At 41.5% G+C, this 72089-nt stretch overlaps 4 long non-coding RNA genes across 4 annotated transcripts; all 4 read left to right on the top strand.

Annotated features, from left to right (window-relative positions):
* Positions 1-11700: 11700 nt before the first annotated feature.
* LOC138224127 (uncharacterized) lies at positions 11701-12385 on the top strand. The gene is made up of 2 exons (XR_011182469.1): positions 11701-11848; positions 12084-12385. It is a non-coding gene; the product is annotated as an uncharacterized lncRNA (long non-coding RNA).
* Positions 12386-25996: 13611 nt separating this feature from the next.
* LOC138224152 (uncharacterized) lies at positions 25997-26590 on the top strand. Its single transcript, XR_011182501.1, has 2 exons — positions 25997-26053; positions 26289-26590. It is a non-coding gene; the product is annotated as an uncharacterized lncRNA (long non-coding RNA).
* Positions 26591-40225: 13635 nt separating this feature from the next.
* Positions 40226-40910, top strand: LOC138224128 (uncharacterized). Its single transcript, XR_011182470.1, has 2 exons — positions 40226-40373; positions 40609-40910. It is a non-coding gene; the product is annotated as an uncharacterized lncRNA (long non-coding RNA).
* Positions 40911-54530: 13620 nt separating this feature from the next.
* Positions 54531-55217, top strand: LOC138224145 (uncharacterized). The gene is made up of 2 exons (XR_011182496.1): positions 54531-54680; positions 54916-55217. It is a non-coding gene; the product is annotated as an uncharacterized lncRNA (long non-coding RNA).
* Positions 55218-72089: the final 16872 nt, after the last annotated feature.

Here is a 72089-nt window from a genome sequence, read left to right as displayed (position 1 = left end):
TCTGTATGTGTAGGGCTGTTTCACTGCTTCTCATGTGACCTTTGCTGGTGGTACTGTGGTCTATGTTCCTGCCTTGTAAACCAGAAATTGTGTGTTCAAATCCAGCCCATCCTGTGACTCTTCTCTTAAACAAAAAGTTGTTCTCTTTTCTCTTTGGTTTCTGTCAAAGCGCAATGAAACCTTTAACTTGATTCTTATGGATGCCCGGTCCCGCCAGGGATTTAAAAAAACATGCAATCACATATCTAAAGAAATATGTAACACTATGACTATGTTCATGCACAAATAGTAGCATGTGACACTTAGACTTGACTTTTTTTAGGGTAGACTTGACTTTATTGCCATGAGATATACAATAGATTGTCATTAAACAACCTTCTGTTTATTAATCTTCCTTGTTATGCACAGTGGGAATGGTAATGTAATGGGAATTAATTTAATCAAAGAGATCTCTCTGGGTGGGGCGCGGGACAGCCGGCAGGCAGGCGGTGGGTGACAGAGAAGAAAAGAAAGGCAGCTTTTAACTCCGCAAGTCTGAGTTTTTGTGTCCGTCATCGTTACACTATCATTCTTTCCATTGAAAACCTGTTTATATGTGACCTTTCAGAACACCTATCTGTTTTCTTCCTAGCACAATTTATGAGCACTCTGTGATTAAATTAATTCTCATTACATTATCATTCTCACTGTGCATAACAAGGAAGATTAATAAACATAAAGTTGTTTAATGACAAACTATTGTTTATCTCATGGCTAGATAGTAAAGTCTAGCCAAAAAGAGAAAACATCGACTTTATTTAAACTCCAGCGAAAGTATTAATTACCATACTTTTATGGTACATGACTTTGCTAAAATGTATTTAAAAATAAAAATGATTACGCTTTGAGTGGAGTGTCCAGATAAAGTGCTATATTAGTGTAAGCAATTAATTAATTAAATTACAAATGCCAGCGGAGAGAGAGAGACACAGCTTTTCATTGTCAAAAAGTAATTGTTTTTTAATTTGTCAGCACCCAGACAAACGCAAACGCGTTTTAAATAAAATGCTTTATTCATTCTTAATCAGACTCACATTCCCGAATGTCCCCCCCCGCCCCGCCCCGCCCCACTCAACAATCCTAGGAAGAACACGAAACAGCCTGTTAATAAAATGGTTGCAATTTTGTTCGGTCAGTTGTTTCTCCCAGAATTTGTAAATCGCATTGATCAGTTCTTGCTTTGTGCTGGCTTTAGCTCGATGACATTGGAACACAGCGACTCAGACACCCATTGAATGGAAAGGGACACTTTAATTTTTTGTACGGCTGGCACAGCACCCCACCACACCCATGCGCCAGCAGAGAGAGAGAGACACACACACACCGGTTTTCACTGTCAAAAAGAAATTGTTTTTTTTACTTTTGTACCATTTTGTTTTTTACATTCCTCTTGTTTAACAGGAATGTTTTGTTTCTGGACATACTGTTAGACTAGGGGAAAAGAGCGCCTCCTTCTTCGAAGTATTTCGTTGATTCGATCACAAATTCTTTTCCAGTCGCACAAAGTAAGTGTTGAGATTCTCCGATTCACCATGCTACTAATGGTTTCTCGGAGATTGCAAAGCATGGCACTTTTGCCTCTGGACCCATCGAAATTTACCGATGTGGTCCACCCCCAGTAAATTTCAAAAGCCACAGGATTTCGAAACACGAGAGAGACAGAGACACACACAGTTTTTCATTGTCAAAAAGTAATTGTTTTTTACTTTGTCAGCACCCAGACAAACGCAAATGTGTTTTTAATAAAATGCTTTTATTCCTTCTTTATCAGACTCACATTCCCGAATGTCTCCCGCCCCGGTCAACAATCCACATCTCTCCCCTTTTTACAAAATGACATTGTTGAAAACTGTTCCAGAGCAACTGTTGTTTCATCGGTGAAAAGTACATCATGAAATGTCTCCCCCTGTTCAATCCATTGGAGCACTTGTTTGAGTCTTTCCTCTTTGTTTTTTACCCTTATAATGGGGCATGTGTTGTTTTTTTTGTATCTCCACCCAAGCCTTCTGCGCACTCTTCTTATCGCTGTCAGACTAACGCAAATACTGTACAATGTCTCGTGTTGACTTCCCGTTTCTTTTCATCTTCATTATTTGGTGTGAGAGAGTCTTCATGATTTGGCCACAGTCCGTCTCCTTACCAAAGCGATTCAGTGGTGCAGCTTGAAGTCTGTACCTGTATACCCATATCTTGATTTAAATACTTTTATTTTTTCACAATCTGGCAATGCCAGACAGAATTCACATTTGCTGCAGCCAAATGGCCTTGCAGATCAGAAAATCAAGGAACGCAACAATTATTGCCCGGCTCCTCAATGGGATAGCTTTACCGTGCTAATGCGTTGGTTTAACAGTCCGGGTGTGGCAAGCTTCTAATGTCTCCCGACTTCGGCGAAAAGGAACTTGTCTTTCATTGGAAGACAATGAACACATTCTAACCATACATGAGAATATACAGATGCAGCCATTCAAAACGGGTGGGGTATTTCGTGGTATACCTCGGTGGCGTGTCGCATCAAAACGCGGTATCACCCGGTGTATCGCATCATTTAACGTCATGCCGGAAAGTATCTGGAATCACCTTGTAAAACCGCCAGGTGGAGCCAATACAGCTTAACCTCTCATGTACAGCATTTAAGCTTTTAAATTTAAACTGTGTATTACAGCATGTTAATCATCAGTCATTAAGAAGTTGGTATATTTTATGAGAGTACGATTGCTCAGTTAGACAAAAGTGCACAACCTACCTTTATCATAAATATTTTAATGATGCAGAAATATTTTATGCATAAAAGCCTTTACCGAAGATATTACTAATAGTATTAATAACAGCCTGGACTCCTGTGATGGTCAGAGTGAAGTCAGTCCCAGATCCACTGCCACTGAAACGCTCTGGGATCCCAGTCTGACATAGTTGCTGCATAAATCAGGAATTGATTAGTTTCTCCAACTTTCTTTTGGTACCAGGCTAGGAATCTGTTGTTGTATAGTGCTGCACTGGTCTTACAGTTCACAGTGACTGTCTGTCCAGGGAGAACAGATTTCATTGCTGGAGTCTGAGTCACAGTTACCTGTCCTCTGGATTCTGCAAATGAGAAAGTAGTAAATATCATTAAAATATCATTAAAAAATTTAATTGATTTCCTGTTTTATACAAAACATTTCATTTTTACCTATAGTTGTAAACTACGTTCATCAAATATTTCAGACCCATTCCTACCTCGAGCAGAGACTAGGAGTGTCCAGATGAAAATAGTGATGAAGGTCATTGTTGCTGTGGGTTGTGTTTCCCTGAAGGGCAGCTCTCAGTCTTGAAGTGTTAAACTCACAGGGCTATAAACACTCCCAGAGCATGTACTGCCAATGCAAAGTGTCTTTTCTATGCAAATTGTCTTCCTGGCTTTAGCAGCACTTGTAGCCAGTCAGTGCTGGAAACACAGGCTTGGTGGTGTTTGTTGTGACAGAAAAAGATTAACAGTTTAGCATGAACACTCCCAGAACCACAGGACTAGACAGAGAGCAGCTCTATAAGGAAATGAGAATGAGACACAATCAGCTGAAACCTTTTTCCATTCAGCATAGCATGAATGGATTGGGGTGTTGAGAGTTTGGTTAAATCAGCACTTGGCTCTGTGTGTTTAGACACATTACTGGTGGAGGTGATACCATGTTTAACAGAGACTGAAGTTTGCAAATACACAGTTTGTATTTCATATTCTACAGCTATTGGAATATTAATAAACAGCTATTACTTAAAATCACATTTTACTTAAGCTAAACACTTACAGTAAATACAGGCTTTTTGTTTAATTAGGGCTGCACAGTTTATGACTCAGACAGAGGTTCGATCTGTCTTCCCTTGGCTGGCTAAGGGCTGAATTCTCTAAAACGTGAGATTGCATAATTGATTTTTAGTTCTTTCAACACAGAAGCTGTCAAAAATACTCATGTCCAGACTGACTCTGTCTATCATTGTCGTGAAAAGAGCATGTTTATAAAGGTCTGTGCCTCAGACCTCTTTAGAGATTCATCAGCCTTACTCTGCTGACCACACTCAGCTGAGAACCTCATCCACCCCTGTCAACCCTTCACTTGCGACCCCAAGTGGTTTAGTCCTATAACTACAGTCTCTCCACAGTTTCCTATTGCCAACTAGGGACTCTATGTCACAAACCATCGTTCCACTTATACTATAGTTAACTAGCTATTGAAGTTAATTGGCCAGTTTTGAACGTAGTGGGCACCACCATTAGCATTGTCAGCTCTAAGCTCTAAGATCATACAAATACTGATCTCTGGGTTTACATCAGAAACATTTAGGCACACACTGCTCTCTGGGTTTACATTATGTACACTTAGACACAGTCTGAGATACAGTATATCAGCTATATCACCCTGTAACTCCTGGAAGAGAAGAAGGTTACTGCTGGAAAGGTGAAAATTGGACCAGTAGGGGGAGCTAACTCTGTGGTCTGTGTGGGTCCTAATGCCCCAGTATAGTGACAGTCAACATATACTGTACAAAGGAGCCGTTCTTCGGATGAGACCTTAACAAGGTGCTGACTCTCTATGGTCATTAAAAATCTCAGCGTGTTTATTGAAAAGAGTAGGGGTGTTACCCCTGGCATCCTACCTAAATTTCCCATGTCCTCTACTCATCATGGCCTCCTCCTGGGACACTTTGGCTGCTGTTGCATCATCCAGGTGAGGCTACACTTTGGTGGCGGTGGAGGGGAGTCCCCATTCCCTGTAAAGCTCTTTGAGTGTCAAGAGAAGAGCCGTATAAATTAAATATTAATGAAAATGGAGGTGGACTTGTCAGGCAGCTCCAATCCCCCTAGGGAAATCTGCAACACAACATTGTGTCCTGATATTGTCATGCCCTCTACATCTGGAGGGCGCTCCTACTCTGTCCTGTCCCTAGTTCCCTGTACTTTGCTTGTCCATCCGCTGTGTCTTTGTCTGAGGCTATATATTTCTGGGTCACACTTTCCTCCTCACACAGCATTGAGGTTTAGAATTTCTTGAGACTCGCCTAGCACCAGGTCGCTCCATGTCCGTGGCCTGAGGGCATTGGTTTCTATATAGCATTTCCTGGACAGCTGAACCCGGGCTAAACCCTGTTCCGCCACTACGCATAGGGTCTTTTTTCACTTTGGGCAGAAGAGACCAAAGACTATACTCCTCATGGAATTGACAGTCTTGTCTCTTTGTGTTCAGATACAGCAAGATTACTGTATGCAAACAGAAACAAACATAATCTAAAAGTAAACTAGCAGTCTGCAGTGTCTTTCAATTACATGACTTGCAGACAGAGACAGAGAAGTCTTAGCTCCTGCCCCTGACTCTAAAACTGCACCAGAAGGTATCACTACTGTGTCTCCTAGTATGTAAATGCAGGTAACTAGATAACTAGCTACTGTAAGTGCCTGTATAGTGTTAAATAACAACAGCTCCTTCTAGATACAGTCAGAAGAACATAAAAACATGTTACAAACTATAAGAGGATGTTTGACTCATCTATCTCAGTTCACAAATGAAGCATTTGTGCTGAAAACAGTATAGTTAAAGTGCTAATAATTAATTATTAAGTGTAAAACAAAAAAAAACACTGAAAGTTTAAATTATGTAAATAAGTGTTTAATGAATTGTTCCAAATATTTTACCATATGCTGTTTGATTTTTTTTATTTCGTAATCCGGTGAACAGCAGTGTAAGTTTATGACTCCAAGCACAGACTAGCCTGGTATCGACAGAAAGCTGAAGAAGCTCCTAAACTCCTGATCTATGGAGCAACTACCTGTCAGTCTGGATTCCCAGAGCATTTCAGGGTTAGTGGATCTGGGACTGACTTCACTCTGACCATCACAAGAGTACAGGCTGAAGATGCAACAGATTGTTACTGTCAGAGTTACCATGAGCTCAATAATAGCTGTCTCTCCCTCCAGTGTTACACACATAGAAATAACTCCCTCAGCAGGTCAGCTGCGACCTGAAGCTGAGGCTGAAAGTAATGACACTGTCACGATTATAGTTCCCCCTCCTTAAGGGTGCTCCAGCCCTTTCACTTAAGACTTTATTCTATGCACCTGCTCCCTATTCCCAGCCCACCTTAAAAGCCAGGCGCTGACGCTCATCCGGGTTCTGCATCTGATTTCCATATCGTGCGAGTCCGGGACCTGGAAGCGCCTGGTCCCGTTAAGGTTTTAATCTCTGTTCCTGTTCCCGTTCCTGTTCCCCGTCCGCCGGTTCCGACCCGGCCTTCATGGTTTTTAATTCCTTCTTCTAATGGATCTTCTGGTTTTGGACTTTCTCGTGTGTTTTTGGATACTCTAAGGATTACTCTTTGGGATTGTTCGCCTCGGCCACACCTCCCCCGTGCACCAGCGCAACTTGGACACGACCCCCTGTCTTCAGCCCGTATTCCTGCATGACGTTTCCCAGTGTTTCCCCACTCCGTCGGATTGTGTCGTACGCATAGGGTCCGGAAAGAACTGTTCGTTACAGACACAGGACATAGCCCATGGAGGAGCTCAGCTTTTTGTTTAGAAGTAGTCTGAAATGGTGGCAAGTAGAGCTGTTCTCAACAACTTGGAAATTAAAATATTATAATATTCATTTAGATTTAAATTGTAGGATCACACAGATATGTCTGTGCTGAGGAAAAGATGAAGGGAAATAAAATATTTTTCTCATGTTGAAGTAAAAACTGATAATAACCAAACCAATATATTGTGACAGGTTAAAGAATAGAAGTAAACAGGCCTTCGTTGTACCTTTTTCACATCATATCACAACTCTTTCAATAATTGCTTGTCCAATTTAGGGCTTCTGTGGCCCAGAGCTTATCCTGCAAAGCACCGGGCAGATGGTGGGATACACACTGGTGGAGATGGGGGTTTTCATTTGCTGTTACAATTAGAAATTGTAACAGCAAATTGCAAGAGGATTTGTGTCACGATCGTCATCCCTCCTCTAAAGGGCGCTCCGACCCTTTCCTATTTTAGTTCATTATGTGCAGCTGTCCATGTTTTCCTTGTTATTATTTAAAGCCTGGCACTCCCACTATTCCACGCTCTGCATTGGAATACGTACGCCCAGAAGCCCGCATACCAGCGGATCATGGAGGGACCCAACGGCATAGGCTTCATCAGGCATCCTGACCTGCTGAGTCCAGGGCTCGGAGCACCTGGCCTCATTACTGTTTTTATCCTCCTGAATCCCTGTCACTATTCCTGTTCCAGATCCCATTCCGGTTTTAATCTTGTCTGTCTCGGATTGGATCTCCCAGCTCCTGGACCCTGGACTGTGACCCGATTTCCACTTTGGACTGCCTTAGGACTTGTCATCAGATCACAGCCGTCACGCCCCCCCGTCTTTCATCCCGTCCTGCTCTTGCTGTGGTTCCCTTGAGGTCTTATTCCAGTCACTTCCGGATTATAGCGTCTGCATAGGGTCTAAAGTACGCACTACCTGGGAGTCAGGACCAGCTCCCGTGACAATTTGACGACTTTTAGAAACCAATCAAACATTATAATTTACAATCTCATGCAGGAATTCCGAATATACAACATACAGTTTATTAATACAGTATTATCAATACGTGCATAACAAACAAGCGTAACAAAATACATCTGAGAAATGATCTGCTGTGATATGAATGACTGATTACAAGGGGATTACAAAGAAAAGAGTTAATAATTTCAGAGTTAAAATATGCAGAGATGATAATGTTTTACAGTCTAGCTTGTAGGTTGTATCAGTCTCGTAAAACTAAATCATATTCATATTCTCAGACACAAGTGAATATGCATTAACTATCATGAACTAAACATCAAATGTGTGTTTGGAATAATAGCACACCCCTTGAGAATTATGATGTGAATAATGATATTTTACTTTGGTCTTTTAAAGCAGTTTGTGCACAGTTTTTCCTCTAGATATCTGCAAGGTAGGCAACAGAGGAACTTAGGTCATTCCGTGTTATAGTTTTTATTCAGTGTGTGCTTGGATATTCTGGATGTCGACAAAGAGTCTAGCTGTCTGATTTTGTTGATCGTCGAACATAGCGTTGGGTTTACAAACAGAATATTTCTTCTGTTTCAGGAAGAATATCTTGGAATTCTGCACTTTACTGACACACTCTCTCAGCCTGGCTTCTCTGAGAAAAGTTTAAGTCCTGACTCGGACTGCTTGCAGTCCCATGGTTGAAAATTCAGTTTGCCAGTTTAGATGAAGAGATTGAGTCAGTGAGTTAACCAATGGAAAATGACTTGAGTTACAGTTTTGTAGTATCGCATCAGAAGTTGGTGATTGTCTGAGATGCCATCAGGTATACCACTAGGGCCCACCTTAAAGGTCACTCATCGGTGGATCTTCCTTTGGGTGATTGAACGTGCCCTGTGACTTTAAAGATCAGATCCAGATGTACCTATGGCTCTCAACTAGACATCCAGGCACTAGCAGTGGACATCCATCATGGGAGTTTAGATCGCCTCTGTTGTAGGAAGGATCGTTATCCAGAAGACAAAGTCATCTCTCTTACTTTCCCACATGTGAAAACCACCAGGTCATTCTTAGGCTGAGATCATAAGGATAACAAGCTTTTTAGCTACATTCCTATGTAGAGTATTTACACAGGCAGGCACCAGGTTATATGGTCAAGGTACACAAAGATTATTAGAAATCTTTAATTGCACCTTAATTCTAATTATAAGAAAGATAGTTCCGGTCCTGAAATCTAATTGGCTGACACACTTTTGAAGCTGTGTTATATTCTCTGATATACGCACACCCTGGAAGGAATTTTGACATTTTACTGTGTGATAAAGGAATATCAATGCGCTGACTGATAAATAACTGTCAATCAAATCAATTGCATAGGCTTTTTTTTGCTGTCTTTGTTGCACTCTGCAGGATCCTTGTGATATTTTGTGCTCTCGTTGAATGATAGTGTCACATAGTTTAAATCATTTTCATTCTTAGAAATTATGATATGCTTGGTTAAAAGCAAGGGAGATTATAGTATGTCTGTTATAGTAGACATGAAAACAAGAGTTCACTTCCACATTATTGGAAACCCAATTTTAATGACAAAGCGCTGGGGTAATATCCTGGCAGCAGGCACTAAAACCAGCACAAGTGGGAGCACTCCCACGGCGAAAAAAAATGCCTGACAAACTAGGGATTGGACAGTTTTTGAAAATGTTCAAATGTGCTAAACAAAAAAACAAAAAAGAAGTCATTTTTATCATATTGGCTAACTAATGTCCTCTCTTTGCTGCTGCTGCTCCGCAAAAAGTCTCCTTGAAACTTAAATGTCTGGGTTACCAAGCCATGGAACTTATGTTCGGGGTGGATGTTGGTCATCCCTGTTTCAAACCATGCTTTGATTTTTCCCTAAACCCCCCTCCCCAATTTTCAAACCTTCACCTCTGGGTTCCAGTGGAGCTTCACTTTCTTCTTTCTTGTCTCGGGAAAAGAGCTGTGCTGATAAATCGATGTGACAAACAAGTTCCTGCTCCCTATTTACTTTTCAGAGTTTCATGAAGCAACTTTATTTTTTAAAATTTAGATTTTCAAAAATTTACTTTTTTTCAAATTTTATTCTGATTTTATTCTGTCTTTTCAATACACAGATATTCAATGCTTATTCCCATGTACCTGACCTGAATCATCTCTGAGGGTTTCTTGGGGTGCAGACTGTGGGATAGAATGAACCCAGAAACAAAAAGATGTTTTGTAAAGTGAATCTCACCTTTCATTTAATATAATGTAATTAATTTAATTCATTCACTAATTAATTGTTTTTAACAACTGTTATCTAACTTCCCCAGTGCTGGTTACAAACATACACAAGAGGATCAATAAGAAGGACTTTGAGAATAAAATGACACCAAAGGCCCAGGGTGAACAGAATGTATTCACACTAATACTTTTCAATGATAATCATGAATAATTGCTGAATCCATGGCTTTACACCCACTGCATAGTCATTACTATGATCTCTTTAATGTAAAGGACTATGCTATGATACTGATCAACTCGTTCAAAATATGCATGCATTGGAATTATAGCTGGTGATCATACTGTATACCCCTTACAGTACATGAAGTTAAAAGTCAATGATTAGCAAGGGTTAGAGTAAGATACACCATTAATCTTCAGTATTCATATTGTTAAGTTTATTCAATTATCACAGTATGAGGAACACTTCCAGTGCCTGCTTGTACAAGTAAATACATAGCACCAGTGCTACAGTGCCTATAATCCCACACTAAGCAGAGCTGTAACATTGACTGAAGATGAGGATTAAGAAGAGTTCTAACTACTGCTACCACTACTCCAGGTATTCCAGGTATAGAAGATCTAGAGAACAGATTTTAGTAAAAGATGCCAAAATGAATTAATATAATTACACACATCATTCTTAAATATATGATGGTTTATCAGGGCGCATAACACATTGTAACTGTGCATTTCTACATTTCAACCTCTGCTATAAAAAAATTACTTCAATAAAAAGTTGGGTTCAATTTTTGTTTTAATTCCTGTAGTGCGTTTAACCTTTAAAACTCACTGGGTATTAATAATCCTGCTATATCTTAGCAAGGCAGTTTCAACCAGTCTCTCCACTCTCTACTCCATTCCACCTGTGTTGAGTGGAGTAAGGGCTCGGCCGATTGTATCTTATCCTCTGCTCCTTATAAAGCTGCTCTCTGTCTAGTCCTGCTGTCCTGGGAGTGTTCATGCTAAACTGTTCATGTTGGCCCTGAATCCTGATGTTGGAGAAGTGAGCTTCACTTACCCCCCAGTTGGGAACCTGGATACAAAAATAAAGAGAGAATAGAAAGAGGAGAGGGAGGGAGTTGGAAACTTTAGACCTGAGGGTCTGAATGTTTGAGGTTTTAATACAGATACAATTGAGAAAGACGACTGACCCCTTCAACTGTCGGTTATATAGAAGAACAGAAGACTGTCATGCAAAGAGAGAGCACACTCCCCATGAACATTAAAATAAGTTTTCAGTGTCTCTCCAGCCCCATAGATAAAACATGTCTTTCCTTCAACACTGTGAGGAATGTCCCATGGGACCACAAACATATAACAAGGTATTTTGTCAGATCTGAACTGAACATTTTGCCTCTCTTGTATTGCCCCAAAAGTATTAAGAGTGTTTAAGTCAGTGCAGTTAGTAATTGTGCTGCATCTGAACAAACAGAGCCAAGTGCAGTTTTAACCAGATTTTCTGCCCTCCACCCCATTCCAGCTATGTTGGGTGAAATGCGGACATAGCTGATAAGTGGATTTGTGACAGTGTAAACTTATATAAAATGTGGGTTGCATGACTGTTTTTAATATGTGCATTTGCATGCTTCAGTCTCTGTAAAATATGTTTTTAGTTCAACTATTGATCCTGCTGTACCTGAACACACAAAACCAAGTACTGCTTTAACCAGACTCTCCACACTCCACTCCATTCAAGTTGGACTCAGCTGATTGTGTATAATCCTCTGCTCCTTATAAAGCTGCTTTCTGTCTAGTCCTGCTGTCCTGGGAGTGTTAATGTTAAACTGCTCATCTTGCTCTGTCACATCACGCAGCACCAAGCCTGTTTTTCTAGCACTGACTGGCTACTAATGGAGCCTAACCCAGAAAGATAATTTGCATAGAAGACACTTCTGGGAGTGTTTATAGCCTTGTGAGTTTAACACTTCCAGACTGAGAGCTGCGCTTCATGGTAACAGAACCCACAGGAACAATGACTTTCTTCATCATATTTATCTGGACACTCCTCATCACTGATCAGGGTAGGAATGGGTTTGGATATTTTATAGAATTTAAAACATTTTTGTATTATGTGAAGAAGAAATCAAGATTTATGTTAATTTAAAAATAAAAAATATTAAAGCATCATAATAAATATCTTATTAATTTATTCTGTTTTCATACTGTATGTCTATCATATAATGTATTACTGATTTACAGAATAAATTGGTATTTTCAATACTTTCCCACTTTTTGCAATGTTTTCTTCATTTTCAGAATCTAGTGGACAGATTTTTGTGACCCACGCTCCTACAATATTGACTGCTCCAGGACAGACAGTCACTGTTAGCTGTAAGACCAGTCCTGCAGTGTACAATAATGATCGCCTCAGCTGGTACCAACAGAAAGCTGGAAAAGCTCCTAAACTCCTGATCTATCTTGCAACTACCCGTCGGACTGGGATCCCAGAGCATTTCAGTGGCAGTGGCAGTGACCATCACAGGAGTCCAGGCTGAAGAGGCACACAAACAAACTGAACTTCAATAAAATATATACTGTATATACAGTGGTGTGAAAAAGTGTTTGACCCCTTCCTGATTTCTAATTTTTTTTCATGTTTGTCACACTGAAATGTTTCAGATCGTCAAACAAATTGAAGTTTTAGACAAAGATAACACAAAGGAAACACAAAATGCAGTTTTTAAATGAAGGTTTTTATTATTAAGGGAAAAAAAATCCAAACCCACATGGCCCTGTGTGAAAAAGTGATTGCTCCCCCTGTTAAAACATAAATCAACTGTGGTTTATCACATCTTTGGATAGCTGAGTTCAATTTCTCTAGCTACACCCAGGCCTGATTACTGCCACACCTGTTCTCAATCAAGAAATCACTTAAATAGGACCTGCCTGACAAAGTGAAGTAGGCCAAAAGATCCTCAAAAGCTAGACATCATACTGCGATCCAAAGAAATTATGGGAACAAATGAGAAACAGAGTAATTGAGATTTATCAGTTTGGAAAAGGTTATAAAGCCATTTCTAAAGCTTTGGGACTCCAGCGAACCACAGTGAGAGCCATTATCCACAAATGGCGAAAACATGGAACAGTGGTGAACCATCCCAGGAGGGGCCAGCTGACCAAAATTACCCCAAGAGCGCAGCAACGACTCATCCAAAGTAGAGAGTCAAAGTAGAGAGTCAAAATGACAGGAGAAGTGTTATGACAGTGATATTGCCATCAGCCTAGAGTAATTCTGTAATATTAATAATCTCCTTTTCTCATATTCTGTTTCAGACTTCAGTACAGATGCAGCCATTCAAAGTGCGCGGTACAGACACGTACCTGAGGTAATTGGCTACGGCGTCGCGCATCATGATGCAAGATGACGCGGGGTACCGCGGTACGTGATTGGTTGACCGACAGTTGGTCTGTCGTAGAAAGACTTACAGTAAACGTCTTTACTGTGCCCGTTGTAGATATTGAATTTAACCACTGAAGGGAAATCTTAGTAGCTGAGCATAAAAAGAATAGGAGCATACTGTAACGTGTGTGAAGGCCATAAACGATATTAATTTTGGAACATAAATATACAGCATATGGCTGGTCTTGGTACTTTAAAGAAAAACTACACACCAGTATTCCATTTCTCCCTAAACATTTTAAGCATCGAAGTCTTTAACTAAAGAGATACCGGATTCAACAAGCATACTTTTAGAATTTGATTAAAAGGGAATATAATATGGAATCGCATATCTAAAGAATTTAATAACGATATGACTAGTGTACTGCGACAGGGCTGTGTAGGGCTGTTTCGCTTCTCTTTTCATGTGACTTCCCTTGTAGTCTACTGGTCTACATGCCTGACTACTAACTGTTGGGTTGTGTGTTCAAATCCAGCTGGTGCTGGACTTCTCTTTTAACAAACATTTCTTCGAAAAAATAGAATAGCAATATTATGGACAATCAATTGACTTTTTTATTTCAAAATATCACAACATGATCGATTCTAAGTCATTTTTGATAACAACAATAACAATAATAAAAACTCCCTTGCTTTTAACAGAACGTTTCATAATGTCTAACAACGAAAATTATTTAAACTGCAACGCATCATTCAACCAGAGCGCAAAATATCACAAGGATCCTCAAGAGCACAGCAAAGACTGTATTAAAAGATACTTGTATAAGATACATGAGAATCCAAGCTTTTTTATCTACGCTTTCTTTTCCGTATACCAGAGATTATGGTACCACTTCAGAAGGGTGTCAGCCACTCAGATTCCAGGAATCGGTACTTTAAAGAAAAAATACACACCAGTATTCCATTTCTCCCTAAACATTTTAAGCATCGAAGTCTTTAACTAACATGTGAAATAGCAGGTATAAAAAGTGGTAGTTTTAAGCTTTTCTGCTAATATAATATGGAATCGCGTATCTAAAGAAATTAATAACGATATAATTATATTCATATATTGCAACGCAGTAGTACATGCTGTACAACGTCTGTTGATTCTGTATGTGTAGGGCTGTTTCACTACTTCTCATGTGACCTTTGCTGGTGGTACTGTGGTCTATGTTCCTGCCTTGTAAACCAGAAATTGTGTGTTCAAATCCAGCCCATCCTGTGACTCTTCTCTTAAACAAAAAGTTGTTCTCTTTTCTCTTTGGTTTCTGTCAAAGCGCAATGAAACCTTTAACTTGATTCTTATGGATGCCCGGTCCCGCCAGGGATTTAAAAAAAACATGCAATCACATATCTAAAGAAATATGTAACAGTATGACTATGTTCATGCACAAATAGTAGCATGTGACACTTAGACTTGACTTTTTTTAGGGTAGACTTGACTTTATTGCCATGAGATATACAATAGATTGTCATTAAACAACCTTCTGTTTATTAATCTTCCTTGTTATGCACAGTGGGAATGGTAATGTAATGGGAATTAATTTAATCAAAGAGATCTCTCTGGGTGGGGCGCGGGACAGCCGGCAGGCAGGCGGTGGGTGACAGAGAAGAAAAGAAAGGCAGCTTTTAACTCCGCAAGTCTGAGTTTTTGTGTCCGTCATCGTTACACTATCATTCTTTCCATTGAAAACCTGTTTATATGTGACCTTTCAGAACACCTATCTGTTTTCTTCCTAGCACAATTTATGAGCACTCTGTGATTAAATTAATTCTCATTACATTATCATTCTCACTGTGCATAACAAGGAAGATTAATAAACATAAAGTTGTTTAATGACAAACTATTGTTTATCTCATGGCTAGATAGTAAAGTCTAGCCAAAAAGAGAAAACATCGACTTTATTTAAACTCCAGCGAAAGTATTAATTACCATACTTTTATGGTACATGACTTTGCTAAAATGTATTTAAAAATAAAAATGATTACGCTTTGAGTGGAGTGTCCAGATAAAGTGCTATATTAGTGTAAGCAATTAATTAATTAAATTACAAATGCCAGCGGAGAGAGAGAGAGAGACACAGCTTTTCATTGTCAAAAAGTAATTGTTTTTTAATTTGTCAGCACCCAGACAAACGCAAACGCGTTTTAAATAAAATGCTTTATTCATTCTTAATCAGACTCACATTCCCGAATGTCCCCCCCCGCCCCGCCCCGGCCCGGCCCGCCCCACTCAACAATCCTAGGAAGAACACGAAACAGCCTGTTAATAAAATGGTTACAATTTTGTTCGGTCAGTTATTTCTCCCAGAATTTGTAAATCGCATTGATCAGTTCTTGCTTTGTGCTGGCTTTAGCTCGATGACATTGGAACACAGCGACTCAGACACCCATTGAATGGAAAGGGACACTTTAATTTTTTGTACGGCTGGCACAGCACCCCACCACACCCATGCGCCAGCAGAGAGAGAGAGACACACACACCGGTTTTCACTGTCAAAAAGAAATTGTTTTTTTTACTTTTGTACCATTTTGTTTTTTACATTCCACTTGTTTAACAGGAATGTTTTGTTTCTGGACATACTGTTAGACTAGGGGAAAAGAGCGCCTCCTTCTTCGAAGTATTTCGTTGATTCGATCACAAATTCTTTTCCAGTCGCACAAAGTAAGTGTTGAGATTCTCCGATTCACCATGCTACTAATGGTTTCTCGGAGATTGCAAAGCATGGCACTTTTGCCTCTGGACCCATCGAAATTTACCGATGTGGTCCACCCCCAGTAAATTTCAAAAGCCACAGGATTTCGAAACACGAGAGAGACAGAGACACACACAGTTTTTCATTGTCAAAAAGTAATTGTTTTTTACTTTGTCAGCACCCAGACAAACGCAAATGCGTTTTTAATAAAATGCTTTTATTCCTTCTTTATCAGACTCACATTCCCGAATGTCTCCCGCCCCGGTCAACAATCCACATCTCTCCCCTTTTTACAAAATGACATTGTTGAAAACTGTTCCAGAGCAACTGTTGTTTCATCGGTGAAAAGTACATCATGAAATGTCTCCCCCTGTTCAATCCATTGGAGCACTTGTTTGAGTCTTTCCTCTTTGTTTTTTACCCTTATAATGGGGCATGTGTTGTTTTTTTTGTATCTCCATCCAAGCCTTCTGCGCACTCTTCTTATCGATGTCAGACTTACGCAAATACTGTACAATGTCTCGTGTTGACTTCCCGTTTCTTTTCATCTTCATTATTTGGTGTGAGAGAGTCTTCATGATTTGGCCACAGTCCGTCTCCTTACCAAAGCGATTCAGTGGTGCAGCTTGAAGTCTGTACCTGTATACCCATATCTTGATTTAAATACTTTTATTTTTTCACAATCTGGCAATGCCAGACAGAATTCACATTCGCTACAGCCAAATGGCCTTGCAGATCAGAAAATCAAGGAACGCAACAATTATTGCCCGGCTCCTCAATGGGATAGCTTTACCGTGCTAATGCGTTGGTTTAACAGTCCGGGTGTGGCAAGCTTCTAATGTCTCCCGACTTCGGCGAAAAGGAACTTGTCTTTCATTGGAAGACAATGAACACATTCTAACCGTACATGAGAATATACAGATGCAGCCATTCAAAACGGGTGGGGTATTTCGTGGTATACCTCGGTGGCGTGTCGCATCAAAACACGGTATCACCCGGTGTATCGCATCATTTAACGTCATGCCGGAAAGTATCCGGAATCACCTTGTAAAACCGCCAGGTGGAGCCAATACAGCTTAACCTCTCATGTACAGCATTTAAGCTTTTAAATTTAAACTGTGTATTACAGCATGTTAATCATCAGTCATTAAGAAGTTGGTATATTTTATGAAAGTACGATTGCTCAGTTGGACAAAAGTGCACAACCTACCTTTATCATAAATATTTTAATGATGCAGAAATATTTTATGCATAAAAGCCTTTACCGAAGATATTACTATAGTATTAATAACAGCCTGGACTCCTGTGATGGTCAGAGTGAAGTCAGTCCCAGATCCACTGCCACTGAAACGCTCTGGGATCCCAGTCTGACATAGTTGCTGCATAAATCAGGAATTTATTAGTTTCTCCAACTTTCTTTTGGTACCAGGCTAGGAATCTGTTATTGTATAGTGCTGCACTGGTCTTACAGTTCACAGTGACTGTCTGTCCAGGGAGAACAGATTTCATTGCTGGAGTCTGAGTCACAGTTACCTGTCCTCTGGATTCTGCAAATGAGAAAGTAGTAAATATCATTAAAATATCATTAAAAATTTAATTGATTTCCTGTTTTATACAAAACATTTCATTTTTACCTATAGTTGTAAACTACGTTCATCAAATATTTCAGACCCATTCCTACCTCGAGCAGAGACTAGGAGTGTCCAGATGAAAATAGTGATGAAGGTCATTGTTGCTGTGGGTTGTGTTTCCCTGAAGGGCAGCTCTCAGTCTTGAAGTGTTAAACTCACAGGGCTATAAACACTCCCAGAGCATGTACTGCCAATGCAAAGTGTCTTTTCTATGCAAATTGTCTTCCTGGCTTTAGCAGCACTTGTAGCCAGTCAGTGCTGGAAACACAGGCTTGGTGGTGTTTGTTGTGACAGAAAAAGATTAACAGTTTAGCATGAACACTCCCAGAACCGCAGGACTAGACAGAGAGCAGCTCTATAAGGAAACGAGAATGAGACACAATCAGCTGAGACCTTTTTCCATTCAGCATAGCATGAATGGATTGGGGTGTTGAGAGTTTGGTTAAATCAGCACTTGGCTCTGTGTGTTTAGACACATTACTGGTGGAGGTGATACCATGTTTAACAGAGACTGAAGTTTGCAAATACACAGTTTGTATTTCATATTCTACAGCTATTGGAATATTAATAAACAGCTATTACTTAAAATCACATTTTACTTAAGCTAAACACTTACAGTAAATACAGGCTTTTTGTTTAATTAGGGCTGCACAGTTTATGACTCAGACAGAGGTTCGATCTGTCTTCCCTTGGCTGGCTAAGGGCTGAATTCTCTAAAACGTGAGATTGCATAATTGATTTTTAGTGCTTTCAACACAGAAGCTGTCAAAAATACTCATGTCCAGACTTACTCTGTCTATCATTGTCGTGAAAAGAGCATGTTTATAAAGGTCTGTGCCTCAGACCTCTTTAGAGATTCATCAGCCTTACTCTGCTGACCACACTCAGCTGAGAACCTCATCCACCCCTGTCAACCCTTCACTTGCGACCCCAAGTGGTTTAGTCCTATAACTACAGTCTCTCCACAGTTTCCTATTGCCAACTAGGGACTCTATGTCACAAACCATCGTTCCACTTATACTATAGTTAACTAGCTATTGAAGTTAATTGACCAGTTTTGAACGTAGTGGGCACCACCATTAGCATTGTCAGCTCTAAGCTCTAAGATCATACAAATACTGATCTCTGGGCTTACATCAGAAACATTTAGGCACACACTGCTCTCTGGGTTTACATTATGTACACTTAGACACAGTCTGAGATACAGTATATCAGTTATATCACCCTGTAACTCCCGGAAGAGAAGAAGGTTACTGCTGGAAAGGTGATAATTGGACCAGTAGGGGGAGCTAACTCTGTGGTCTGTGTGGGTCCTAATGCCCCAGTATAGTGACAGTCAACATATACTGTACAAAGGAGCCGTTCTTCGGATGAGACCTTAACAAGGTGCTGACTCTCTATGGTCATTAAAAATCTCAGCGTGTTTATTGAAAAGAGTAGGGGTGTTACCCCTGGCATCCTACCTAAATTTCCCATGTCCTCTACTCATCATGGCCTCCTCCTGGGACACTTTGGCTGCTGTTGCATCATCCAGGTGAGGCTACACTTTGGTGGCGGTGGAGGGGAGTCCCCATTCCCTGTAAAGCTCTTTGAGTGTCAAGAGAAGAGCCGTATAAATTAAATATTAATGAAAATGGAGGTGGACCTTGTCAGGCAGCTCCAATCCCCCTAGGGAAATCTGCAACACAACATTGTGTCCTGATATTGTCATGCCCTCTACATCTGGAGGGCGCTCCTACTCTGTCCTGTCCCTAGTTCCCTGTACTTTGCTTGTCCATCCGCTGTGTCTTTGTCTGGGGCTATATATTTCTGGGTCACACCTCACACAGCATTGAGGTTTAGAATTTCTTGAGACTCGCCTAGCACCAGGTCGCTCCATGTCCGTGGCCTGAGGGCATAGGTTTCTATATAGCATTTCCTGGACAGCTGAACCCGGGCTAAACCCTGTTCCGCCACTACGCATAGGGTCTTTTTTCACTTTGGGCAGAAGAGACCAAAGACTATACTCCTCATGGAATTGACAGTCTTGTCTCTTTGTGTTCAGATACAGCAAGATTACTGTATGCAAACAGAAACAAACATAATCTAAAAGTAAACTAGCAGTCAGCAGTGTCTTTCAATTACATGACTTGCAGACAGAGACAGAGAAGTCTTAGCTCCTGCCAATGACTCTAAAACTGCACCAGAAGGTATCACTACTGTGTCTCCTAGTATGTAAATGCAGGTAACTAGATAACTAGCTACTGTAAGTGCCTGTATAGTGTTAAATAACAACAGCTCCTTCTAGATACAGTCAGAAGAACATAAAAACATGTTACAAACTATAAGAGGATGTTTGACTCATCTATCTCAGTTCACAAATGAAGCATTTGTGCTGAAATCAGTATAGTTAAAGTGCTAATAATTAATTATTAAGTGTAAAACAAAAAAAAAACACTGAAAGTTTAAATTATGTAAATAAGTGTTAAATGAATTGTTCCAAATATTTTATCATATGCTGTTTGATTTTTTTATTTCGTAATCCGGTGAACAGCAGTGTAAGTTTATGACTCCAAGCACAGACTAGCCTGGTATCGAAGATGCCAGGCTGAAGATGCAACAGATTCTTACTGTCAGAGTTACCATGAGCTCAATAATAGCTGTCTCTCCCTCCAGTGTTACACACATAGAAATAACTCCCTCAGCAGGTCAGCTGCGACCTGAAGCTGAGGCTGAAAGTAATGACACTGTCACGATTATAGTTCCCCCTCCTTAAGGGTGCTCCAGCCCTTTCACTTAAGACTTTATTCTATGCACCTGCTCCCTATTCCCAGCCCACCTTAAAAGCCAGGCGATGACGCTCATCCGGGTTCTGCATCTGATTTCCATATCGTGCGAGTCCGGGACCTGGAAGCGCCTGGTCCCGTTAAGGTTTTAATCTCTGTTCCTGTTCCCGTTCCTGTTCCCCGTCCGCCGGTTCCGACCCGGCCTTCATGGTTTTTAATTCCTTCTTCTAATGGATCTTCTGGTTTTGGACTTTCTCGTGTGTTTTTGGATACTCTAAGGATTACTCTTTGGGATTGTTCGCCTCGGCCACACCTCCCCCGTGCACCAGCGCAACTTGGACACGACCCCCTGTCTTCAGCCCGCATTCCTGCATGACGTTTCCCAGTGTTTCCCCACTCCGTCGGATTGTGTCGTACGCATAGGGTCCGGAAAGAACTGTTCGTTACAGACACAGGACATAGCCCATGGAGGAGCTCAGCTTTTTGTTTAGAAGTAGTCTGAAATGGTGGCAAGTAGAGCTGTTCTCAACAACTTGGAAATTAAAATATTATAATATTCATTTAGATTTAAATTGTAGGATCACACAGATATGTCTGTGCTGAGGAAAAGATGAAGGGAAATAAAATATTTTTCTCATGTTGAAGTAAAAACTGATAATAACCAAACCAATATATTGTGACAGGTTAAAGAATAGAAGTAAACAGGCCTTCGTTGTACCTTTTTCACATCATATCACAACTCTTTCAATAATTGCTTGTCCAATTTAGGGCTTCTGTGGCCCAGAGCTTATCCTGCAAAGCACCGGGCACATGGTGGGATACACACTGGTGGAGAAGGGGGTTTTCATTTGCTGTTACAATTAGAAATTGTAACAGCAAATTGCAAGAGGATTTGTGTCACGATCGTCATCCCTCCTCTAAAGGGCGCTCCGACCCTTTCCTATTTTAGTTCATTATGTGCAGCTGTCCATGTTTTCCTTGTTATTATTTAAAGCCTGGCACTCCCACTATTCCACGCTCTGCATTGGAATACGTACGCCCAGAAGCCCGCATACCAGCGGATCATGGAAGGGACCCAACGGCATAGGCTTCATCAGGCATCCTGACCTGCTGAGTCCAGGGCTCGGAGCACCTGGCCTCATTACTGTTTTTATCCTCCTGAATCCCTGTCACTATTCCTGTTCCAGATCCCATTCCGGTTTTAATCTTGTCTGTCTCGGATTGGATCTCCCAGCTCCTGGACCCTGGACTGTGACCCGATTTCCACTTTGGACTGCTTTAGGACTTGTCATCAGATCACAGCCGTCACGCCCCCCCGTCTTTCATCCCGTCCTGCTCTTGCTGTGGTTCCCTTGAGGTCTTATTCCAGTCACTTCCGGATTATAGCGTCTGCATAGGGTCTAAAGTACGCACTACCTGGGAGTCAGGACCAGCTCCCGTGACAATTTGACGACTTTTAGAAACCAATCAAACATCATAATTTACAATCTCATGCAGGAATTCCGAATATACAACATACAGTTTATTAATACAGTATTATCAATACGTGCATAACAAACAAGCGTAACAAAATACATCTGAGAAATGATCTGCTGTGATATGAATGACTGATTACAAGGGGATTACAAAGAAAAGAGTTAATAATTTCAGAGTTAAAATATGCAGAGATGATAATGTTTTACAGTCTAGCTCGTAGGTTGTATCAGTCTCGTAAAACTAAATCATATTCATATTCTCAGACACAAGTGAATATGCATTAACTATCATGAACTAAACATCAAATGTGTGTTTGGAATAATAGCACACCCCTTGAGAATTATGATGTGAATAATGATATTTTACTTTGGTCTTTTAAAGCAGTTTGTGCACAGTTTTTCCTCTAGATATCTGCAAGGTAGGCAACAGAGGAACTTAGGTCATTCCGTGTTATAGTTTTTATTCAGTGTGTGCTTGGATATTCTGGATGTCGACAAAGAGTCTAGCTGTCTGATTTTGTTGATCGTCAAAGATAGCGTTGGGTTTACAAACAGAATATTTCTTCTGTTTCAGGAAGAATATCTTGGAATTCTGCACTTTACTGACACACTCTCTCAGCCTGGCTTCTCTGAGAAAAGTTTAAGTCCTGACTCGGACTGCTTGCAGTCCCATGGTTGAAAATTCAGTTTGCCAGTTTAGATGAAGAGATTGAGTCAGTGAGTTAACCAATGGAAAATGACTTGAGTTACAGTTTTGTAGTATCGCATCAGAAGTTGGTGATTGTCTGAGATGCCATCAGGTATACCACTAGGGCCCACCTTAAAGGTCACTCATCGGTGGATCTTCCTTTGGGTGATTGAACGTGCCCTGTGACTTTAAAGATCAGATCCAGATGTACCTATGGCTCTCAACTAGACATCCAGGCACTAGCAGTGGACATCCATCATGGGAGTTTAGATCGCCTCTGTTGTAGGAAGGATCGTTATCCAGAAGACAAAGTCATCTCTCTTACTTTCCCACATGTGAAAACCACCAGGTCATTCTTAGGCTGAGATCATAAGGATAACAAGCTTTTTAGCTACATTCCTATGTAGAGTATTTACACAGGCAGGCACCAGGTTATATGGTCAAGGTACACAAAGATTATTAGAAATCTTTAATTGCACCTTAATTCTAATTATAAGAAAGATAGTTCCGGTCCTGAAATCTAATTGGCTGACACACTTTTGAAGCTGTGTTATATTCTCTGATATACGCACACCCTGGAAGGAATTTTGACATTTTACTGTGTGATAAAGGAATATCAATGCGCTGACTGATAAATAACTGTCAATCAAATCAATTGCATAGGCTTTTTTTTGCTGTCTTTGTTGCACTCTGCAGGATCCTTGTGATATTTTGTGCTCTCGTTGAATGATAGTGTCACATAGTTTAAATCATTTTCATTCTTAGAAATTATGATATGCTTGGTTAAAAGCAAGGGAGATTACAGTATGTCTGTTATAGTAGACATGAAAACAAGAGTTCACTTCCACATTATTGGAAACCCAATTTTAATGACAAAGCGCTGGGGTAATATCCTGGCAGCAGGCACTAAAACCAGCACAAGTGGGAGCACTCCCACGGCGAAAAAAAATGCCTGACAAACTAGGGATTGGACAGTTTTTGAAAATGTTCAAATGTGCTAAACAAAAAAACAAAAAAGAAGTCATTTTTATCATATTGGCTAACTAATGTCCTCTCTTTGCTGCTGCTGCTCCGCAAAAAGTCTCCTTGAAACTTAAATGTCTGGGTTACCAAGCCATGGAGCTTGTGTTCGGGGTGGATGTTGGTCATCCCTGTTTCAAACCATGCTTTGATTTTTCCCTAAACCCCCCTCCCCAATTTTCAAATCTTCACCTCTGGGTTCCAGTGGAGCTTCACTTTCTTCTTTCTTGTCTCGGGAAAAGAGCTGTGCTGATAAATCGATGTGACAAACAAGTTCCTGCTACCTATTTAATTTTCAGAGTTTCATGAAGCAATTTATTTTTTAAAATTTAGATTTTCAAAAATTTACTTTTTTTTAAATTTTATTCTGATTTTAATCTGTCTTTTCAATACACAGATATTCAATGCTTATTCCCATGTACCTGACCTGAATCATCTCTGAGGGTTTCTTGGGGTGCAGACTGTGGGATAGAATGAACCCAGAAACAAAAAGATGTTTTGTAAAGTGAATCTCAACTTTCATTTAATATAATGTAATTAATTTAATTCATTCACTAATTAATTGTTTTTAACAACTGTTGTCTAACTTCCCCAGTGCTGGTTACAAACATACACAAGAGGATCAATAAGAAGGACTTTGAGAATAAAATGACACCAAAGGCCCAGGGTGAACAGAATGTATTCACACTAATACTTTTCAATGATAATCATGAATAATTGCTGAATCCATGGCTTTACACCCACTGCATAGTCATTACTATGATCTCTTTAATGTAAAGGACTATGCTATGATACTGATCAACTCGTCCAAAATATGCATGCATTGGAATTATAGCTGGTGATCATACTGTATACCCCTTACAGTACATGAAGTTAAAAGTCAATGATTAGCAAGGGTTAGAGTAAGATACACCATTAATCTTCAGTATTCATATTGTTAAGTTTATTCAATTATCACAGTATGAGGAACACTTCCAGCGCCTGCTTGTACAAGTAAATACATAGCACCAGTGCTACAGTGCCTATAATCCCACACTAAGCAGAGCTGTAACATTGACTGAAGATGAGGATTAAGAAGAGTTCTAACTACTGCTACCACTACTCCAGGTATTCCAGGTATAGAAGATCTAGAGAACAGATTTTAGTAAAAGATGCCAAAATGAATTAATATAATTACACACATCATTCTTAAATATATGATGGTTTATCAGGGCGCATAACACATTGTAACTGTGCATTTCTACATTTCAACCTCTGCTATAAAAAAATTACTTCAATAAAAAGTTGGGTTCAATTTTTGTTTTAATTCCTGTAGTGCGTTTAACCTTTAAAACTCACTGGGTATTAATAATCCTGCTATATCTTAGCAAGGCAGTTTCAACCAGTCTCTCCACTCTCTACTCCATTCCACCTGTGTTGAGTGGAGTAAGAGCTCGGCCGATTGTATCTCATCCTCTGCTCCTTATAAAGCTGCTCTCTGTCTAGTCCTGCTGTCCTGGGAGTGTTCATGCTAAACTGTTCATGTTGGCCCTGAATCCTGATGTTGGAGAAGTGAGCTTCACTTACCCCCCAGTTGGGAACCTGGATACAAAAATAAAGAGAGAATAGAAAGAGGAGAGGGAGGGAGTTGGAAACTTTAGACCTGAGGGTCTGAATGTTTGAGGTTTTAATACAGACACAATTGAGAAAGAGGACTGACCCCTTCAACTGTCGGTTATATAGAAGAACAGAAAACTGTCATGCAAAGAGAGAGCACACTCCCCATGAACATTAAAATAAGTTTTCAGTGTCTCTCCAGCCCCATAGATAAAACATGTCTTTCCTTCAACACTGTGAGGAATGTCCCATGGGACCACAAACATATAACAAGGTATTTTGTCAGATCTGAACTGAACATTTTGCCTCTCTTGTATTGCCCCAAAAGTATTAAGAGTGTTTAAGTCAGTGCAGTTAGTAATTGTGCTGCATCTGAACAAACAGAGCCAAGTGCAGTTTTAACCAGATTTTCTGCACTCCACCCCATTCCAGCTATGTTGGGTGAAATGCGGACATAGCTGATAAGTGGATTTGTGACAGTGTAAACTTATATAAAATGTGGGTTGCATGACTGTTTTTAATATGTGCATTTGCATGCTTCAGTCTCTGTAAAATATGCTTTTAGTTCAACTATTGATCCTGCTGTACCTGAACACACAAAACCAAGTACTGCTTTAACCAGACTCTCCACACTCCACTCCATTCAAGTTGGACTCAGCTGATTGTGTATAATCCTCTGCTCCTTATAAAGCTGCTTTCTGTCTAGTCCTGCTGTCCTGGGAGTGTTAATGTTAAACTGCTCATCTTGCTCTGTCACATCACGCAGCACCAAGCCTGTTTTTCTAGCACTGACTGGCTACTAATGCAGCCTAACCCAGAAAGATAATTTGCATAGAAGACACTTCTGGGAGTGTTTATAGCCTTGTGAGTTTAACACTTCCAGACTGAGAGCTGCGCTTCATGGTAACAGAACGCACAGGAACAATGACTTTCTTCATCATATTTATCTGGACACTCCTCATCACTGATCAGGGTAGGAATGGGTTTGGATATTTTATAGAATTTAAAACATTTTTGTATTATGTGAAGAAGAAATCAAGGTTTATGTTAATTTAAAAATAAAAAATATTAAAGCATCATAATAAATATCTTATTAATTTATTCTGTTTTCATACTGTATGTCTATCATATAATGTATTACTGATTTACAGAATAAATTGGTATTTTCAATACTTTCCCACTTTTTGCAATGTTTTCTTCATTTTCAGAATCTAGTGGACAGATTTTTGTGACCCACGCTCCTACAATATTGACTGCTCCAGGACAGACAGTCACTGTTAGCTGTAAGACCAGTCCTGCAGTGTACAATAATGATCGCCTCAGCTGGTACCAACAGAAAGCTGGAAAAGCTCCTAAACTCTTGATCTATCTTGCAACTACCCGTCGGACTGGGATCCCAGAGCATTTCAGTGGCAGTGGCAGTGACCATCACAGGAGTCCAGGCTGAAGAGGCACACAAACAAACTGAACTTCAATAAAATATATACTGTATATACAGTGGTGTGAAAAAGTGTTTGACCCCTTCCTGATTTCTAATTTTTTTTCATGTTTGTCACACTGAAATGTTTCAGATCGTCAAACAAATTGAAGTTTTAGACAAAGATAACACAAGGAAACACAAAATGCAGTTTTTAAATGAAGGTTTTTATTATTAAGGGAAAAAAAATCCAAACCCACATGGCCCTGTGTGAAAAAGTGATTGCTCCCCCTGTTAAAACATAAATCAACTGTGGTTTATCACATCTTTGGATAGCTGAGTTCAATTTCTCTAGCTACACCCAGGCCTGATTACTGCCACACCTGTTCTCAATCAAGAAATCACTTAAATAGGACCTGCCTGACAAAGTGAAGTAGGCCAAAAGATCCTCAAAAGCTAGACATCATACTGCGATCCAAAGAAATTATGGGAACAAATGAGAAACAGAGTAATTGAGATTTATCAGTTTGGAAAAGGTTCTAAAGCCATTTCTAAAGCTTTGGGACTCCAGCGAACCACAGTGAGAGCCATTATCCACAAATGGCGAAAACATGGAACAGTGGTGAACCATCCCAGGAGGGGCCAGCTGACCAAAATTACCCCAAGAGCGCAGCAACGACTCATCCAAAGTAGAGAGTCAAAGTAGAGAGTCAAAATGACAGGAGAAGTGTTATGACAGTGATATTGCCATCAGCCTAGAGTAATTCTGTAATATTAATAATCTACTTTTTTCATATTCTGTTTCAGACTTCAGTACTGATGCAGCCATTCAAAGTGCGCGGTACAGACACGTACCTGAGGTAATTGGCTACGGCGTTGCGCATCATGATGCAAGATGACGCGGGGTACCGCGGTACATATTTGGTTGACCGACACTTGGTCTGTCGTAGAAAGACTTACTGTAAACGTCTTTACTGTGCCCGTTGTAGATATTGAATTTAACCACTGAAGGGAAATCTTAGTAGCTGAGCATAAAAAGAATAGGAGCATACTGTAACGTGTGTGAAGGCCATAAACGATATTAATTTTGGAACATAAATATACAGTATATGGCTGGTCTTGGTACTTTAAAGAAAAACTACACACCAGTATTCCATTTCTCCCTAAACATTTTAAGCATCGAAGTCTTTAACTAAAGAGATACCGGATTCAACAAGCATACTTTTAGAATTTGATTAAAAGGGAATATAATATGGAATCGCATATCTAAAGAATTTAATAACGATATGATTAGTGTACTGCGACAGGGCTGTGTAGGGCTGTTTCGCTTCTCTTTTCATGTGACTTCCCTTGTAGTCTACTGGTCTACATGCCTGCCTACTAACTGTTGGGTTGTGTGTTCAAATCCAGCTGGTGCTGGTCTTCTCTTTTAACAAACATTTCTTCGAAAAGATAGAATAGCAATATTATGGACAATCAATTGACTTTTTTATTTCAAAATATCACAACATGATCGATTCTAAGTCATTTTTGATAACAACAATAACAATAATAAAAACTCCCTTGCTTTTAACAGAACGTTTCATAATGTCTAACAACGAAAATTATTTAAACTGCAACGCATCATTCAACCAGAGCGCAAAATATCACAAGGATCCTCAAGAGCACAGCAAAGACTGTATTAAAAGATACTTGTATAAGATACATGAGAATCCAAGCTTTTTTATCTACGCTTTCTTTTCCGTATACCAGAGATTATGGTACCACTTCAGAAGGGTGTCAGCCACTCAGATTCCAGGAATCGGTACTTTAAAGAAAAAATACACACCAGTATTCCATTTCTCCCTAAACATTTTAAGCATCGAAGTCTTTAACTAACATGTGAAATAGCAGGTATAAAAAGTGGTAGTTCTAAGCTTTTCTGCTAATATAATATGGAATCGCGTATCTAAAGAAATTAATAACGATATAATTATATTCATATACTGCAACGCAGTAGTACATGCTGTACAACGTCTGTTGATTCTGTATGTGTAGGGCTGTTTCACTGCTTCTCATGTGACCTTTGCTGGTGGTACTGTGGTCTATGTTCCTGCCTTGTAAACCAGAAATTGTGTGTTCAAATCCAGCCCATCCTGTGACTCTTCTCTTAAACAAAAAGTTGTTCTCTTTTCTCTTTGGTTTCTGTCAAAGCGCAATGAAACCTTTAACTTGATTCTTATGGATGCCCGGTCCCGCCAGGGATTTAAAAAAACATGCAATCACATATCTAAAGAAATATGTAACACTATGACTATGTTCATGCACAAATAGTAGCATGTGACACTTAGACTTGACTTTTTTTAGGGTAGACTTGACTTTATTGCCATGAGATATACAATAGATTGTCATTAAACAACCTTCTGTTTATTAATCTTCCTTGTTATGCACAGTGGGAATGGTAATGTAATGGGAATTAATTTAATCAAAGAGATCTCTCTGGGTGGGGCGCGGGACAGCCGGCAGGCAGGCGGTGGGTGACAGAGAAGAAAAGAAAGGCAGCTTTTAACTCCGCAAGTCTGAGTTTTTGTGTCCGTCATCGTTACACTATCATTCTTTCCATTGAAAACCTGTTTATATGTGACCTTTCAGAACACCTATCTGTTTTCTTCCTAGCACAATTTATGAGCACTCTGTGATTAAATTAATTCTCATTACATTATCATTCTCACTGTGCATAACAAGGAAGATTAATAAACATAAAGTTGTTTAATGACAAACTATTGTTTATCTCATGGCTAGATAGTAAAGTCTAGCCAAAAAGAGAAAACATCGACTTTATTTAAACTCCAGCGAAAGTATTAATTACCATACTTTTATGGTACATGACTTTGCTAAAATGTATTTAAAAATAAAAATGATTACGCTTTGAGTGGAGTGTCCAGATAAAGTGCTATATTAGTGTAAGCAATTAATTAATTAAATTACAAATGCCAGCGGAGAGAGAGAGAGAGACACAGCTTTTCATTGTCAAAAAGTAATTGTTTTTTAATTTGTCAGCACCCAGACAAACGCAAACGCGTTTTAAATAAAATGCTTTATTCATTCTTAATCAGACTCACATTCCCGAATGTCCCCCCCCGCCCCGCCCCGCCCCACTCAACAATCCTAGGAAGAACACGAAACAGCCTGTTAATAAAATGGTTGCAATTTTGTTCGGTCAGTTGTTTCTCCCAGAATTTGTAAATCGCATTGATCAGTTCTTGCTTTGTGCTGGCTTTAGCTCGATGACATTGGAACACAGCGACTCAGACACCCATTGAATGGAAAGGGACACTTTAATTTTTTGTACGGCTGGCACAGCACCCCACCACACCCATGCGCCAGCAGAGAGAGAGAGACACACACACACCGGTTTTCACTGTCAAAAAGAAATTGTTTTTTTTACTTTTGTACCATTTTGTTTTTTACATTCCTCTTGTTTAACAGGAATGTTTTGTTTCTGGACATACTGTTAGACTAGGGGAAAAGAGCGCCTCCTTCTTCGAAGTATTTCGTTGATTCGATCACAAATTATTTTCCAGTCGCACAAAGTAAGTGTTGAGATTCTCCGATTCACCATGCTACTAATGGTTTCTCGGAGATTGCAAAGCATGGCACTTTTGCCTCTGGACCCATCGAAATTTACCGATGTGGTCCACCCCCAGTAAATTTCAAAAGCCACAGGATTTCGAAACACGAGAGAGACAGAGACACACACAGTTTTTCATTGTCAAAAAGTAATTGTTTTTTACTTTGTCAGCACCCAGACAAACGCAAATGTGTTTTTAATAAAATGCTTTTATTCCTTCTTTATCAGACTCACATTCCCGAATGTCTCCCGCCCCGGTCAACAATCCACATCTCTCCCCTTTTTACAAAATGACATTGTTGAAAACTGTTCCAGAGCAACTGTTGTTTCATCGGTGAAAAGTACATCATGAAATGTCTCCCCCTGTTCAATCCATTGGAGCACTTGTTTGAGTCTTTCCTCTTTGTTTTTTACCCTTATAATGGGGCATGTGTTGTTTTTTTTGTATCTCCACCCAAGCCTTCTGCGCACTCTTCTTATCGATGTCAGACTAACGCAAATACTGTACAATGTCTCGTGTTGACTTCCCGTTTCTTTTCATCTTCATTATTTGGTGTGAGAGAGTCTTCATGATTTGGCCACAGTCCGTCTCCTTACCAAAGCGATTCAGTGGTGCAGCTTGAAGTCTGTACCTGTATACCCATATCTTGATTTAAATACTTTTATTTTTTCACAATCTGGCAATGCCAGACAGAATTCACATTTGCTGCAGCCAAATGGCCTTGCAGATCAGAAAATCAAGGAACGCAACAATTATTGCCCGGCTCCTCAATGGGATAGCTTTACCGTGCTAATGCGTTGGTTTAACAGTCCGGGTGTGGCAAGCTTCTAATGTCTCCCGACTTCGGCGAAAAGGAACTTGTCTTTCATTGGAAGACAATGAACACATTCTAACCATACATGAGAATATACAGATGCAGCCATTCAAAACGGGTGGGGTATTTCGTGGTATACCTCGGTGGCGTGTCGCATCAAAACGCGGTATCACCCGGTGTATCGCATCATTTAACGTCATGCCGGAAAGTATCTGGAATCACCTTGTAAAACCGCCAGGTGGAGCCAATACAGCTTAACCTCTCATGTACAGCATTTAAGCTTTTAAATTTAAACTGTGTATTACAGCATGTTAATCATCAGTCATTAAGAAGTTGGTATATTTTATGAGAGTACGATTGCTCAGTTAGACAAAAGTGCACAACCTACCTTTATCATAAATATTTTAATGATGCAGAAATATTTTATGCATAAAAGCCTTTACCGAAGATATTACTAATAGTATTAATAACAGCCTGGACTCCTGTGATGGTCAGAGTGAAGTCAGTCCCAGATCCACTGCCACTGAAACGCTCTGGGATCCCAGTCTGACATAGTTGCTGCATAAATCAGGAATTGATTAGTTTCTCCAACTTTCTTTTGGTACCAGGCTAGGAATCTGTTGTTGTATAGTGCTGCACTGGTCTTACAGTTCACAGTGACTGTCTGTCCAGGGAGAACAGATTTCATTGCTGGAGTCTGAGTCACAGTTACCTGTCCTCTGGATTCTGCAAATGAGAAAGTAGTAAATATCATTAAAATATCATTAAAAAATATAATTGATTTCCTGTTTTATACAAAACATTTCATTTTTACCTATAGTTGTAAACTACGTTCATCAAATATTTCAGACCCATTCCTACCTCGAGCAGAGACTAGGAGTGTCCAGATGAAAATAGTGATGAAGGTCATTGTTGCTGTGGGTTGTGTTTCCCTGAAGGGCAGCTCTCAGTCTTGAAGTGTTAAACTCACAGGGCTATAAACACTCCCAGAGCATGTACTGCCAATGCAAAGTGTCTTTTCTATGCAAATTGTCTTCCTGGCTTTAGCAGCACTTGTAGCCAGTCAGTGCTGGAAACACAGGCTTGGTGGTGTTTGTTGTGACAGAAAAAGATTAACAGTTTAGCATGAACACTCCCAGAACCACAGGACTAGACAGAGAGCAGCTCTATAAGGAAATGAGAATGAGACACAATCAGCTGAAACCTTTTTCCATTCAGCATAGCATGAATGGATTGGGGTGTTGAGAGTTTGGTTAAATCAGCACTTGGCTCTGTGTGTTTAGACACATTACTGGTGGAGGTGATACCATGTTTAACAGAGACTGAAGTTTGCAAATACACAGTTTGTATTTCATATTCTACAGCTATTGGAATATTAATAAACAGCTATTACTTAAAATCACATTTTACTTAAGCTAAACACTTACAGTAAATACAGGCTTTTTGTTTAATTAGGGCTGCACAGTTTATGACTCAGACAGAGGTTCGATCTGTCTTCCCTTGGCTGGCTAAGGGCTGAATTCTCTAAAACGTGAGATTGCATAATTGATTTTTAGTTCTTTCAACACAGAAGCTGTCAAAAATACTCATGTCCAGACTGACTCTGTTTATCATTGTCGTGAAAAGAGCATGTTTATAAAGGTCTGTGCCTCAGACCTCTTTAGAGATTCATCAGCCTTACTCTGCTGACCACACTCAGCTGAGAACCTCATCCACCCCTGTCAACCCTTCACTTGCGACCCCAAGTGGTTTAGTCCTATAACTACAGTCTCTCCACAGTTTCCTATTGCCAACTAGGGACTCTATGTCACAAACCATCGTTCCACTTATACTATAGTTAACTAGCTATTGAAGTTAATTGGCCAGTTTTGAACGTAGTGGGCACCACCATTAGCATTGTCAGCTCTAAGCTCTAAGATCATACAAATACTGATCTCTCGGTTTACATCAGAAACATTTAGGCACACACTGCTCTCTGGGTTTACATTATGTACACTTAGACACAGTCTGAGATACAGTATATCAGCTATATCACCCTGTAACTCCTGGAAGAGAAGAAGGTTACTGCTGGAAAGGTGAAAATTGGACCAGTAGGGGGAGCTAACTCTGTGGTCTGTGTGGGTCCTAATGCCCCAGTATAGTGACAGTCAACATATACTGTACAAAGGAGCCGTTCTTCGGATGAGACCTTAACAAGGTGCTGACTCTCTATGGTCATTAAAAATCTCAGCGTGTTTATTGAAAAGAGTAGGGGTGTTACCCCTGGCATCCTACCTAAATTTCCCATGTCCTCTACTCATCATGGCCTCCTCCTGGGACACTTTGGCTGCTGTTGCATCATCCAGGTGAGGCTACACTTTGGTGGCGGTGGAGGGGAGTCCCCATTCCCTGTAAAGCTCTTTGAGTGTCAAGAGAAGAGCCGTATAAATTAAATATTAATGAAAATGGAGGTGGACTTGTCAGGCAGCTCCAATCCCCCTAGGGAAATCTGCAACACAACATTGTGTCCTGATATTGTCATGCCCTCTACATCTGGAGGGCGCTCCTACTCTGTCCTGTCCCTAGTTCCCTGTACTTTGCTTGTCCATCCGCTGTGTCTTTGTCTGAGGCTATATATTTCTGGGTCACACTTTCCTCCTCACACAGCATTGAGGTTTAGAATTTCTTGAGACTCGCCTAGCACCAGGTCGCTCCATGTCCGTGGCCTGAGGGCATAGGTTTCTATATAGCATTTCCTGGACAGCTGAACCCGGGCTAAACCCTGTTCCGCCACTACGCATAGGGTCTTTTTTCACTTTGGGCAGAAGAGACCAAAGACTATACTCCTCATGGAATTGACAGTCTTGTCTCTTTGTGTTCAGATACAGCAAGATTACTGTATGCAAACAGAAACAAACATAATCTAAAAGTAAACTAGCAGTCTGCAGTGTCTTTCAATTACATGACTTGCAGACAGAGACAGAGAAGTCTTAGCTCCTGCCCCTGACTCTAAAACTGCACCAGAAGGTATCACTACTGTGTCTCCTAGTATGTAAATGCAGGTAACTAGATAACTAGCTACTGTAAGTGCCTGTATAGTGTTAAATAACAACAGCTCCTTCTAGATACAGTCAGAAGAACATAAAAACATGTTACAAACTATAAGAGGATGTTTGACTCATCTATCTCAGTTCACAAATGAAGCATTTGTGCTGAAAACAGTATAGTTAAAGTGCTAATAATTAATTATTAAGTGTAAAACAAAAAAAAACACTGAAAGTTTAAATTATGTAAATAAGTGTTTAATGAATTGTTCCAAATATTTTACCATATGCTGTTTGATTTTTTTTATTTCGTAATCCGGTGAACAGCAGTGTAAGTTTATGACTCCAAGCACAGACTAGCCTGGTATCGACAGAAAGCTGAAGAAGCTCCTAAACTCCTGATCTATGGAGCAACTACCTGTCAGTCTGGATTCCCAGAGCATTTCAGGGTTAGTGGATCTGGGACTGACTTCACTCTGACCATCACAAGAGTACAGGCTGAAGATGCAACAGATTGTTACTGTCAGAGTTACCATGAGCTCAATAATAGCTGTCTCTCCCTCCAGTGTTACACACATAGAAATAACTCCCTCAGCAGGTCAGCTGCGACCTGAAGCTGAGGCTGAAAGTAATGACACTGTCACGATTATAGTTCCCCCTCCTTAAGGGTGCTCCAGCCCTTTCACTTAAGACTTTATTCTATGCACCTGCTCCCTATTCCCAGCCCACCTTAAAAGCCAGGCGCTGACGCTCATCCGGGTTCTGCATCTGATTTCCATATCGTGCGAGTCCGGGACCTGGAAGCGCCTGGTCCCGTTAAGGTTTTAATCTCTGTTCCTGTTCCCGTTCCTGTTCCCCGTCCGCCGGTTCCGACCCGGCCTTCATGGTTTTTAATTCCTTCTTCTAATGGATCTTCTGGTTTTGGACTTTCTCGTGTGTTTTTGGATACTCTAAGGATTACTCTTTGGGATTGTTCGCCTCGGCCACACCTCCCCCGTGCACCAGCGCAACTTGGACACGACCCCCTGTCTTCAGCCCGTATTCCTGCATGACGTTTCCCAGTGTTTCCCCACTCCGTCGGATTGTGTCGTACGCATAGGGTCCGGAAAGAACTGTTCGTTACAGACACAGGACATAGCCCATGGAGGAGCTCAGCTTTTTGTTTAGAAGTAGTCTGAAATGGTGGCAAGTAGAGCTGTTCTCAACAACTTGGAAATTAAAATATTATAATATTCATTTAGATTTAAATTGTAGGATCACACAGATATGTCTGTGCTGAGGAAAAGATGAAGGGAAATAAAATATTTTTCTCATGTTGAAGTAAAAACTGATAATAACCAAACCAATATATTGTGACAGGTTAAAGAATAGAAGTAAACAGGCCTTCGTTGTACCTTTTTCACATCATATCACAACTCTTTCAATAATTGCTTGTCCAATTTAGGGCTTCTGTGGCCCAGAGCTTATCCTGCAAAGCACCGGGCACATGGTGGGATACACAGTGGTGGAGATGGGGGTTTTCATTTGCTGTTACAATTAGAAATTGTAACAGCAAATTGCAAGAGGATTTGTGTCACGATCGTCATCCCTCCTCTAAAGGGCGCTCCGACCCTTTCCTATTTTAGTTCATTATGTGCAGCTGTCCATGTTTTCCTTGTTATTATTTAAAGCCTGGCACTCCCACTATTCCACGCTCTGCATTGGAATACGTACGCCCAGAAGCCCGCATACCAGCGGATCATGGAGGGACCCAACGGCATAGGCTTCATCAGGCATCCTGACCTGCTGAGTCCAGGGCTCGGAGCACCTGGCCTCATTACTGTTTTTATCCTCCTGAATCCCTGTCACTATTCCTGTTCCAGATCCCATTCCGGTTTTAATCTTGTCTGTCTCGGATTGGATCTCCCAGCTCCTGGACCCTGGACTGTGACCCGATTTCCCCTTTGGACTGCCTTAGGACTTGTCATCAGATCACAGCCGTCACGCCCCCCCGTCTTTCATCCCGTCCTGCTCTTGCTGTGGTTCCCTTGAGGTCTTATTCCAGTCACTTCCGGATTATAGCGTCTGCATAGGGTCTAAAGTACGCACTACCTGGGAGTCAGGACCAGCTCCCGTGACAATTTGACGACTTTTAGAAACCAATCAAACATTATAATTTACAATCTCATGCAGGAATTCCGAATATACAACATACAGTTTATTAATACAGTATTATCAATACGTGCATAACAAACAAGCGTAACAAAATACATCTGAGAAATGATCTGCTGTGATATGAATGACTGATTACAAGGGGATTACAAAGAAAAGAGTTAATAATTTCAGAGTTAAAATATGCAGAGATGATAATGTTTTACAGTCTAGCTTGTAGGTTGTATCAGTCTCGTAAAACTAAATCATATTCATATTCTCAGACACAAGTGAATATGCATTAACTATCATGAACTAAACATCAAATGTGTGTTTGGAATAATAGCACACCCCTTGAGAATTATGATGTGAATAATGATATTTTACTTTGGTCTTTTAAAGCAGTTTGTGCACAGTTTTTCCTCTAGATATCTGCAAGGTAGGCAACAGAGGAACTTAGGTCATTCCGTGTTATAGTTTTTATTCAGTGTGTGCTTGGATATTCTGGATGTCGACAAAGAGTCTAGCTGTCTGATTTTGTTGATCGTCGAACATAGCGTTGGGTTTACAAACAGAATATTTCTTCTGTTTCAGGAAGAATATCTTGGAATTCTGCACTTTACTGACACACTCTCTCAGCCTGGCTTCTCTGAGAAAAGTTTAAGTCCTGACTCGGACTGCTTGCAGTCCCATGGTTGAAAATTCAGTTTGCCAGTTTAGATGAAGAGATTGAGTCAGTGAGTTAACCAATGGAAAATGACTTGAGTTACAGTTTTGTAGTATCGCATCAGAAGTTGGTGATTGTCTGAGATGCCATCAGGTATACCACTAGGGCCCACCTTAAAGGTCACTCATCGGTGGATCTTCCTTTGGGTGATTGAACGTGCCCTGTGACTTTAAAGATCAGATCCAGATGTACCTATGGCTCTCAACTAGACATCCAGGCACTAGCAGTGGACATCCATCATGGGAGTTTAGATCGCCTCTGTTGTAGGAAGGATCGTTATCCAGAAGACAAAGTCATCTCTCTTACTTTCCCACATGTGAAAACCACCAGGTCATTCTTAGGCTGAGATCATAAGGATAACAAGCTTTTTAGCTACATTCCTATGTAGAGTATTTACACAGGCAGGCACCAGGTTATATGGTAAAGGTACACAAAGATTATTAGAAATCTTTAATTGCACCTTAATTCTAATTATAAGAAAGATAGTTCCGGTCCTGAAATCTAATTGGCTGACACACTTTTGAAGCTGTGTTATATTCTCTGATATACGCACACCCTGGAAGGAATTTTGACATTTTACTGTGTGATAAAGGAATATCAATGCGCTGACTGATAAATAACTGTCAATCAAATCAATTGCATAGGCTTTTTTTTGCTGTCTTTGTTGCACTCTGCAGGATCCTTGTGATATTTTGTGCTCTCGTTGAATGATAGTGTCACATAGTTTAAATCATTTTCATTCTTAGAAATTATGATATGCTTGGTTAAAAGCAAGGGAGATTATAGTATGTCTGTTATAGTAGACATGAAAACAAGAGTTCACTTCCACATTATTGGAAACCCAATTTTAATGACAAAGCGCTGGGGTAATATCCTGGCAGCAGGCACTAAAACCAGCACAAGTGGGAGCACTCCCACGGCGAAAAAAAATGCCTGACAAACTAGGGATTGGACAGTTTTTGAAAATGTTCAAATGTGCTAAACAAAAAAACAAAAAAGAAGTCATTTTTATCATATTGGCTAACTAATGTCCTCTCTTTGCTGCTGCTGCTCCGCAAAAAGTCTCCTTGAAACTTAAATGTCTGGGTTACCAAGCCATGGAACTTATGTTCGGGGTGGATGTTGGTCATCCCTGTTTCAAACCATGCTTTGATTTTTCCCTAAACCCCCCTCCCCAATTTTCAAACCTTCACCTCTGGGTTCCAGTGGAGCTTCACTTTCTTCTTTCTTGTCTCGGGAAAAGAGCTGTGCTGATAAATCGATGTGACAAACAAGTTCCTGCTCCCTATTTACTTTTCAGAGTTTCATGAAGCAACTTTATTTTTTAAAATTTAGATTTTCAAAAATTTACTTTTTTTCAAATTTTATTCTGATTTTATTCTGTCTTTTCAATACACAGATATTCAATGCTTATTCCCATGTACCTGACCTGAATCATCTCTGAGGGTTTCTTGGGGTGCAGACTGTGGGATAGAATGAACCCAGAAACAAAAAGATGTTTTGTAAAGTGAATCTCACCTTTCATTTAATATAATGTAATTAATTTAATTCATTCACTAATTAATTGTTTTTAACAACTGTTATCTAACTTCCCCAGTGCTGGTTACAAACATACACAAGAGGATCAATAAGAAGGACTTTGAGAATAAAATGACACCAAAGGCCCAGGGTGAACAGAATGTATTCACACTAATACTTTTCAATGATAATCATGAATAATTGCTGAATCCATGGCTTTACACCCACTGCATAGTCATTACTATGATCTCTTTAATGTAAAGGACTATGCTATGATACTGATCAACTCGTTCAAAATATGCATGCATTGGAATTATAGCTGGTGATCATACTGTATACCCCTTACAGTACATGAAGTTAAAAGTCAATGATTAGCAAGGGTTAGAGTAAGATACACCATTAATCTTCAGTATTCATATTGTTAAGTTTATTCAATTATCACAGTATGAGGAACACTTCCAGTGCCTGCTTGTACAAGTAAATACATAGCACCAGTGCTACAGTGCCTATAATCCCACACTAAGCAGAGCTGTAACATTGACTGAAGATGAGGATTAAGAAGAGTTCTAACTACTGCTACCACTACTCCAGGTATTCCAGGTATAGAAGATCTAGAGAACAGATTTTAGTAAAAGATGCCAAAATGAATTAATATAATTACACACATCATTCTTAAATATATGATGGTTTATCAGGGCGCATAACACATTGTAACTGTGCATTTCTACATTTCAACCTCTGCTATAAAAAAATTACTTCAATAAAAAGTTGGGTTCAATTTTTGTTTTAATTCCTGTAGTGCGTTTAACCTTTAAAACTCACTGGGTATTAATAATCCTGCTATATCTTAGCAAGGCAGTTTCAACCAGTCTCTCCACTCTCTACTCCATTCCACCTGTGTTGAGTGGAGTAAGGGCTCGGCCGATTGTATCTCATCCTCTGCTCCTTATAAAGCTGCTCTCTGTCTAGTCCTGCTGTCCTGGGAGTGTTCATGCTAAACTGTTCATGTTGGCCCTGAATCCTGATGTTGGAGAAGTGAGCTTCACTTACCCCCCAGTTGGGAACCTGGATACAAAAATAAAGAGAGAATAGAAAGAGGAGAGGGAGGGAGTTGGAAACTTTAGACCTGAGGGTCTGAATGTTTGAGGTTTTAATACAGATACAATTGAGAAAGACGACTGACCCCTTCAACTGTCGGTTATATAGAAGAACAGAAGACTGTCATGCAAAGAGAGAGCACACTCCCCATGAACATTAAAATAAGTTTTCAGTGTCTCTCCAGCCCCATAGATAAAACATGTCTTTCCTTCAACACTGTGAGGAATGTCCCATGGGACCACAAACATATAACAAGGTATTTTGTCAGATCTGAACTGAACATTTTGCCTCTCTTGTATTGCCCCAAAAGTATTAAGAGTGTTTAAGTCAGTGCAGTTAGTAATTGTGCTGCATCTGAACAAACAGAGCCAAGTGCAGTTTTAACCAGATTTTCTGCACTCCACCCCATTCCAGCTATGTTGGGTGAAATGCGGACATAGCTGATAAGTGGATTTGTGACAGTGTAAACTTATATAAAATGTGGGTTGCATGACTGTTTTTAATATGTGCATTTGCATGCTTCAGTCTCTGTAAAATATGTTTTTAGTTCAACTATTGATCCTGCTGTACCTGAACACACAAAACCAAGTACTGCTTTAACCAGACTCTCCACACTCCACTCCATTCAAGTTGGACTCAGCTGATTGTGTATAATCCTCTGCTCCTTATAAAGCTGCTTTCTGTCTAGTCCTGCTGTCCTGGGAGTGTTAATGTTAAACTGCTCATCTTGCTCTGTCACATCACGCAGCACCAAGCCTGTTTTTCTAGCACTGACTGGCTACTAATGGAGCCTAACCCAGAAAGATAATTTGCATAGAAGACACTTCTGGGAGTGTTTATAGCCTTGTGAGTTTAACACTTCCAGACTGAGAGCTGCGCTTCATGGTAACAGAACCCACAGGAACAATGACTTTCTTCATCATATTTATCTGGACACTCCTCATCACTGATCAGGGTAGGAATGGGTTTGGATATTTTATAGAATTTAAAACATTTTTGTATTATGTGAAGAAGAAATCAAGATTTATGTTAATTTAAAAATAAAAAATATTAAAGCATCATAATAAATATCTTATTAATTTATTCTGTTTTCATACTGTATGTCTATCATATAATGTATTACTGATTTACAGAATAAATTGGTATTTTCAATACTTTCCCACTTTTTGCAATGTTTTCTTCATTTTCAGAATCTAGTGGACAGATTTTTGTGACCCACGCTCCTACAATATTGACTGCTCCAGGACAGACAGTCACTGTTAGCTGTAAGACCAGTCCTGCAGTGTACAATAATGATCGCCTCAGCTGGTACCAACAGAAAGCTGGAAAAGCTCCTAAACTCCTGATCTATCTTGCAACTACCCGTCGGACTGGGATCCCAGAGCATTTCAGTGGCAGTGGCAGTGACCATCACAGGAGTCCAGGCTGAAGAGGCACACAAACAAACTGAACTTCAATAAAATATATACTGTATATACAGTGGTGTGAAAAAGTGTTTGACCCCTTCCTGATTTCTAATTTTTTTTCATGTTTGTCACACTGAAATGTTTCAGATCGTCAAACAAATTGAAGTTTTAGACAAAGATAACACAAAGGAAACACAAAATGCAGTTTTTAAATGAAGGTTTTTATTATTAAGGGAAAAAAAATCCAAACCCACATGGCCCTGTGTGAAAAAGTGATTGCTCCCCCTGTTAAAACATAAATCAACTGTGGTTTATCACATCTTTGGATAGCTGAGTTCAATTTCTCTAGCTACACCCAGGCCTGATTACTGCCACACCTGTTCTCAATCAAGAAATCACTTAAATAGGACCTGCCTGACAAAGTGAAGTAGGCCAAAAGATCCTCAAAAGCTAGACATCATACTGCGATCCAAAGAAATTATGGGAACAAATGAGAAACAGAGTAATTGAGATTTATCAGTTTGGAAAAGGTTATAAAGCCATTTCTAAAGCTTTGGGACTCCAGCGAACCACAGTGAGAGCCATTATCCACAAATGGCGAAAACATGGAACAGTGGTGAACCATCCCAGGAGGGGCCAGCTGACCAAAATTACCCCAAGAGCGCAGCAACGACTCATCCAAAGTAGAGAGTCAAAGTAGAGAGTCAAAATGACAGGAGAAGTGTTATGACAGTGATATTGCCATCAGCCTAGAGTAATTCTGTAATATTAATAATCTCCTTTTCTCATATTCTGTTTCAGACTTCAGTACAGATGCAGCCATTCAAAGTGCGCGGTACAGACACGTACCTGAGGTAATTGGCTACGGCGTCGCGCATCATGATGCAAGATGACGCGGGGTACCGCGGTACGTGATTGGTTGACCGACAGTTGGTCTGTCGTAGAAAGACTTACAGTAAACGTCTTTACTGTGCCCGTTGTAGATATTGAATTTAACCACTGAAGGGAAATCTTAGTAGCTGAGCATAAAAAGAATAGGAGCATACTGTAACGTGTGTGAAGGCCATAAACGATATTAATTTTGGAACATAAATATACAGCATATGGCTGGTCTTGGTACTTTAAAGAAAAACTACACACCAGTATTCCATTTCTCCCTAAACATTTTAAGCATCGAAGTCTTTAACTAAAGAGATACCGGATTCAACAAGCATACTTTTAGAATTTGATTAAAAGGGAATATAATATGGAATCGCATATCTAAAGAATTTAATAACGATATGACTAGTGTACTGCGACAGGGCTGTGTAGGGCTGTTTCGCTTCTCTTTTCATGTGACTTCCCTTGTAGTCTACTGGTCTACATGCCTGACTACTAACTGTTGGGTTGTGTGTTCAAATCCAGCTGGTGCTGGACTTCTCTTTTAACAAACATTTCTTCGAAAAAATAGAATAGCAATATTATGGACAATCAATTGACTTTTTTATTTCAAAATATCACAACATGATCGATTCTAAGTCATTTTTGATAACAACAATAACAATAATAAAAACTCCCTTGCTTTTAACAGAACGTTTCATAATGTCTAACAACGAAAATTATTTAAACTGCAACGCATCATTCAACCAGAGCGCAAAATATCACAAGGATCCTCAAGAGCACAGCAAAGACTGTATTAAAAGATACTTGTATAAGATACATGAGAATCCAAGCTTTTTTATCTACGCTTTCTTTTCCGTATACCAGAGATTATGGTACCACTTCAGAAGGGTGTCAGCCACTCAGATTCCAGGAATCGGTACTTTAAAGAAAAAATACACACCAGTATTCCATTTCTCCCTAAACATTTTAAGCATCGAAGTCTTTAACTAACATGTGAAATAGCAGGTATAAAAAGTGGTAGTTTTAAGCTTTTCTGCTAATATAATATGGAATCGCGTATCTAAAGAAATTAATAACGATATAATTATATTCATATATTGCAACGCAGTAGTACATGCTGTACAACGTCTGTTGATTCTGTATGTGTAGGGCTGTTTCACTACTTCTCATGTGACCTTTGCTGGTGGTACTGTGGTCTATGTTCCTGCCTTGTAAACCAGAAATTGTGTGTTCAAATCCAGCCCATCCTGTGACTCTTCTCTTAAACAAAAAGTTGTTCTCTTTTCTCTTTGGTTTCTGTCAAAGCGCAATGAAACCTTTAACTTGATTCTTATGGATGCCCGGTCCCGCCAGGGATTTAAAAAAAACATGCAATCACATATCTAAAGAAATATGTAACAGTATGACTATGTTCATGCACAAATAGTAGCATGTGACACTTAGACTTGACTTTTTTTAGGGTAGACTTGACTTTATTGCCATGAGATATACAATAGATTGTCATTAAACAACCTTCTGTTTATTAATCTTCCTTGTTATGCACAGTGGGAATGGTAATGTAATGGGAATTAATTTAATCAAAGAGATCTCTCTGGGTGGGGCGCGGGACAGCCGGCAGGCAGGCGGTGGGTGACAGAGAAGAAAAGAAAGGCAGCTTTTAACTCCGCAAGTCTGAGTTTTTGTGTCCGTCATCGTTACACTATCATTCTTTCCATTGAAAACCTGTTTATATGTGACCTTTCAGAACACCTATCTGTTTTCTTCCTAGCACAATTTATGAGCACTCTGTGATTAAATTAATTCTCATTACATTATCATTCTCACTGTGCATAACAAGGAAGATTAATAAACATAAAGTTGTTTAATGACAAACTATTGTTTATCTCATGGCTAGATAGTAAAGTCTAGCCAAAAAGAGAAAACATCGACTTTATTTAAACTCCAGCGAAAGTATTAATTACCATACTTTTATGGTACATGACTTTGCTAAAATGTATTTAAAAATAAAAATGATTACGCTTTGAGTGGAGTGTCCAGATAAAGTGCTATATTAGTGTAAGCAATTAATTAATTAAATTACAAATGCCAGCGGAGAGAGAGAGAGAGACACAGCTTTTCATTGTCAAAAAGTAATTGTTTTTTAATTTGTCAGCACCCAGACAAACGCAAACGCGTTTTAAATAAAATGCTTTATTCATTCTTAATCAGACTCACATTCCCGAATGTCCCCCCCCGCCCCGCCCCGGCCCGGCCCGCCCCACTCAACAATCCTAGGAAGAACACGAAACAGCCTGTTAATAAAATGGTTACAATTTTGTTCGGTCAGTTATTTCTCCCAGAATTTGTAAATCGCATTGATCAGTTCTTGCTTTGTGCTGGCTTTAGCTCGATGACATTGGAACACAGCGACTCAGACACCCATTGAATGGAAAGGGACACTTTAATTTTTTGTACGGCTGGCACAGCACCCCACCACACCCATGCGCCAGCAGAGAGAGAGAGACACACACACCGGTTTTCACTGTCAAAAAGAAATTGTTTTTTTTACTTTTGTACCATTTTGTTTTTTACATTCCTCTTGTTTAACAGGAATGTTTTGTTTCTGGACATACTGTTAGACTAGGGGAAAAGAGCGCCTCCTTCTTCGAAGTATTTCGTTGATTCGATCACAAATTCTTTTCCAGTCGCACAAAGTAAGTGTTGAGATTCTCCGATTCACCATGCTACTAATGGTTTCTCGGAGATTGCAAAGCATGGCACTTTTGCCTCTGGACCCATCGAAATTTACCGATGTGGTCCACCCCCAGTAAATTTCAAAAGCCACAGGATTTCGAAACACGAGAGAGACAGAGACACACACAGTTTTTCATTGTCAAAAAGTAATTGTTTTTTACTTTGTCAGCACCCAGACAAACGCAAATGCGTTTTTAATAAAATGCTTTTATTCCTTCTTTATCAGACTCACATTCCCGAATGTCTCCCGCCCCGGTCAACAATCCACATCTCTCCCCTTTTTACAAAATGACATTGTTGAAAACTGTTCCAGAGCAACTGTTGTTTCATCGGTGAAAAGTACATCATGAAATGTCTCCCCCTGTTCAATCCATTGGAGCACTTGTTTGAGTCTTTCCTCTTTGTTTTTTACCCTTATAATGGGGCATGTGTTGTTTTTTTTGTATCTCCATCCAAGCCTTCTGCGCACTCTTCTTATCGATGTCAGACTTACGCAAATACTGTACAATGTCTCGTGTTGACTTCCCGTTTCTTTTCATCTTCATTATTTGGTGTGAGAGAGTCTTCATGATTTGGCCACAGTCCGTCTCCTTACCAAAGCGATTCAGTGGTGCAGCTTGAAGTCTGTACCTGTATACCCATATCTTGATTTAAATACTTTTATTTTTTCACAATCTGGCAATGCCAGACAGAATTCACATTCGCTACAGCCAAATGGCCTTGCAGATCAGAAAATCAAGGAACGCAACAATTATTGCCCGGCTCCTCAATGGGATAGCTTTACCGTGCTAATGCGTTGGTTTAACAGTCCGGGTGTGGCAAGCTTCTAATGTCTCCCGACTTCGGCGAAAAGGAACTTGTCTTTCATTGGAAGACAATGAACACATTCTAACCGTACATGAGAATATACAGATGCAGCCATTCAAAACGGGTGGGGTATTTCGTGGTATACCTCGGTGGCGTGTCGCATCAAAACACGGTATCACCCGGTGTATCGCATCATTTAACGTCATGCCGGAAAGTATCCGGAATCACCTTGTAAAACCGCCAGGTGGAGCCAATACAGCTTAACCTCTCATGTACAGCATTTAAGCTTTTAAATTTAAACTGTGTATTACAGCATGTTAATCATCAGTCATTAAGAAGTTGGTATATTTTATGAAAGTACGATTGCTCAGTTGGACAAAAGTGCACAACCTACCTTTATCATAAATATTTTAATGATGCAGAAATATTTTATGCATAAAAGCCTTTACCGAAGATATTACTATAGTATTAATAACAGCCTGGACTCCTGTGATGGTCAGAGTGAAGTCAGTCCCAGATCCACTGCCACTGAAACGCTCTGGGATCCCAGTCTGACATAGTTGCTGCATAAATCAGGAATTTATTAGTTTCTCCAACTTTCTTTTGGTACCAGGCTAGGAATCTGTTATTGTATAGTGCTGCACTGGTCTTACAGTTCACAGTGACTGTCTGTCCAGGGAGAACAGATTTCATTGCTGGAGTCTGAGTCACAGTTACCTGTCCTCTGGATTCTGCAAATGAGAAAGTAGTAAATATCATTAAAATATCATTAAAAATTTAATTGATTTCCTGTTTTATACAAAACATTTCATTTTTACCTATAGTTGTAAACTACGTTCATCAAATATTTCAGACCCATTCCTACCTCGAGCAGAGACTAGGAGTGTCCAGATGAAAATAGTGATGAAGGTCATTGTTGCTGTGGGTTGTGTTTCCCTGAAGGGCAGCTCTCAGTCTTGAAGTGTTAAACTCACAGGGCTATAAACACTCCCAGAGCATGTACTGCCAATGCAAAGTGTCTTTTCTATGCAAATTGTCTTCCTGGCTTTAGCAGCACTTGTAGCCAGTCAGTGCTGGAAACACAGGCTTGGTGGTGTTTGTTGTGACAGAAAAAGATTAACAGTTTAGCATGAACACTCCCAGAACCGCAGGACTAGACAGAGAGCAGCTCTATAAGGAAACGAGAATGAGACACAATCAGCTGAGACCTTTTTCCATTCAGCATAGCATGAATGGATTGGGGTGTTGAGAGTTTGGTTAAATCAGCACTTGGCTCTGTGTGTTTAGACACATTACTGGTGGAGGTGATACCATGTTTAACAGAGACTGAAGTTTGCAAATACACAGTTTGTATTTCATATTCTACAGCTATTGGAATATTAATAAACAGCTATTACTTAAAATCACATTTTACTTAAGCTAAACACTTACAGTAAATACAGGCTTTTTGTTTAATTAGGGCTGCACAGTTTATGACTCAGACAGAGGTTCGATCTGTCTTCCCTTGGCTGGCTAAGGGCTGAATTCTCTAAAACGTGAGATTGCATAATTGATTTTTAGTGCTTTCAACACAGAAGCTGTCAAAAATACTCATGTCCAGACTTACTCTGTCTATCATTGTCGTGAAAAGAGCATGTTTATAAAGGTCTGTGCCTCAGACCTCTTTAGAGATTCATCAGCCTTACTCTGCTGACCACACTCAGCTGAGAACCTCATCCACCCCTGTCAACCCTTCACTTGCGACCCCAAGTGGTTTAGTCCTATAACTACAGTCTCTCCACAGTTTCCTATTGCCAACTAGGGACTCTATGTCACAAACCATCGTTCCACTTATACTATAGTTAACTAGCTATTGAAGTTAATTGACCAGTTTTGAACGTAGTGGGCACCACCATTAGCATTGTCAGCTCTAAGCTCTAAGATCATACAAATACTGATCTCTGGGCTTACATCAGAAACATTTAGGCACACACTGCTCTCTGGGTTTACATTATGTACACTTAGACACAGTCTGAGATACAGTATATCAGTTATATCACCCTGTAACTCCCGGAAGAGAAGAAGGTTACTGCTGGAAAGGTGATAATTGGACCAGTAGGGGGAGCTAACTCTGTGGTCTGTGTGGGTCCTAATGCCCCAGTATAGTGACAGTCAACATATACTGTACAAAGGAGCCGTTCTTCGGATGAGACCTTAACAAGGTGCTGACTCTCTATGGTCATTAAAAATCTCAGCGTGTTTATTGAAAAGAGTAGGGGTGTTACCCCTGGCATCCTACCTAAATTTCCCATGTCCTCTACTCATCATGGCCTCCTCCTGGGACACTTTGGCTGCTGTTGCATCATCCAGGTGAGGCTACACTTTGGTGGCGGTGGAGGGGAGTCCCCATTCCCTGTAAAGCTCTTTGAGTGTCAAGAGAAGAGCCGTATAAATTAAATATTAATGAAAATGGAGGTGGACCTTGTCAGGCAGCTCCAATCCCCCTAGGGAAATCTGCAACACAACATTGTGTCCTGATATTGTCATGCCCTCTACATCTGGAGGGCGCTCCTACTCTGTCCTGTCCCTAGTTCCCTGTACTTTGCTTGTCCATCCGCTGTGTCTTTGTCTGGGGCTATATATTTCTGGGTCACACCTCACACAGCATTGAGGTTTAGAATTTCTTGAGACTCGCCTAGCACCAGGTCGCTCCATGTCCGTGGCCTGAGGGCATAGGTTTCTATATAGCATTTCCTGGACAGCTGAACCCGGGCTAAACCCTGTTCCGCCACTACGCATAGGGTCTTTTTTCACTTTGGGCAGAAGAGACCAAAGACTATACTCCTCATGGAATTGACAGTCTTGTCTCTTTGTGTTCAGATACAGCAAGATTACTGTATGCAAACAGAAACAAACATAATCTAAAAGTAAACTAGCAGTCTGCAGTGTCTTTCAATTACATGACTTGCAGACAGAGACAGAGAAGTCTTAGCTCCTGCCCCTGACTCTAAAACTGCACCAGAAGGTATCACTACTGTGTCTCCTAGTATGTAAATGCAGGTAACTAGATAACTAGCTACTGTAAGTGCCTGTATAGTGTTAAATAACAACAGCTCCTTCTAGATACAGTCAGAAGAACATAAAAACATGTTACAAACTATAAGAGGATGTTTGACTCATCTATCTCAGTTCACAAATGAAGCATTTGTGCTGAAAACAGTATAGTTAAAGTGCTAATAATTAATTATTAAGTGTAAAACAAAAAAAAACACTGAAAGTTTAAATTATGTAAATAAGTGTTTAATGAATTGTTCCAAATATTTTACCATATGCTGTTTGATTTTTTTTATTTCGTAATCCGGTGAACAGCAGTGTAAGTTTATGACTCCAAGCACAGACTAGCCTGGTATCGACAGAAAGCTGAAGAAGCTCCTAAACTCCTGATCTATGGAGCAACTACCTGTCAGTCTGGATTCCCAGAGCATTTCAGGGTTAGTGGATCTGGGACTGACTTCACTCTGACCATCACAAGAGTACAGGCTGAAGATGCAACAGATTGTTACTGTCAGAGTTACCATGAGCTCAATAATAGCTGTCTCTCCCTCCAGTGTTACACACATAGAAATAACTCCCTCAGCAGGTCAGCTGCGACCTGAAGCTGAGGCTGAAAGTAATGACACTGTCACGATTATAGTTCCCCCTCCTTAAGGGTGCTCCAGTCCTTTCACTTAAGACTTTATTCTATGCACCTGCTCCCTATTCCCAGCCCACCTTAAAAGCCAGGCGCTGACGCTCATCCGGGTTCTGCATCTGATTTCCATATCGTGCGAGTCCGGGACCTGGAAGCGCCTGGTCCCGTTAAGGTTTTAATCTCTGTTCCTGTTCCCCGTCCGCCGGTTCCGACCCGGCCTTCATGGTTTTTAATTCCTTCTTCTAATGGATCTTCTGGTTTTGGACTTTCTCGTGTGTTTTTGGATACTCTAAGGATTACTCTTTGGGATTGTTCGCCTCGGCCACACCTCCCCCGTGCACCAGCGCAACTTGGACACGACCCCCTGTCTTCAGCCCGCATTCCTGCATGACGTTTCCCAGTGTTTCCCCACTCCGTCGGATTGTGTCGTACGCATAGGGTCCGGAAAGAACTGTTCGTTACAGACACAGGACATAGCCCATGGAGGAGCTCAGCTTTTTGTTTAGAAGTAGTCTGAAATGGTGGCAAGTAGAGCTGTTCTCAACAACTTGGAAATTAAAATATTATAATATTCATTTAGATTTAAATTGTAGGATCACACAGATATGTCTGTGCTGAGGAAAAGATGAAGGGAAATAAAATATTTTTCTCATGTTGAAGTAAAAACTGATAATAACCAAACCAATATATTGTGACAGGTTAAAGAATAGAAGTAAACAGGCCTTCGTTGTACCTTTTTCACATCATATCACAACTCTTTCAATAATTGCTTGTCCACTTTAGGGCTTCTGTGGCCCAGAGCTTATCCTGCAAAGCACCGGGCACATGGTGGGATACACACTGGTGGAGAAGGGGGTTTTCATTTGCTGTTACAATTAGAAATTGTAACAGCAAATTGCAAGAGGATTTGTGTCACGATCGTCATCCCTCCTCTAAAGGGCGCTCCGACCCTTTCCTATTTTAGTTCATTATGTGCAGCTGTCCATGTTTTCCTTGTTATTATTTAAAGCCTGGCACTCCCACTATTCCACGCTCTGCATTGGAATACGTACGCCCAGAAGCCCGCATACCAGCGGATCATGGAAGGGACCCAACGGCATAGGCTTCATCAGGCATCCTGACCTGCTGAGTCCAGGGCTCGGAGCACCTGGCCTCATTACTGTTTTTATCCTCCTGAATCCCTGTCACTATTCCTGTTCCAGATCCCATTCCGGTTTTAATCTTGTCTGTCTCGGATTGGATCTCCCAGCTCCTGGACCCTGGACTGTGACCCGATTTCCACTTTGGACTGCTTTAGGACTTGTCATCAGATCACAGCCGTCACGCCCCCCCGTCTTTCATCCCGTCCTGCTCTTGCTGTGGTTCCCTTGAGGTCTTATTCCAGTCACTTCCGGATTATAGCGTCTGCATAGGGTCTAAAGTACGCACTACCTGGGAGTCAGGACCAGCTCCCGTGACAATTTGACGACTTTTAGAAACCAATCAAACATCATAATTTACAATCTCATGCAGGAATTCCGAATATACAACATACAGTTTATTAATACAGTATTATCAATACGTGCATAACAAACAAGCGTAACAAAATACATCTGAGAAATGATCTGCTGTGATATGAATGACTGATTACAAGGGGATTACAAAGAAAAGAGTTAATTTCAGAGTTAAAATATGCAGAGATGATAATGTTTTACAGTCTAGCTCGTAGGTTGTATCAGTCTCGTAAAACTAAATCATATTCATATTCTCAGACACAAGTGAATATGCATTAACTATCATGAACTAAACATCAAATGTGTGTTTGGAATAATAGCACACCCCTTGAGAATTATGATGTGAATAATGATATTTTACTTTGGTCTTTTAAAGCAGTTTGTGCACAGTTTTTCCTCTAGATATCTGCAAGGTAGGCAACAGAGGAACTTAGGTCATTCCGTGTTATAGTTTTTATTCAGTGTGTGCTTGGATATTCTGGATGTCGACAAAGAGTCTAGCTGTCTGATTTTGTTGATCGTCAAAGATAGCGTTGGGTTTACAAACAGAATATTTCTTCTGTTTCAGGAAGAATATCTTGGAATTCTGCACTTTACTGACACACTCTCTCAGCCTGGCTTCTCTGAGAAAAGTTTAAGTCCTGACTCGGACTGCTTGCAGTCCCATGGTTGAAAATTCAGTTTGCCAGTTTAGATGAAGAGATTGAGTCAGTGAGTTAACCAATGGAAAATGACTTGAGTTACAGTTTTGTAGTATCGCATCAGAAGTTGGTGATTGTCTGAGATGCCATCAGGTATACCACTAGGGCCCACCTTAAAGGTCACTCATCGGTGGATCTTCCTTTGGGTGATTGAACGTGCCCTGTGACTTTAAAGATCAGATCCAGATGTACCTATGGCTCTCAACTAGACATCCAGGCACTAGCAGTGGACATCCATCATGGGAGTTTAGATCGCCTCTGTTGTAGGAAGGATCGTTATCCAGAAGACAAAGTCATCTCTCTTACTTTCCCACATGTGAAAACCACCAGGTCATTCTTAGGCTGAGATCATAAGGATAACAAGCTTTTTAGCTACATTCCTATGTAGAGTATTTACACAGGCAGGCACCAGGTTATATGGTCAAGGTACACAAAGATTATTAGAAATCTTTAATTGCACCTTAATTCTAATTATAAGAAAGATAGTTCCGGTCCTGAAATCTAATTGGCTGACACACTTTTGAAGCTGTGTTATATTCTCTGATATACGCACACCCTGGAAGGAATTTTGACATTTTACTGTGTGATAAAGGAATATCAATGCGCTGACTGATAAATAACTGTCAATCAAATCAATTGCATAGGCTTTTTTTTGCTGTCTTTGTTGCACTCTGCAGGATCCTTGTGATATTTTGTGCTCTCGTTGAATGATAGTGTCACATAGTTTAAATCATTTTCATTCTTAGAAATTATGATATGCTTGGTTAAAAGCAAGGGAGATTACAGTATGTCTGTTATAGTAGACATGAAAACAAGAGTTCACTTCCACATTATTGGAAACCCAATTTTAATGACAAAGCGCTGGGGTAATATCCTGGCAGCAGGCACTAAAACCAGCACAAGTGGGAGCACTCCCACGGCGAAAAAAAATGCCTGACAAACTAGGGATTGGACAGTTTTTGAAAATGTTCAAATGTGCTAAACAAAAAACCAAAAAAGAAGTCATTTTTATCATATTGGCTAACTAATGTCCTCTCTTTGCTGCTGCTGCTCCGCAAAAAGTCTCCTTGAAACTTAAATGTCTGGGTTACCAAGCCATGGAGCTTGTGTTCGGGGTGGATGTTGGTCATCCCTGTTTCAAACCATGCTTTGATTTTTCCCTAAACCCCCCTCCCCAATTTTCAAATCTTCACCTCTGGGTTCCAGTGGAGCTTCACTTTCTTCTTTCTTGTCTCGGGAAAAGAGCTGTGCTGATAAATCAATGTGACAAACAAGTTCCTGCTCCCTATTTACTTTTCAGAGTTTCATGAAGCAACTTTATTTTTTAAAATTTAGATTTTCAAAAATTTACTTTTTTTCAAATTTTATTCTGATTTTATTCTGTCTTTTCAATACACAGATATTCAATGCTTATTCCCATGTACCTGACCTGAATCATCTCTGAGGGTTTCTTGGGGTGCAGACTGTGGGATAGAATGAACCCAGAAACAAAAGATGTTTTGTAAAGTGAATCTCACCTTTCATTTAATATAATGTAATTAATTTAATTCATTCACTAATTAATTGTTTTTAACAACTGTTGTCTAACTTCCCCAGTGCTGGTTACAAACATACACAAGAGGATCAATAAGAAGGACTTTGAGAATAAAATGACACCAAAGGCCCAGGGTGAACAGAATGTATTCACACTAATACTTTTCAATGATAATCATGAATAATTGCTGAATCCATGGCTTTACACCCACTGCATAGTCATTACTATGATCTCTTTAATGTAAAGGACTATGCTATGATACTGATCAACTCGTCCAAAATATGCATGCATTGGAATTATAGCTGGTGATCATACTGTATACCCCTTACAGTACATGAAGTTAAAAGTCAATGATTAGCAAGGGTTAGAGTAAGATACACCATTAATCTTCAGTATTCATATTGTTAAGTTTATTCAATTATCACAGTATGAGGAACACTTCCAGTGCCTGCTTGTACAAGTAAATACATAGCACCAGTGCTACAGTGCCTATAATCCCACACTAAGCAGAGCTGTAACATTGACTGAAGATGAGGATTAAGAAGAGTTCTAACTACTGCTACCACTACTCCAGGTATTCCAGGTATAGAAGATCTAGAGAACAGATTTTAGTAAAAGATGCCAAAATGAATTAATATAATTACACACATCATTCTTAAATATATGATGGATTATCAGGGCGCATAACACATTGTAACTGTGCATTTCTACATTTCAACCTCTGCTATAAAAAAATTACTTCAATAAAAAGTTGGGTTCAATTTTTGTTTTAATTCCTGTAGTGCGTTTAACCTTTAAAACTCACTGGGTATTAATAATCCTGCTATATCTTAGCAAGGCAGTTTCAACCAGTCTCTCCACTCTCTACTCCATTCCACCTGTGTTGAGTGGAGTAAGGGCTCGGCCGATTGTATCTCATCCTCTGCTCCTTATAAAGCTGCTCTCTGTCTAGTCCTGCTGTCCTGGGAGTGTTCATGCTAAACTGTTCATGTTGGCCCTGAATCCTGATGTTGGAGAAGTGAGCTTCACTTACCCCCCAGTTAGGAACCTGGATACAAAAATAAAGAGAGAATAGAAAGAGGAGAGGGAGGGAGTTGGAAACTTTAGACCTGAGGGTCTGAATGTTTGAGGTTTTAATACAGACACAATTGAGAAAGAGGACTGACCCCTTCAACTGTCGGTTATATAGAAGAACAGAAGACTGTCATGCAAAGAGAGAGCACACTCCCCATGAACATTAAAATAAGTTTTCAGTGTCTCTCCAGCCCCATAGATAAAACATGTCTTTCCTTCAACACTGTGAGGAATGTCCCATGGGACCACAAACATATAACAAGGTATTTTGTCAGATCTGAACTGAACATTTTGCCTCTCTTGTATTGCCCCAAAAGTATTAAGAGTGTTTAAGTCAGTGCAGTTAGTAATTGTGCTGCATCTGAACAAACAGAGCCAAGTGCAGTTTTAACCAGATTTTCTGCACTCCACCCCATTCCAGCTATGTTGGGTGAAATGCGGACATAGCTGATAAGTGGATTCGTGACAGTGTAAACTTATATAAAATGTGGGTTGCATGACTGTTTTTAATATGTGCATTTGCATGCTTCAGTCTCTGTAAAATACGTTTTTAGTTCAACTATTGATCCTGCTGTACCTGAACACACAAAACCAAGTACTGCTTTAACCAGACTCTCCACACTCCACTCCATTCAAGTTGGACTCAGCTGATTGTGTATAATCCTCTGTTCCTTATAAAGCTGCTTTCTGTCTAGTCCTGCTGTCCTGGGAGTGTTAATGTTAAACTGCTCATCTTGCTCTGTCACATCACGCAGCACCAAGCCTGTTTTTCTAGCACTGACTGGCTACTAGTGCAGCCTAACCCAGAAAGATAATTTGCATAGAAGACACTTCTGGGAGTGTTTATAGCCTTGTGAGTTTAACACTTCCAGACTGAGAGCTGCGCTTCATGGTAACAGAACCCACAGGAACAATGACTTTCTTCATCATATTTATCTGGACACTCCTCATCACTGATCAGGGTAGGAATGGGTTTGGATATTTTATAGAATTTAAAACATTTTTGTATTATGTGAAGAAGAAATCAAGATTTATGTTAATTTAAACATAAAAAATATTAAAGCATCATAATAAATATCTTATTAATTTATTCTGTTTTCATACTGTATGTCTATCATATAATGTATTACTGATTTACAGAATAAATTGGTATTTTCAATACTTTCCCATTTTTTGCAATGTTTTCTTCATTTTCAGAATCTAGTGGACAGATTTTTGTGACCCACGCTCCTACAATATTGACTGCTCCAGGACAGACAGTCACTGTTAGCTGTAAGACCAGTCCTGCAGTGTACAATAATGATCGCCTCAGCTGGTACCAACAGAAAGCTGGAAAAGCTTCTAAACTCCTGATCTATCTTGCAACTACCCGTCGGACTGGGATCCCAGAGCATTTCAGTGGCAGTGGCAGTGACCATCACAGGAGTCCAGGCTGAAGAGGCACACAAACAAACTGAACTTCAATAAAATATATACTGTATATACAGTGGTGTGAAAAAGTGTTTGACCCCTTCCTGATTTCTTTTTTTTTTCATGTTTGTCACACTGAAATGTTTCAGATCGTCAAACAAATTGAAGTTTTAGACAAAGATAACACAAGGAAACACAAAATGCAGTTTTTAAATGAAGGTTTTTATTATTAAGGGAAAAAAAATCCAAACCCACATGGCCCTGTGTGAAAAAGTGATTGCTCCCCCTGTTAAAACATACATCAACTGTGGTTTATCACATCTTTGGAAAGCTGAGTTCAATTTCTCTAGCCACACCCAGGCCTGATTACTGCCACACCTGTTCTCAATCAAGAAATCACTTAAATAGGACCTGCCTGACAAAGTGAAGTAGACCAAAAGATCCTCAAAAGCTAGACATCATACTGCGATCCAAAGAAATTATGGGAACAAATGAGAAACAGAGTAATTGAGATTTATCAGTTTGGAAAAGGTTATAAAGCCATTTCTAAAGCTTTGGGACTCCAGCGAACCACAGTGAGAGCCATTATCCACAAATGGCGAAAACATGGAACAGTGGTGAACCATCCCAGGAGGGGATGGGAGCGCAGCAACGACTCATCCAAAGTAGAGAGTCAAAGTAGAGAGTCAAAATGACAGGAGAAGTGTTATGACAGTGATATTGCCATCAGCCTAGAGTAATTCTGTAATATTAATAATCTCCTTTTCTCATATTCTGTTTCAGACTTCAGTACAGATGCAGCCATTCAAAGTGCGCGGTACAGACACGTACCTGAGGTAATTGGCTACGGCGTCGCGCATCATGATGCAAGATGACGCGGGGTACTGCGGTACGTGATTGGTTGACCGACAGTTGGTCTGTCGTAGAAAGACTTACAGTAAACGTCTTTACTGTGCCCGTTGTAGATATTGAATTTAACCACTGAAGTGAAATCTTAATAGCTGAGCATAAAAAGAATAGGAGCATACTGTAACGTGTGTGAAGGCCATAAACGATATTAATTTTGGAACATAAATATACAGCATATGGCTGGTCTTGGTACTTTAAAGAAAAACTACACACCAGTATTCCATTTCTCCCTAAACATTTTAAGCATCGAAGTCTTTAACTAAAGAGATATCGGATTCAACAAGCATACTTTTAGAATTTGATTAAAAGGGAATATAATATGGAATCGCATATCTAAAGAATTTAATAATGATATAATTAGTGTACTGCGACAGGGCTGTGTAGTGCTGTTTCGCTTCTCTTTTCATGTGACTTCCCTTGAAGTCTACTGGTCTACATGCCTGTCTACTAACTGTTGGGTTGTGTGTTCAAATCCAGCTGGTGCTGGACTTCTCTTTTAACAAACATTTCTTCGAAAAAATAGAATAGCAATATTATGGACAATCAATTGACTTTTTTATTTCAAAATATCACAACATCGATTCTAAGTCATTTTTGATAACATAGAATAGTCACCTTCTTCCCTTCTGACAACGGTCCCTGCTTCTGCTTCCTGCTTCTATTGTGTGTGTGTGTGTGTGTGTGTGTGTGTGTGTGTGTGTGTGTGTGTGTGTGTGTGATAGAGTACATTTTTATAGAGAAATGGAGGCTGGACAGTATGCGTTACAATATAAACATTTATATTGATTTAAATCGTGTTTTGATTCAAATCGCAAACACGTGTTTAATTATATGTTTTTTTTTATCATAATCAGGCTAATGCAACATAAATTGATACAGTATCTTTGTCTTCTAAGTATCTTAATAAACTTTCAGCATATTCAGACTTTCTACCCGTTTAGATTTATATTGGGATCAAATGTGGAAGGATTAGATTGTAATCATTTTTATTTTTCAAATACGTTTTAGAAAAGTGTAATCTATACCTGCCCAGACTGTACACCTAAACCTCGCCTTTCACTCCTGTCCTACTCTTCCCCACACCTCAGCCGGGTGCTCTTCGGCCTCTGCCCGGGACAAATGTATATTTTGATATTTACACCCGGCGCGGCACCGAGGGAGCGTCTGCATTTATAACTTAGTTTTTAAAATTAGTCAAGCAATATAAAGCATCTCCTTTTACTTTTAAGTCCCTTAAATACATTGAGCACTTAAGATTACTTAACTATATGTACAAACGTTTCATATGTTGCTGTTGTGAATGCCTGTGGAGTGTATCTTATTTGCCTTGTGTTCTGGTTATGTCGCCCTCCCCCCCTCTCTCCCTCAATTCAATTCAATTCAAGGTGTTTTATTAGCATGACAGATGGGTACAATCAGTGTTGGGTATTTACTTTGCTTTGAGATACCACTTTTAAAGGTGATATATACAATTTTGACTAAAATAAATTGATATCTTTGTCTTCTAACTATCTTAATAAACTTTCAACATAGCTTTCTCCCCGTTAAGATTTATTTTCCTTAACTAGTATACTTTAGATCTTTTTTTCTGAACCGGGGAAAATCTGATCATGTTTCTCTATAACAACAATAAAAAAAAAAACATTATTTTACATATCACCTTTTTACATACATATCACCTTTTACATACATATCACCTTTATGTGATACATACATACATACATATCACCTTTATGTGATATCACCTTAAGGATGCGCAAAGAAATTTAAAATAGTCTTCTTTAGGTGTGAGGGTAGGAGTGGATCGCAGCAGGCATAATCGGCAAATTAGGAAAACAAAGAACTGGACAGGCGAGACGTTTATCCAGAGAGCGAGTGATCAGAAAAAGGAACAGCTGTTACACCCAGGTTTTACGTTCTCTCTCTGTTGAATGAACGAAAGCATTTTATTAAAAATGCGTTTGCGTTTGTCTGGGTATTTACTTTGTAACCTGTGGTTTACATCTACTGTATTGTTTTGAGGTGCCACTTTTAAAGGTGATATGTAAAATAAAGTTTTTTATTATTGTTATAGAGAAACATGATCAGATTTTCCCTGGTTCAGAAAAAAAGATCTAAAGTTTTTTATTATTGTTATAGAGAAACATGATCAGATTTTCCCTGGTTCAGAAAAAAGACGATTAAAATCTGTAATCTTTGCTTTTGTATGTCATCGGAAAATACAATCAGTTTCTGCTTTGTGTAAGGATGGTGTGGTGAGAAGGTGAGAAAGTGGTGAGAAAGCTGTGCTCCTCAAAGCGCTTTACAGGACATAAACAATAACAACAATAGTGGCTGGGCAAACGATTTTTTTTAATCGAAATACAAAATGAGATACTGTATAATGATGTGCATGAACAAAGTTATACCGCAATTTTCCTTAGATACGCGATTAAAAAATAATATTTTTTTGGAATCCCCGGCGGAAGACATTCCATAAGAATCAGCGCTTTACTTTGCGCTTTACAACCCTTACTTCGTGCGACTGGAAAAGAATTCGTGATCAGATCAACGAAATGCTTCGTAGAAGGAGGCGCTCTTTTCCTCTAGTCTAACAGTCTGTCCACAAACAAAACATTCCTGTTAGACAAGAGGAGTTGAAAAAAAACAATTTTGTCAATGGAAACCGGTCTGTGTGTCTCTCTTTGCTGGATGTCCCTCTCACTCTCTGCTGAATGAATAAAAGCATTTTATTAAAAGTGCGTTTTCTCTGCTGAATGAATAAAAGCATTTTATTAAAAGTGCGTTTGCGTTTGTCTGGTATTTACTTTGGTCCCTTTTAACTGTTTTTCGATCTACTTTATTGCTTTGAGATGCCACTTTTAAAGGTGATATGTAAAATAAAGTTTTTTATTATTGTTATAGAGAAACATGATCAGATTTTCCCTGGTTCAAAAAAAAAAGATCTAAATTGCTACACCTAACTTTCTTAATTCAATGTATTTAAAGCAGTGAACTACTGTAGGTGTAACATAACATTCAGAAATACAATCGAGAATAGTTTTTTTGTGTTTGTTTAGATGAAACGTTCCTAAAACGTATAACGTAACAAAATTAAAGACGATTAAAATCTGTAATCTTTCCACTTGTACTGTATGTCATCAGAAAGTTTCTGCTTTGTGTAAGGATGGTAACAAAAACTAATCTTAAGTGGTGAGAAAGCTGTGCTCAATGTATTTAAGTGACTTAAAAGTAAAAGGAGATGCTTCATATTGCTTGACTAATTTTAAAAACTAAGTTATAAATGCAGATGCTCCCTCGGTGCCGCTCCGGGTGTAAATATCAAAATACACATTCATCCCAGGCAGAGGCCGAAGAGCGCCCGGCTGGGGTGCGCGGGTAAGAGCAGGACAGGAATGAAAGGCGGGGTATAGGAAGGAGTACAGTCTGGGCAGGTATAGATTACAGTTTTCTAAAACGTATTTGAAAAATAAAAACGATTACAATCTAATCCTTCCACGTTCGATCCCAAAATCCCAAGAAATATAAATCTAATCGGGTAGAAAGCTATGCTGAAAGTTTATTAAGATACTTAGAAGACAAAGATACTGTATCAATTTATGTTGCATTAGCCTGATTATGATTAAAAAAAACATATAATTAAACATGTGTTTGCGATTTAAATCAAAACACGATTTAAATCAATATAAATGTTTATATTGTAACGCATACTGTCCAGCCTCCATTTCTCTATAAAAATTTACTCTATTACACACACACACAATAGAAGCAGGAAGCAGAAGCAGGGACCGTTGTCAGAAGGGAAGAAGGTGACTATTCATTGTTATCAAAAATGACTTAGAATCGATCATGTTGTGATATTTTGAAATATAAAAGTCAATTGATTGTCCATAATATCTCTATTCTATTTTTTCGAAGAAATGTTTGTTAAAGGAAAAGTCCAGCACCAGCTGGATTTGAACACACAACCCATGAGTTAGTAGTCAGTCACGTAGACCAGTAGGCTACAAGGGAAGTTACATGAAAAGAGAAGCGAAACAGCCCTACACAGAACTGTCGCAGTACATTAATCATATCGTTATTAAATTCTTTAGATACGCGATTCCATATTATATTCCCTTTTAATCAAATTCTAAAAGTATGCTTGTTGACTCCGGTATCTCTTTAGTTAAAGACTTCGATGCTTAAAATGTTTAGGGAGAAATGGAATACTGGTGTGTATTTTTTCTTTTAAGTACTAAGACCAGCTATATACTGTATGTTTATGTTCCAAAATTAATATCGTTTATGGCCTTCACACGCGTTACAGTATGCTCCTATTCTTTTTATGCTCAGCTACTAAGATTTCCCTTCAGTGGTAAAATTCAATATCTACAACGGGCACAGTAAAGACGTTTACTGTAAGTCTTTCTACGACAGACCAAGGGACCACGAGTGCCCCTGTTGGTCAACCATTCATGTACCGCGGTACCCCGCGTCATCTTGCGTGATGCCGCACCTCACGATGCGCAATGCCGTAGCCAATTACCTCCGGTACGTGTCTGTACCGCGCACTTTGAATGGCTGCATCTGTATATTCTTAAACTGGCTAGTTGGAGATTATTCAATAAGATTCAGAATACTGCTGCTCACCTTTAAAAAGTTGAGCTCCTGATTATATAAATTAACTGTATGGCACAGCAGAGCAGAATTTTTCTTCTCTAAAAGCCTCGCTGTAAGCTCACCTTTATTTTTTTCTTCTTTACCCTTCCACAACAGAGAGAGAACATGGCACCTGCATTAGAAGCTGCAGATGAGACCGATTTGTACTCAACTTTAAGAATTCCTCATGCGGCTGCAAGGGTGTTGAGTTAGAAGCTCACTAACAGCCTAGAATCAAGGTATCTGCTACACCACTCCTAAGAGCATCCAACTACTCTCTTTGCAGGAAAAAAATATTTTATATCTTTACTATCCTGTTAGTGCTCAGAGCGTTTCTAAATATAAACGATCTTACGCGCTTCTTCTCTTGGCTCTCTTGTGACAGAATGTGGACAAAACATGTTTCAGCTATTATTAGATTTAAGTGAAATCACAGTTTAGTGTTTTCCTTGCTTATATGTTTTGGAGGATATATAAAAAGGAAGCTTTTGACCAGCACTCCTTCTAAGCAGAAACTCTGTTCTCTGTTGCAGATCATCCATGACGCTGACCCACATGTGACTAACAGCACCCTGTCATTCCAGAAGAAACAAGCTTCACAGAGAAAACCTTCAGCTCTTTGTCAGCCTTTGTTTTTGGGCTTTGACAATTCTCTGTACTCTTTATAATGAATAGACACTCATTACAATAAATAGATAGAGGACCATGGCCAGAAAACTGACCTCACTGGATGAAAATATTAGTCTTTCTTACTGCAGAAAAAAGCTTAATAATAATAATCAAACACATACATTTCCAGGCTATAGCATGTGCTGGTAGACTGTTAAACTACAGCAAAACACATGGATCATGATAGAATTATTGTAATAAAAATGACAGCTATGCATGCAAAAATGATTATTTTTATATCGGCATAAGTTAAATTGTAGTGTTAGCCAAAACAACATTCACAAGGAATAAAACCCCCCAAGAATGAAGTGTATTTAAAAATTTTCATTGAGTGTTTTTGTTGTAGTAAATGTTGTTTAATCTACTTGACCGAGGGACAAGCTGTGGGACACAGGACGAGGAGGCTGGGGCCCCCATGCAGAGAGAGGCATTAGCCAAGGGGTAGCGGCAAAGGTGGAGATCGGGTGGAGGAGGTATACAAAAAACAAATATGAAGGAGAGAGGTGGAATGCTATAATATTGTAACGCCCTCGCCTGGTGGTGAGGAGGAAGCGCCCCTAGGCGCTCGTAGTACCGCTGGGCATGCTGGGAGTGGTAGCCGGGAAGAGTCTGAGGGTCAGCACGATGACCAGCGGCTGACCCTACCTGTGTAAATAATGTCCTAGTAATTCTAGTGCCCTGTGTAGTCCTGTAAAAGTAGAGTGTGTTGTTAGGTAATTACCACCCTAAATGTGTGTACGTGTTCGTCAGTCTCCTCATGTGTGTGTAGATCCTGTGTTTGGTTTTGGTGTGGTTGTAAAATAAAGCCAGTGCTTGGTTAATCGCGTCTCCACTGTTCTTTAGTTCTGAAAAAGAACCTGCAAAACGCTACATTGGTGTCAGAAGCGGGCAGAATGAACAACTCGTGGCAGACACACCACGATTCCATAAAGCGCCGGCTGACGCTGGAAGACGCAGAACCCATCGGCGGCGCACATAGGGAGCCTGAGCAACTCCTGGGTGCGACAGGTGGCCACAGCCCTTACCAGGGCTACCCAGTAGTGGTCCCGCCAGTAGAATTGGGGCGGCCGCCCCGGAGAGAGGATGCCCTCCCTGCCGGAGCCGATCAGCGATTCCCACACCCATCGGCGCGGGTGCGACCAGGTCGCTACGATGGTGAGGCGCCTTGGGAGACCTATGAGGCGCAGTTCCAGCTCGCGGCCCGGACGAATGGCTGGAGCCGGGCGGAGATGGCCGGCCACCTGGCGGCGGCGCTGGAAGGAGCGGCCTGCCAGGTGCTCCTGGACGTCCCGGAGGAGGACAGAGGCGACTACACGGCGCTGGCAGCAGCCCTCCAGCTGCGCTTCGGTGTAGAGGAGGCGCCGGACTTGATGCGGGAGAGGCTGGCCCTGCGGCGGCGCCGACCAGGAGAGCGTCTGGGCCCGGTCGCCGCGGATGTCATGTTCCTCGCCCGCCGAGGATACCCAACTTTCCCCCGGGAGGCGCAGCGGGAGATGGCTCTCCAGGCCTTTCTCAAGGCCCTCTCGCCCGAGGAGCTGCGGCGCCACGTGCAGCTGGCCGCGCCAACATCGCTGGAGCAGGCCTTGGCCCTTGCTACACGGGTTGAGGTAGTGTTCGGGGTGACTGGCAGCGCCAGCAGACGCAGTGCGCCCTGCCGGCTGACCGAGGCGGCGACGGAGGAATCCAGCGAGGGGGAAGAGGAGCCAGCCCGTGCAGCGACCGCCGCGGAACAGCCCCGCACGCTGATTTGCGACCGCTGCGGGAAAAGAGGACACCGAGCCCGGTTCTCCCGGGCACCCGAACCTCGCTCGATCGGCGTCGGGAAACGGGAACGGGGCGGCTCAGCGCGGGGAAGGCCGCCCTTGAACACCTCAACCCCCGCTCCGAAGAGCGCTGTAAAAACCGGCGCCCCTCACGCCACCGTGGGGCGAGTCGGCTGTAGCCAGGGCCTGTACCTCCACTGCCGGATTGAGGACCAACCCTGCCTGGCCCTACTCGACACCGGTTCATCAGTGACCCTACTTCGGCCGGGCGTTCTCCCCGACACCGAGGGCACCAACCCCCCAGGATGGGAGGCCTCCAGCCTGCGGCTGAGGACCGTGACGGGACAGCTCGCTGCAGTCCGGGGGAAACGGGTGCTTGCCTTCCGTCTGGGTGCAGCGACAGTGCGCCACCCCTGCTACCTTGCACCCATCCAGGAGGACTGCATTCTGGGGCTGGACCTACTGCAGTGAGTGGGGGCCAGGTTGGACTTGGACCGGCAGGAGTTGGTGTGGCAGGGGGAGCGACTGCACCTGGTGGAGGGCAGGTCCGGCGAAGGCCGAGGGACGCGGGCTTGCCAGAGCCGGGGGAACAAGAGGCAGCGGCGGCGGCGGCGGCGTCAGTCGCCGGGGCAGACCAGGCCTGCGAGCCGGGGAGCGAGCGTGCCGGATCCTGCCCCTGAGTCGGCCGGGGGGCCAGACAAGGCGGCGGCGGGGGCCGAGCGTTGCGTGGAAGCGAAGCGTGCCGTTGAGGACCTCTTCCAGCGGAGCTGCGAGGGCCTCGATCAGGACTAGCGGCAGCGGCTCCAAGAGCTACTCGCCCAGAACGAAGACCTCTTTGCGGCGAGGGATGAGGACTGCACCCGCACTGCCCTGGTCCAACACGAGATCAACACCGGCGACGCTCGGCCCATCCGCATCCCACCAGGACGCATGGTCCACGCCAAGCGGACCGTCGCCGAGGAAAAGATCCGGGAGATGGCCGCAGCGGGGGTGATTGAGCCCTCCGCGAGCCCGTGGTCGGCGCCAGCCGTACTGGTTAAAAAAAAAGACGGCTCGTGGAGGTTCTGCGTCAACTACCGCAAGCTGAACGAGGTCACCCGGAAAGATTCCTACCCCCTGCCGAGGATAGATGACGCCCTGGACTACATCACCGGGTCGACCTGGTTCAGCTCCCTGGACCTCCGCTGCGGCTACTGGCAGGTACCACTTGCTCCCGATGCTCGCCCAAAGACGGCCTTTTCCATCGGCCAGGGCCTCTGGCAGTTTACTGTCGTGCCTTTTGGCCTGTGCAATGCCCCGGCGACGTTCGAGAGGCTGATGGAGAGGGTGCTGGCATCGGTCCCGCGGAACCAGTGTGTGTTATATCTGGACGATCTGCTGGTTCATGCACGGAGTTTCGACCAGGCCTTGACGAACCTCCAGGCGGTGCTGGCCTGCATCCGCCGTGCTGGCCTGAGGCTCAACCCCCGCAAGTGCGAGCTCCTGCGGCGGGAGGTGACCTTCCTGGGACATGTTGTTGGACCGCGAGGGGTGGCTACGGACCCAGGTAAGGTCGCCGCAGTGAGGGGCTGGCCGACTCCACGCACCGTCGCGGAGCTCCGCAGCTTTCTGGGGTTGGCCTCGTACTATCGGAGGTTCGTCCGGGACTTTGCCAGCATCGCCGCCCCGCTGCACCGCCTCACCGACAAGGGCCGCCGTTTTGACTGGGACTCGGGCTGTGAGACTGCCTTTGGCCGGTTGCGCGAAGCTCTGGTGGGGGCCGCCGTGCTGAACTACCCCGACCCGCGGTTGCCGTATATTCTCGACACCGACGCGAGTGACTCGGGGGTGGGGGCGGTGTTGGCGCAGGAGGGGCCGGATGGGGAGCGCGTAGTGGCTTACTATAGTCGGGCTCTGACTAGGCCTGAGCGGAACTACTGCGTGACCCGTCGCGAGCTGCTGGCGGTGATGGCGGCGGTCCACCATTTCAGGCCGTACCTGTTCGGGACCCGGTTCCGGTTGAGGACCGACCATGCGTCCCTCACCTGGCTGCTCCACTTTAAGGAGCCAGAGGGACAGATGGCGCGATGGATAGAGATCCTGCAGGAGTACGACTTCACTGTTGTGCACCGTGCGGGGTCTCGCCATCTCAATGCCGACGCTCTCTCGCGGCGCCCCTGCGAGGCCGCGGACTGCCATCACTGCGCCCGGCGGGAGCAGCGTGAGGGGGCTGTCCGCACCGTGGCGGGGGTGAGCGCCGCGGCCACGGCCCGGGAGGGGCCGCTGGGGGTGGGCCTGCCAGACCTGGCGCAGCGTCAGGCAGCTGATCCTGACGTGGGCCCGGTGCTCCGCTGGAGGGCAGCAGGAGTGCGGCCTACACGAGAGGAGCTCGCCCCGCACCCGAAGTCCGTCAAGGCCCTCTGCGCCCTGTGGGAGGCCTTGGAGGTAAAGGACGGGGTGCTGCGCCGGGGGTGGCGGGTACCCTCCAGTGGCGAGGTACGGTGGCAGCTGGTGGTGCCTCGGTCGCTCCGCGGGGCGGTGCTCCGAGCGGTGCACGGCCAACCGGGTGTGGGGCACTTCGGCGGTAAAAAAACCCTGCAGCGTCTCCGAGGCCATTTTTATTGGGGTCTTTGCCACCGGGACGTGGAGCGGTACTGCCGAACGTGTGCGGTGTGCGTGGCGCAGAGGGGTCCCCCCGAGCGCTCTCGGGCCCCCCTCCAACAACACCAGGTGGGGGCTCCTATGGAGCGGGTGGGAGTGGACGTTTTGGGCCCATTTCCGCGCACCGAGGCCGGGAACCGCTACGTCTTGGTGGCCATGGATTACTTTACGAAGTGGCCGGAGGCCTACGCCCTCCCGGACCAGAGTGCCCCCACGGTGGCCGATGCACTGCTGGAGGGGATGTTTGCCAGGCTGGGGGTGCCGGAGGAGTTACACAGTGACCAGGGGCATAACTTCGAGTCCCAGGTCTTCGCCAGAGTGTGCCAGCGCCTGGGGATTACTAAGACGCGGACCACCCCGCTACATCCCCAGAGCGACGGGTTGGTAGAGCGGTTTAATCGGACGCTCGCCACCCAGCTGGCCACCCTGGTGTCCCGGCACCAACGGGACTGGGACCGCCACCTCCCCCTTGCGCTCTGGGCGTATCGGACCGCGGTCCAGGAATCCACCGGGTGCACCCCGGCCTCGCTCATGCTGGGCCGGGAAATGCGAACACCGGTGGACCTGGTCTTCGGCCCGCCGCCCGGAGACGGGTCGGCACCGCCGGCTGGACCGGACTACGAGTGGGACCTGCGGCAGCGGATGCAGCGGGTGCACAGCTTTGCACGGACCCACCTGACACAGGCGGGGATCCGGCAGAAGCGGTACTACGACCTGCGCTGCAGGGGGCCTGCCTTCCAGCCCGGGGACTCGGTTTGGGTGTACAACCCGCGGCGCCGCAAAGGCCTCAGTCCTAAGCTGGTGCCGTCGTGGGAGGGGCCCGCTGAGGTACTCGGGGTGGTGGGCGAGGTCTGCTACCGTGTCCGGTTGCGAACACGGGGGAGAGTGGTGGTCCTGCCCCGAGACCGCCTGGCCCCCTACCGGGCCCGGGAGGAGGAGCCGTGTGGGGAGGCTCCAGAGGAGCAGCCGGGGCCGGAGCCGGCCGATAGTGGGGCGTCCGTGGATCGCCAGCTGTCACCGCGGCGCAGCGGCCGCTCACGCAGGGTTCCGCAGCAGTTGGCCGAATACGAGTACAGCCTGAGGGGGGTGTTCGACGTCGGCGAGACGCCAGACGCTTCAGGTGGGGGCAGTGTAACGCCCTCGCCTGGTGGTGAGGAGGAAGCGCCCCTAGGCGCTCGTAGTACCGCTGGGCATGCTGGGAGTGGTAGCCGGGAAGAGTCTGAGGGTCAGCACGATGACCAGCGGCTGACCCTACCTGTGTAAATAATGTCCTAGTAATTCTAGTGCCCTGTGTAGTCCTGTAAAAGTAGAGTGTGTTGTTAGGTAATTACCACCCTAAATGTGTGTACGTGTTCGTCAGTCTCCTCATGTGTGTGTAGATCCTGTGTTTGGTTTTGGTGTGGTTGTAAAATAAAGCCAGTGCTTGGTTAATCGCGTCTCCACTGTTCTTTAGTTCTGAAAAAGAACCTGCAAAACGCTACAATATTTACAGTTTTTTTTTATTTATAGTGTAAGGACAAAGTCTATTATCTCACTTAGAATTGAGTATTATTAAGTATTTCTAAAATTCTTTGTGTGTCTGGACCAAACAGCTTCCTGCTGTCACAGGAAAACAGCAAAAGAGTCCCCTCTCTGTTGTCAACCACAAGATTATCTTGTGGTCTTTGTGTAAGCAAGTGAGGGAGATTAGCTTATTTTTTGGATAAGGATCTTTCCCAGGACAGTCCAGATCCGTGTCAATACTCCTTTTTGATCGATGTCCACTGCTGGTGTTGGAATGTATGGCAGAGGCACATAGTCACAGACTATCTGGAGATAATCCTAAAAGTCACAGGGCACGGTCAATCATCCAACAATCGGATCAAACAATCAGAATGCTGGAGGGTGTGGGTACACACTTCACCCGGTATCTTTTTGACCAATCACCAATCATATTTTCTCCTCTCTCTGCTGGACCAACCTGACTAACTGACAACATAACCATGTGCCTGCCACACTTGCTGTCTAAACTTTGGTGCTTAAACTTTTTCCCAAACTGCTGAGTTAGAATTAAAGGGTGAGCCCATATGTGAAGACAGAATTCTGTCTGAGGTCTAGCCTGCAGCAGGACTTTGAGACCAGCTAGCTACTACCGTGTATCCAATTGATCACCGGAGCAATACGGTTGGACATTTTGTTGACAGGCCTGAATAGACATTATCCAGCAGTAGCTGCTACGCCAGGAGCAAACCGAGCTTCTACACTTTAATGTGTGACTTGCCCCAGTTCATCTCGATGTTAGCCAGACAATCCATTTGATGGAATCAACTGTCAGCGTGTGTGAGGCAACAGCAGGATCCTTGTCTCTCTCCCTGATACCTTGAGCTGCCTCAGGACTGGAGTGGCACCAAGCCAGAAGAGCATGGATTGGACAGCGCTGTGACAGACCCAGTTGACTTTTCCTCATTCGTCTGTGTGGGAGTTTTGAATCCACAGTTGTAGATGAGTATAATTCAATATTCACTCTTGGGAACGTTAATATCAATTTAATTTATGTGCCTGAATGTTGATTATTTTAAGGAGACTGATGAGGTAGTGAGTGTAACCAATGCTATATGAATGTAATATTCCTGTTTTTATACAATATATATTTTCTGTATCAGCTTGATATTTTGAATATTTTATGTACACATCAATAAATGTCTTTCATGTGTTTTAAATCCTTGTGAAGACTCCTTGATTTTCTACTGATTGTTTCCTTACAGACAAAGTAAACTCACGCAATTGCACTATTTTTACAACATGAACTTACTTGAGTTTTACTCTAATCTCTTTTTTCTTTCAAAGTAGGGGACAATTGTTTTTTAAGGATTTTGGCAAATGTTTGCTTTTGCAATTGTAATTTGCTGGAGAATTGATGGATTCTGGAGCAATATCGATGGAGTTTGGAGCTTCCTTAAACTAAAATGCTAACATAAATATGCCTATTAAAAAGATCAATTTGCTTTATTCTTTTGTATCAGGTTAGGAAACACACTGTTGAAAACACTTGTGTCTTGTGATATATAGTCAGTGGTACTGTATTTTGATTTTGCTGGTAACAAAATGTATAATACACCCGTTGTGCAGTTTGTCTTTGTTGTCAGCATCATGCTATTCTCAGTTCAGATTATTTGTCATATGCACAACTGTAATGTATTGCTTATTTGCATGTATGCTCCAATACAAAGACATTAAGGAAATGCCAAACCATAAACACAAAACAGCAGCAGCAGCAACAAAGTTAAATAACATACAACTAAATACGAGTCAGCACAAGCAGTGTGCAAAAGAATGTTTATTCAAAATAGTTTTGCTGCTGTGATAACAAACTTAATGGTTGGGTTTATAGGATATTGGAGATCACTTGCATTTTAAATATTTTGAGAAATAATTAAAACTATTATTTAGTAATGAAAAGTGTAGGGTTAAAAGTGAATATACACATTTAGGCGGCTCGGTCTATAATGTTTGAATAATTTTAAGATATTGAAAATGAAAAGTATACTCTATCTGCTGAAATAGTATCTTTCAAACAAAAATTATTAGCAAACTGTTTTGGTGATTGCTACACTTTATTTGCCGTGCAAAGCTCAAATGTGAACTGGATCCCTGAAGAAAAATGACATTTTTTTTTGCAGGACACTGTTTTTTGCCACAAAGTCAGGCTAGTCGCCTTAACCTGCCCCAGAGGATGTTGACTTTGGAAGATTTATTGCTATAGTTATTTAATTGGATGCAATTTAACCCTACTTAATGAAACTGAAAATCCAGATTTTGTCAGCAAAAAAACATACTATATTTACTAACATACAGTATACACTAAAGTTTACAGGTTGACTGAATAATCTTGCTTTCTGAAACAGCTTCCAGGTTGAGGTTTCATTCCACTGCTAATTTCTTAATTTATTTAATTACAAAGAAGACAGGCGTGAAAATGGAATAACAATACTCATCTTGCTCTGTCACAACACACAACACCAAAACCAATTGTTGTTGAACCCAGGAAGACATTTTGCACAGAAAATACACTTTACATTCACAGCACATGCTTCAGTGCTCTGGGAGTGTTTATAGCCCTGTGAGTTTAACACTTCATGACTGAGTGCTGCCCTTCATGGCAATAGAACCCACAGGAACAATGACTTTCTTCACCATCATCATATGGACACTCCTCATATCTCCACAGGGTAGAAATGGGTTTATAAGCATTTTATTTTAAGTCAAAATAATAATAATAATAATAATAATAATAATAATAATAATAATAATAGCTTACACTTATATAGCTCTTTTCTGGACACTCCACTCAAAGCACTTTATAGGTAATGGGGTCTCCCCTCCACCACCACCGATGTGCAGCTCCACCTGGATGATGCAACGGCAGCCATAGCACGCCAGAACACTCACCACGCATCAGCTATTAGTGGGGAGGAGAGCAGAGAGTAATGAAGCCAATTCACAGAATTCAGGATTATTAGAGGCCATGTTTGGTAAAGGCCAATGGGGAAATTTGGCCAGGACGCCAGGGTTACACCCCTACTCTTTTCGAGAAACACCCTGGGATTTTTAATGACCAGAGAGAGTCAGGACCTCTGTTTTACATCTCATCCGAAGGACAGCGCCTGTTTACAGTATAGTGTCCCAGTCACTATACTGGGGCATTAGGACCCACATGGACCGCAGGGTGAGTGCCCCCTGCTGGCCCCGCTAACACCTCTTCCATCAGCAGCCTTAGTTTTTCCCAGGAGGTCTCTCATCCAGGTACTGACCAGGGTCACACTCCAGTAGGTGACCTGTAATAGTATCTAGATTGTCTAGGACCAGGGTTAGAGATAAAGAGTGAAAGTAAAAAAATGTTAAGCAACCTGAGTAACATGACCATTCTTGAAAGCCTCCTCTTCCTGTTTTTTAAATTGCCATCTGACCAATTGTTTAAAATCAACTATTTGGCTGACTGAGGAAGGTAGGTTTTTTCCCACAGGCTGCTGGGGAATATAGTTTCCACAGGAGTCTCCATCATCTTAATAAATGGTAAAGATCAGTTTGTTCAACCTCAAGTAAATTAGCTGCATTCAGACGAATCCTGGAACAAGACAATACCAATTTTTCCAGATGGAATGACTTGGCTACACTTCACATGGATCAGATTTAATTGTATCTCTCACAGTCATAATGTCAGCTGCACAGCAGTTGAAGGTAATGTGATGAATCAGTCTGACCTTTCAGTACATTGCAGTACAGACCGACACTGATCTGCAAATCTGCACTAGAGGGCACTGTTTGAGAAGCTTTCACACATACCTGAGTCTTTATGTCTGCATTATGAAGATTTCTAATTTTAAGGCAAAGGATGACTCATGTGTTAATGCCTTTTTTAATGCAAAGAATACATTATTAATCTTAGGTTTTTATTAGTACTACATATATAGGACATTTTTCAAATATTAACATCACATTATATAGACAATCTTGAGATAAGTAATGAATACCTTACAGACAAAAACAAGAAGCAAACATTTTACCAATATATCATAATTTAGCTTGGAAAGGAAAATTATAACAATAATAAACAGGATCTCTGTTACTTCAAATTTATAGCAAATAATAAATTACTGCACTGAAACTTCGAAGAAATTAATTTTAGAAATACAGTAAATATGAAATTAAGCAGAAAAAAATAAAAACAAGTGCATTGTGAGGGGAGGGAGGTGAGATCAGTAAGGCTGAGCAGGTGAGAAAGTTTTATGAAAAAGTGTTCTATAAATCAAAGCACCTAGGTTTTCTGAAGGCAAAATCATAAATTACATCTTCATACAATAGTAGTCGACCCACTGTGTGATTGATGCTCATTTTTTTATTTCAAACCTTACAACATATACATAGTTTGTAAGACAAGTAAAAGGTAAATTGTAATGTTTCATTACATGTTAGTTGCAATTAAAGATCACAGTGTTTGATCATCAGAATCATGGTGATAAACCTATGTTAACTCTCCTATTTCTTCCTTCAACTAAGACATTACCATGACAAGATTGTTCAAATACCAGAAAGAATTCCAATGAAAGCTGGTTGCTGTGTGTCACAGAATAAGCTTAGTCTATTAACCAGTCAGCTTGTGTAAATATGTTGATAAAGGTTTTTTCATTCTTCATTTTGGTTTAATGAAGCAGGATTGAATTGTATCCAGGTAAGCAACTAAGTACCTTCTATTCTTAACCTTCTCTGGGTCAGTTTGAATTAAAACCTAAACTGACTCTGAGGTTAAAAGCTTGACTGACAGACCAATCAGTGATCCAGCTGATCTGAGAGCTGAGAGAG

Source organism: Lepisosteus oculatus, chromosome 18 (assembly GCF_040954835.1).
Source record: "Lepisosteus oculatus isolate fLepOcu1 chromosome 18, fLepOcu1.hap2, whole genome shotgun sequence".
Classification (NCBI taxonomy): Eukaryota; Metazoa; Chordata; class Actinopteri; order Semionotiformes; family Lepisosteidae; genus Lepisosteus; species Lepisosteus oculatus.
This window is presented reverse-complemented; position numbering and strand designations above follow the sequence as displayed.